General features: G+C 36.5%; 5 protein-coding genes and 1 long non-coding RNA gene across 6 annotated transcripts; all 6 read left to right on the top strand.

The window, feature by feature from the left end:
• Positions 1-32,161: 32,161 nt before the first annotated feature.
• LOC138338149 (uncharacterized) lies at positions 32,162-35,709 on the top strand. Its single transcript, XR_011211510.1, has 5 exons — positions 32,162-32,581; positions 33,582-33,846; positions 34,219-34,302; positions 34,721-34,854; positions 34,960-35,709. It is a non-coding gene; the product is annotated as an uncharacterized lncRNA (long non-coding RNA).
• A 780-nt stretch (positions 35,710-36,489) lies between these two features.
• Positions 36,490-37,716, top strand: LOC101258591 (pentatricopeptide repeat-containing protein At4g16390, chloroplastic-like). The gene has a single exon (XM_004246941.1). It carries the CDS (start codon positions 36,490-36,492, stop codon positions 37,714-37,716), a length of 1,227 nt encoding a protein of 408 aa, XP_004246989.1.
• A 5,718-nt stretch (positions 37,717-43,434) lies between these two features.
• LOC101258300 (uncharacterized) lies at positions 43,435-44,735 on the top strand. The gene is made up of 2 exons (XM_004246940.1): positions 43,435-43,939; positions 44,416-44,735. The coding sequence occupies exons 1-2, from the start codon at positions 43,435-43,437 to the stop codon at positions 44,733-44,735; spliced, it is 825 nt and encodes a 274-aa protein (XP_004246988.1).
• A 1,082-nt stretch (positions 44,736-45,817) lies between these two features.
• On the top strand, positions 45,818-50,681 carry LOC101257999 (uncharacterized). Its single transcript, XM_069289393.1, has 6 exons — positions 45,818-46,633; positions 47,450-47,533; positions 48,039-48,092; positions 48,587-48,676; positions 49,483-49,530; positions 50,511-50,681. Exons 1-6 carry the CDS (start codon positions 45,818-45,820, stop codon positions 50,679-50,681), a joined length of 1,263 nt encoding a protein of 420 aa, XP_069145494.1.
• A 32-nt stretch (positions 50,682-50,713) lies between these two features.
• On the top strand, positions 50,714-51,801 carry LOC101251079 (protein BTR1-like). The gene is made up of 5 exons (XM_026028885.2): positions 50,714-50,844; positions 51,097-51,204; positions 51,270-51,331; positions 51,421-51,504; positions 51,609-51,801. The coding sequence occupies exons 1-4, from the start codon at positions 50,776-50,778 to the stop codon at positions 51,440-51,442; spliced, it is 261 nt and encodes an 86-aa protein (XP_025884670.1). The 5' UTR covers positions 50,714-50,775; the 3' UTR covers positions 51,443-51,504; positions 51,609-51,801.
• Positions 51,802-52,825: 1,024 nt separating this feature from the next.
• On the top strand, positions 52,826-55,616 carry LOC109119302 (replication factor A protein 1-like). Its single transcript, XM_069289392.1, has 7 exons — positions 52,826-52,850; positions 53,776-53,897; positions 53,982-54,255; positions 54,370-54,457; positions 54,549-54,673; positions 54,762-55,011; positions 55,301-55,616. Exons 1-7 carry the CDS (start codon positions 52,826-52,828, stop codon positions 55,614-55,616), a joined length of 1,200 nt encoding a protein of 399 aa, XP_069145493.1.
• The last annotated feature ends 16,473 nt before the right edge of the window (positions 55,617-72,089 follow it).

The following is a 72,089-nucleotide window of genomic DNA, read 5'->3' as shown; positions in this document are numbered from 1 at the left end:
CTATTGGGTGGACCATTGCGGACATTATTGGGATCCCTCCTGGTATTTGCTCTCATAAAATCCAACTCATGCCTGATCATAAGCCGAGTATTGAGCACCAGAGACGCTTGAATCCTCCTATGCAAGAGGTTGTGAAGAAGGAAATCATCAAGTGGTATGATGCCGGAGTAATCTATCCAATCGCCGATAGTAGTTGGATATGCCTGGTTCAGTGTGTACCTAAGAAAGGGGGAATGACTGTGGTCCCCAACGAAAAGAATGATCTTGTTCCAATGAGACCGGTTACTGGATGGAGGGTGTGTATGAATTACCGTAAACTAAACTCATGGACTTAAAAAGACCATTTTCTTATGCCCTTCATGGATCAGATGTTGGATAGACTTGCCGGAAAAGGGTGGTATTGTTTTCTTGATGGGTATTCAGGGTATAATCAGATTTCTATTGCACCAGAAGATCAAGAGAAAACCACTTTCACTTGTCCATATGGGACTTTTGCGTTCAGAAGAATGCTGTTTGGGTTGTGCAATGCACCCGCAACCTTTCAGAGATGTATGATGTCAATATTTTTTGACATGGTGGAGGATACTATTGAAGTTTTTAGGATGATTTTTCTGTGGTTGGTGATTCATTCGAGCGGTGTTTGACCAATTTATCTGAGGTATTTAAGAGATGTGAAGATTGCAATTTGGTACTAAACTGGGAAAAGTGTCATTTCATGGTGAAAGAGGGTATTGTGTTGGGTCATCGTATTTAAGAAAAGGGCATAGAGATTGATCGAGCTAAAGTTGAGGTAATAGAGAGACTTCCCCCACCGATCTCTGCGAAAGGTGTCAGAAGCTTTCTTGGGCATGCAGGTTTTTACCGGAGATTCATCAAAGACTTTTCAAAGATTGCACACCCATTGTCCAAATTGTTGGGGAAAGAATGTAAATTTTGTTTTGATGAATCCTGTCTTAAAGCATTCGGTGAGCTAAAAGAAAAGTTAGTGTCTGCGCTTATCATTATTTCTCCAGATTGGAACACTCCATTTGAGGTAATGTGCGATGCTAGTGGGGTGTCTCTTGGTGTAGTATTGGGACAGAGAAGAAACAAAATCCTTCACCCAATTTACTATGCTAGTAAAGCCCTAAATGAAGCCCAGAAGAACTACACAGTGACTGAGCAAGAACTCCTTGCAGTAGTCTTTGCTTTTGAGAAATTTTGCTCCTATTTTCTAGGTACTATAGTTATAGTGCATACTGACCATTCAGCATTGAGATATTTGATGGCAAAGAAGGATGCGAAACCGAAGCTGATTCGTTGGGTGTTACTGCTGCAAGAATTTGACTTTGAAGTACTGGATAGAAAAGGGACTGAAAATCAAGTTGCTGATCATTTGTCTCGTCTAGAGGATGAAGCTATGAGAGAGTTAGGGGATAAGACTGACATCGATGATACTTTCCCCGATGAACATGTATTGGCTGCTTCACAAGACTTGATTCCATGGTTCGCAGATTTTGCGAACTATCTGGCTAGTGATATTGTTCCATCAGACTTGTCCTTTCATCAAAGGAAAAAGTTCATGTACGATTTGAAGACGTTCTTTTGGGATGAACCATACTTGTATAGGAGTTTTGCCGACGGGCTTATTTGGCGTTGTGTGCCAGAATGTGAAATGTTGAGTGTGTTGGAGGCATGTCATTCTTTACCTGTTGGCGGACATCACAGCGGTATTTGAACCGCTCACAAGATATTGCAATGTGGTTACTATTGGCCAACTATTCATCAAGATGCTCATGGGTTTACTAAAGCATGTGACAAATGTCAACGAGATGGTAGTATTTCAAGAAAGCAAGAGCTCCTTCTAAACCCCATTCTTGTGATTGAGTTATTTGATGTGTGGGGTATTGACTTTATGGGCCCTTTCGTGAGTTCTCATGGGATGAAGTACATTCTAGTAGTAGTTGATTATGTATCTAAATGGCTCGAAGCCATAGCCCTCGCAAACAATGAAGGGAAGAGTGTCATTGCATTCTTGAAAAAGAATATATTCTCCCGTTTTGGCACCCCAAGGGCCATTATTAGTGATGGGGCTCCCACTTCTGCAACAGATTGTTCAAGGGGTTATTGGAGAAATACGGGGTTCGCCATAATGTGGCCACTCCTTACCATCCTCAAACTAGTGGGAAAGTCGAAGTATCGAATCGGGAGATCAAACAGATATTGTCCAAAACAGTGAATGCTAGTAGAACGGATTGGTTAAGGAGGCTTGATAATGCTCTTTGGGCCTACCGGACAGCATATAAGACTCCCATAGGTATGTATCCATACCAAATTGTATATGGGAAAGCTTATCATCTTCCGGTTGAGTTAGAGCATAAAGCCATGTGGGCTATGAAGAAGTTAAAAATGGATTGGAGCGAAGCTGCAGAGCAACGGTTAAATGGGTTGAATGAACTTGATGAATTTAGCTTGAAATCCTATGAAAGCTCATCCTATATAAAGAAAATATGAAGAAGTATCATGACAACAAAATTGAAAAACGAGAGTTTATGGTCGGGGATTTGGTGCTTTTATTCAATTCCAGATTGCGCTTGTTTCCAGGCAAACTCAAGTCCAAATGGACTGATCCTTACACAGTTACCCAACTATTCCCTCATGGAGCAGTTGAGTTGGAAACTAAGGAGGGTGTGCGAGTCAAGGTGAATGGACAACGCATAAAAATCTAGGCATACCATCTTGATGAAGTCTGAGTAATCAAGTGGCCCCAGTCGTGCCGCGACATTAAATCAGGCGCTTGTTGGGAGGCAACCCAATACTTATCGTCTTTTTAATAATGGTAGCATTTTTCTATTAATGGGTTTTAAATTTTCAGGCACATCACCAGGAATTTCTGCAGAAAACTACACCACAGCAGCCACAGACGGATACATCGACGGACCGTTGCGCATGCAACGGACCGTCGTATGCATCCGTCACACCAGGTAAGTTTTTCTCATTTTGAAATTAGGGCACACACGACGGAACCTATGATGGGTCGTCACAACTGCGATGGACCGTCGTCGGGGAACCGTCGCGTGATTAATGAATTCTACCCGACCCGACCCGGCTGGACCCTTTTCAAAATCTGACCGTTTATACTCCCCACCCCTCTATATTCCACCCCATTACTTCCTTGTTCCTCTCATCTCCCCTCTCTTTTCAACTTCCACATTTCCCCCCACTGATCATTGCCCCCAAAATCCTCCTAAGTCTTCTAATTATCATCTATTAGTCGGTGTTGCTGCTGTAGGTGTCTACCTTTCTAACTGAATCATTCTCCACTTGTTTTTCCTCCATTTCCAAGGTATGTGTCTCTAAATTTATACTCATTTATCTTGCATTTTGATTTAGTAGTTAGTATTAGCTTAGTTCTTAGTCGTATATTGTTTCCTTTATATGATTATGTCTAAACCTAGGCTCAAAATGTTCGAATTTGCTATGTTGATAACCCTAGGCATAGGTGATTTTGTATTGGTAGCTTCCTAAGTAGTTGGGATAGACACATATAGGTCCACAACACTACAAGACCATGTGGGTTCATCGGGGATACATAGGGCACCCCCAGTTCTTTCACTGCTACTCAGAACGAGACCCCAATGATGGAGCGTTGCACACACGACGGACCGTCGTAGGGTCCATTCCAAAAGCCCTAGCACCCTGTCCCAACGATGCTTGTGAAGGACCGTTGTCTTCACGATGGTCCGTCCTGCACAACCGTTCTGGTTGTTAGAGACCCTGTTTCTAAGGGTCTCTCAAAATTTTCTAAGTGTCCTAAGACGAACCGTCATACCCACGACGGTCCGTCCTGCACGATCTTCATGATGGTCAGAGACCCCTCTTCTAAGGGTCTCCCAACATTTTCCAAGGACACTTACGACGGACCGTCGTTCCCCCGACGGTCCGTCCTGCATGACCGTCATGATGGTCAGATACCCCTCTGATAAGGGTCTCCCAATATTTTATAAGTGTCCTACGATGGACTCTTACGACGAACCGTCATACCAATGACGGTCCTTCCTGCTTGACCATCATGATGGTCAGAGACCCCTCATTCAGGGTTCTTGACATATACATACACTAAGTACAACACGACAGACCTCACGACGGTCCGTCATAGCCACGATGAGCCGTCATCTGACCCGTCGTGTGATACAGTTTCAATATAACTAACACACTATTTTCAATATTTTATGTCATATGGGCTCGCTTGTCTTGTTTGCCACTACTCGTACTAATAGTGATCCTTTGCAGGTACTATCTACTATGGCACCCAAGCAAGACCGAACCTACGCACGCGGGCGATCAAAATCTTTTGCCCCGTCTAAACACTTGATCATCGACTCTTATGATGAGCAGGACCTTGAATATGTGCCCCCAGGAACTTCCGCACCTTCCCGTGTTGCACGTGCTCCAAGATCCACACCCAAGACGGTGGCGTCCGGTGTAGTCACTGCCTCCCAGTCTGATGAGGAGCGCACACTGACCGGCACACCCTCTGGGTCAGCCACAAATGAGGAAGTAGCGTCTGGCTCCTTAGGAGTATCATGGTCCGAGGAAGTTTCAGGTTCTGCTGAGGTTCCCGCACCCGCCACTGCTACAGCGTCGGGCTCGTCTGATGAGGCTGACAGTTCACACTCTACACATGGCGCACCAGCCCAGCTCCCCATCCCAGCCTCTAACAAGCCAAACCGATGGTGTGTCGAAGGCCAGTTTCAAGTTTACTCCGAAGCCAAATTCCTGACTGATAAAGGAGTAATGACTCGGACACTCACCTTGGAGCAGCAGGTACTTACAGGGAATCTCCCATCGATGCCGGAGATCCACAACCTCTTCACCAGGCATCACTTAGAGTGGACATCCCGTCTGTTGGGATGACACAGCGAGGAAATGGTCTGAGAGTTCTACACATCTTATGTAGCGACTCTCCGATCACAGATCGATAGGCAGGCTGCTCCTGCTAAACAGGCCCCACTAGAGCAGGTTCGAGTCCGGGGCGTGCAGGCTGACATTTCCTTGCCAGCTATCCACCGGTTCCTCTACGGCGAGAGTGCAGATGCTACGAGGATCCCCATAACTGCCGAGTTTATTTACCGCTGGCAGATAGTAAAGGATGGACAGTTCTTGCGCGAGCCAGCAGTGAGAGAGACCACCAAGAGGTGGATGGACCAGCACCTGTCAGTAGATGGAGAGGGTGCCGATTGGGTCACTGAGCCGAAGGGGGCCATCAAGAAGGCCAACCTCACATTCATCGTGAAGTTCTTGTGGCTTCTCGTCCGTCACTGCCTTTCCCCCACAGCTGCTGATAACATCGTCACCTGGGATCGAGCAGTGTTGATGGCGGCGATGATAGCTGGATTCGAGGTCAACTTCGCATGGCTTCTCCAGGCAGTCATGCACGAGAGGGAGTTCAAGGTCACTACTACCTACCCCTTCCCGTGTATGATCTTTGCCCTTTGCAGGACCGCAGGTGTGCCCATATGGCACATAGATCAGTTGAAGACCCCGCAAGGCACCGTTGACGTCGGCCTCATCAGAGACGAGGGCAATGAGTTGGCCCCACATCGAGGGCCCCGTCCAAAGCTGCCACCACTTGCTGATGATCTTGCGGATACGGTGGCCAAAGCCCGCACAGCTACACAGGCGTCCACTGACACTACCCCAGTCGAGTTTATCCCGGGTAGTAGCCCAGCCCCGAGCTCATCTCGCACCGCCCCTCTACCGTTACTGGTCCCGCTTTCTAGGGTCCAAAAACTGGAGGCAAAAATGGCCACTCTTCTGCATCATATCCAGCCGTGGATGCAAAAGTCGATCACTGAGTATGAAGCGCGTCTAGAGAGAAAGATGCAGCAGTTTACCGAGCAGAAGATTGCTGAGGTTAACCAGCGCCTAGATGCCTTTGAGTTGAGAGTGTTAGCTCGACCAGCCCTCCGGTAGATGTGTCGGCTCTTTAGGCTGCAGTCGACAGTCTTCGTGTAGACATCGATACGATACTAGAGGCGAGGGAGCCGGATTCTGAGGTCCCTCCTGTCGAGCCTGCTGAGGACACAGTATTGGCGGCCCTGTTTACTACTTCTGAAATTCCACCACCTCCCCCTCGAGAGAGTGCCAAGAGGCGTACGGGTCGAGCAGAGGATGAGGCGCGAGCAAGGAAGAAGGAGCGCCAAGAGATGGAGACTGCAAGGAGAGCCTCACTTGCTAAGGTGGAGGCACACCAAATCAGAGCATCGCAGATAGCGGCTGGGGCATCTAGCTCCCGCACTGTAGAGACAGCAGGAGGCACTACTGATGGTGCGGGTGTTGCTGAGGACACCACTGAGGGTGTCCAGATTACAGAGGATGTGGGTTCCGGGGAACCGGACCCACCAGCTTGTTAAATCGACGGCGCTTTGCGCCACAGTTTTGCTTCACCTACCACTCTAATATTTAGATTTTTTTATGCATTGGGGACAATTGCATGCTTTTTTGTTGGGGTGGGGTAAATGGAAAGTGAGTGTTAGGGTGAAGTCTGAGTAGCCCAACTCACTATCCTCTTTTGGGGTTTTCGTGCCTGTGTTCTTTTTCCCCAAAAGACTGATTACTTTTTCTGTTGAACCGGCACGTTATATCTTTTGTACATAGTTTAACTCTGAAGCATGATGGCTAAAATGATATCCTGATAAAACTGGAAAATGTTGCATGACTAGGCGTAGTAACTGATAATTGTGTGGCTCTAAACATGAAATAGAGTTACACCATTACATTACCACTAAATCTTCAAGTCGAACTAGGTGTCTGATAATCTAGTATAGTGATGAGATTTCAAAAGAGTGTGAGGAAATTTGAATAGTCCACTACTGGTACTGAGCTAGAACTTGACTGGTTAGTCCTGCTAAAAGTAAGCTGTAACAGACAATTAGGAAAGGATCATAGGCCCTTATTCAAGATAGCCCATTTCTAGCCTAAATAAAAGAAACCAAATGAAAGTTATCCTTCTTTGATCCAAATAATTTGAGCTTAAAATTATACCTTTCTTTTTCACCCCAACCGATCTTTTCTGGGAACAATATGTTAGCCCTGGTCGCTCCTTGGACATGTGCACCTCAGCTTATGCCAAAAGCATAAGCTGAGGGTGGCTGTTTTGAGGAATGCTCTTGAAAGTGGGTTTGAAAGAACAAAGAGAGAGAAAGAATAAAAGTAAAGTGACTCAAGAACTCGTTGAAAAAAAAAGCGAAAAGAGTCACTTACACAAATGAAAAGAGAAGGGAAAATAGCAAGGTGAAAGAATGGGAGAAACTGGGCGAGATAAAGTGATAGAATGTGGAAGGTTTAGCCGATATGTCAAGGAGGGCAAAAAAAAGTCACTAAAGTATACCTAAATATACCATACCTGACTCTGAGCCTATGTTACAAGCTAAGAAAGTCCTATCGTGATCCTAAGGGTTGTACGGCGAACTTAAGGCGGTGAAAATAAGGGCAAGCTTATGGCAATAGGTATGAATGAGTGTGACTTTGTTCTGAGAGTGAGTGTTGAAAAGTAATCCTTCTACTCAAACTGAAATCCTTGTGTGAAAAATGAGGATTTTGTTCTAAAGTGAGGACACTAGTTGCAATACCGGAATTGTTAACACCTCGGTGAGAAATTGAAGAAGATAGGTGTTAGTGCATGGTGAGTCTGTGTCATGTTCGAATCCCACAAAATTCAAGCCTAATAGTGATAGCATGCATAGATTTGATGAGATTAATCGGGATTGATAGCCAAATGATTGCAAAGGATAAAACATGAATACTATTGTACAAAGATTGTGTAGTGAGTCATAGTGCGTCGCTTGAGGACAAACAACGAATTTAAGTTGAGGGTGTTGATATACTGTGGTTTCAAGGTATAATTAATACTTTTGCCTTAAGTTTAGTGTGTCCAAAAGCCTTTTTTGTGCTAATTTTGATATAAGTTTCTCTTTGTTTTGCAGGAAATCTGTCTAAAGCTGAAAGCGGAGATTCTGAGACAAAAAATGCAGAAGAGACAACCTACGGAGCTTATGACTGTCCGCCGTGCTTGTGACGGTCCGTAGGTGGTAGCGTAGAGAAGCTGCTAAAGGAAGATGGGGAAGTCTGACCAAGTGTGGGATTACGAAGCTTGTGACGTTTCATCATGGCTATGATGGTCCGTCCTGCAGGTTCGTCGTGAAGATCAGAGAAGTGATCCCAGTACCCAGATTCCAAGAGTTGAAGTATTTTGAAACGAAGACCCTCGACGGACCGTTGTGCCTATGACGGTCCGTCACACTTGCCGTCGAGGGGAATGAAGAAAGCAGCAGAAGAAATTGCATCAAGTATGGGACGACGGAGTCTACCACGGTCCATTGTGACCACGACGGTCCGTCGCGTGGTCCGTCGACCCAGCCGTGTTTTGGCATATTTTCCAGTAATTAGAATCCTTGTGTAATTAGGTTTTTATTTTTTATAAATAGTTTGAAAAGCCTCATTTTTGAGGTTAGACTCTGGGAGATTAGACATCATATTATTAGACTTTGTGTATTAGTGTTTGATTTTTGGAGATTCTTACAAGTGATTTTTGGTGATTAATCAAGCAAATTTTCGGACTTTATTCTTTCTCATTGAAGTAAGTACATGAATTCTTATTTAACATATTTGAATATTGTGTTTATGGCTATGAGTAACTAAACTCCATAACTAGGGTTGTGGGAACCTTAGGCAAATAATGAGATAAACCCTAGCTAAAATAACAATTCTAGAGTAGTGTCTTGCATGTATTAATAATATTTTCGCTTAGAAGTCTTTTTAACGGATTATCAACATTAGAACTCGCCTTAATGCTACTTGCCGGACCAAGGAGGTAGATAATAGGAAAAGAATTATTAACATAGATTTAGTGTATACTATCTAATAGGCTAGTATTGATTGGTACGAGGTAATAACTTAGTCAAATATCGAATACGATGCTTAATATGAGGTAAAGATAAGGGTTAGCAAAGCAACACACGTAGCCGGACAAAAGTGCGGAGTGAGATTTTCTAGATGCCAGACCAAGGATTTAGAAATACATAACTTATCACTTTGCATGCAAGATACTAGGAAAGAATTGTTATAGTTAGAATTATCAAGTTACGAACCTGTGGGGAACACGTAAACCCTAGTTACTTTGATTAATTGATTAAAACCCAAAATTAAAAGCTGTTAATTGTCTCTTTCAAGTTCGTTGTTTATTTTCACTTATTTAGAGATAGAACCCCCCTTTTTATGTTTTTACTTTCTAAGGAAGTCATCAACCGAACAATAGTAATAACAAGTTGAAGTTAAGTCTAGACTATTTTCCTCGTGGGAACGATCCCAACCTCACTAGTTGGGTTATTTACTTGACGCGACCGCTTTACTTCTCATTTGAGAAGTAAGTTTGAGCGTATAAGTGGGTCTTAGGATAGCCTCTGGTACAGGGTCTATGTGATTATGGTCATGTGATTGATGTTATGTGGACTATGTCTTATATGTGATTATTGAAATATGTTACGTTTCTTTAACTATTTTGTGAAGGTTTTATCAGATGTCATTAAAAGCATGTTATAGGCTAAATGTCCCTTTTTCATGGTTTTTATATTGCTTCCATACTTAGTGCATTCAATGTGCTAACTCTTTTTTCCTTTTTTGGCTACGTTTAGGGAAATGGGAGACTTGATATACGATGGAAGACGGATAGGTTTCTAAGTGTTGAATATGAAGTATTGGTCACTCTTCATCGACTTGAGGACAATACCCATGTTCCTTATGTATTAGTCTTTACTTTTATGTCTTTTATAGGCTTAGTCCCAAATGTTGTATAATAAAGTGATAAATAGTGTAATGAGACATGGTGAGAGTTTAATGTTTTCAAAGTTCCGCTTGTGTATTACTAAAAGTGTTCTTCATGCATGAAGAAATTTATAAATTTTTTATTATTTTCGATAGTATATTATGCCATGAATGGTAAGAGTTGCTTAACTTAGACTTTTTAAAGTCTCATATGTCGTTTGACAATTCAACAATGCTCTAACTTCTAGGGAGTACTTGTGGGTCGTTACACCAACTACGATGCAGTTGCTCATGACCGGTAGAACTGTGAAGAGGCCTATAGGAGTGCTTACTTACGTGCTAACGAAAGTGGAGTCATTCATTTTTCTGACCGATTTGTTATTCTTGATTAAGACATTGACTTTGAGGTTTCCATTATCTTTGAAGACCATTCCTTGCCACTAGGCGTACTTTTGTTGACATGGAGAAAGGGTTGCTGAAGTTCAGACTTAGTAATGAAGAAGCATCTTTTGGCATTTTTAGGGTCATGAAGCACATTGGTGAGCTCCAATTGGTATCAACTATAACTTTTAGAAGCAAGAGTGCTTTAAAGGTGAACACCAAGGAGAAATAGGGTGTTGAGGCATTAGCAGTAGTTATAATGAACATTGAGAGTGATTTCATCGAAGGGTATGAAAAGTTGGTGGCCGCACTTGATAGGTGTGAACACGGCCAAAGCCTAAGAAGTTGGACTTGGATATGAAAAATTGTGAGGCGCCACAAGCGAGACCATCATTGAAAGAGTCACCTATGTTTGAACTTAAGGCCCAACCCCCATATTTGAGGTATGCGTTCTAGGCTATGGATGAGACACTGCCAGTCATTATTGTGGCGAATAATAGGCGACAAGTCAAGTGTGTGGTAGCAGTGCTGAAGAGGTTCAAGCGAGCTATTGGGTGGACTATGATACGCTCAAACTTACTTCTCAAATAAGAAGTAAAAGCCGTGTCAAGTAAATAACCCAACTAGTGAGGTTGGGATCGTTCCGACGAGGAAATAGTTTAGACTTAACTTTAACCTATTATTACAATTGTTCGTTCAATTACTTCTTTGGAAAGCAAAAACTATAAAAAGGGCGGTTTCTATTTCTAAATGAATGAAAGTAAATAATGAAATTGAAAGAGACACTTAACAACTTCGAATGTTGGAGTTTAATCAAAGTAACTAGGGTTTACGTGTTCCCCACAGGTTCATAACTTGATAATTCTAACTATAACATTTCTTTCCTAGTATCTTGCATGCAAAGTGATAAGTAATGTATTTCTAAATCCTTGGTCCGGCATCTAGAAAATTTCACTCCGCACCTTGGTCCGGCTATGTGTGTTTCTATCCTAACCCTTATCTTTACCTCATGTTAAGCATAGTATTCAATATTTGATTAAGTTATTACCTCGTACCAATCAATACTAGCCTATTAGATAGTATACACTAAATCTATGTTGATAATTCTTTTCCTATTATCTACCACCTTGGTCCGGCAAGTAGCATTAAGGCGAGTTCTAACGTTGGCCATTCGTTAAAAAAGACTTCTAAGTGAAAGAATTATTAATACATGCAAGAGACTGTTCTAGAATTTTTATTTTAGTTAGGTTTTACCGCATTATTTGCCTATGGTACCCACAACCCTAGTTATGGAGTTTAGTTACCCATATTCATAATCACAATATTCAAATATATAATATAAGAATTCATGTACTTACTTCAATGAGAAAGATTAAAATCTGAAAGTTCGCTTGATTAATAAACAAAAATCACCAACAATCACTTACAAGAATCTCAAAGTAATCAAGAATCTTACAAAAATTCTAACGATAATCAAAGGCCTAACCAAATAATCCAGAGTCTCACTAATAATACAGAGTCTAACCTCAAAAACAAGGTTTTTTGAACTATTTATAGAAAAAAAAACCTAAGTAAACAAGGATTCTATTTGCTGGAAAACTGTCAAAATGCGGCTGGGTCAACGGACCTCGCGACGGATCGTAGTGTCACAACGGACCGTCATGGACTCCTCGTCCCATACCTGTGCAATTTCTTCTACTTCTCTCCTCATTACCCTCCACGGCAAGTATGACGGATCGTCACAGGCACAACGGTCCGTCGAGGGTCTTCGTTTCAAAACACTTAAACTCTTGGAATATGGGTACTGGGACTACTTCTGAACTTCATGACGAACCTACAGGAGGACCGTCATAGACACGACGGACCGTCATGGACATCGTAACCCCACACTTGGTTAGACTTCCCCATCTTCTTTCAGCAGCTACACTACGCTGCCACCTACGGACAGTCACAAGCTCCGTAGGTGGTCTCTTCTGCATTTCTTCGCTCAAAAACCTCAACATTCATCTTTGGATAGATTTCTTGCAAATAAGGAGAAACTTATATAAAAATTAGCACAAAAAGGCTTTTTGACACACTAAACTTAAGGAAAAGTGTTAATAATACCGTGAAACCACGGTATATCAACACCCTCAACTTAAATTTGTTGTTTGTCCTCAAGCGACTCACTATGACTCAATACAAAATCTTTGTACAATACTATCCATGTTTTATCCTTTGCAATCATTTGGCTATCAATCCTGATTAATCTCATCATATTTATGCATGATCTCACTATTAGGCTTGAATTATGTGGGATCAGAGCATGACACAGACTCACCATGCACTAACACCTATCCTCTTCAATTTATCACCGAGGTGCTAAAATTTCCGATATTGCAACTAGTGTTCTCACTTTCAAACAAAATCCTCATTTTTCACACAATGATTTCAGTTTGAGTATAAGGATTACTTTTCAACACTAGCTCTCAGAACAAATTCACGCTCATTCATACATATTACCATAAGCTTGCCCTTATTTTCACTGCCTTAAGTTCCCTATACAACCCTTAGGATCATGATAGCACTTTCTTAGCTTGTAACATAGGCTCAGAGTCAGGTAGGGTATATTTAGGTATACTTTAGTAACTTTTTTCCCTCCTTGACATATCGGCTAGACATACCATTTTCTATCATTTTTTTCTCGCCCAGTTTCTCATATTCTTTCACCTTGCTATTTTCTCTCCTTTCTTCATTTGTGTAAGTGACTCTCTTCTTTTCTTGCTTGTATTTATTGTATATTTTTCTTTTTCTTTACTTTTCTTTCAACTAATTCTTGAGTCACTTTACTTTTTTTTCTTTCTCTCTCTTTGTTCTTTCAACCCCACTTTCCAGAGCTTTCCTCATAATAGCCACCCTCAACTCATGGCTTTGCTATGAGTCAAAGTGCACACTACCCAAAGTTGGGTCAGGGACATAACAAAGGTTGTTTACTGCATTAGCCACCCTCAACTTATGCTTTTGGCATAAGCTGAGGTGCACATGTCCAAGGAGGGACCAGGGCCAACACATTATTCCCAGAAAAGATCAGTTGGGGTGAAAAAGAATGGTCTAATTTAAGCTCAGATCATTTGGATCAAAGAAGGATAAATTTCATTTGGTTCTCTTTTATTTAGGCTAAAAATGGGCTATATTGAATAAGGGCCTATGATCCTTTCCTAATTGTCTATTATAGCTTACTTTTAGCAGGACTAACCAGGCAAGTTCTAGCTCAGTACAAATAGTGGATTATTCAAATTCTCCTCACACTCACTTGACATCTCATCACTCTACCATATTATCAGACACCTAGTTCGAATTTTAGACTTAGGGTAATGCAGTAGTGTACCTCTATGTCGTGCTTAGATTCACATATTTATCAATTTCTATGCCTAGTCATGCATCATTTTCCATTTTATCAGATATCATTTTAGCCATCATGCTCCAGAATTAAACTATGCACACAAGATAGAGATATGCCGTTTCAACAGAAAAAGTAATCAGTCTCTTAAGGAAAAAGAACACAGGCAACAAAACCCCAAAAGAGTATAGTGAATTGGGCTACTCAGACTTCACCCTAGCACTCACTTTCCATTTACCCCACCCCCAACAAAAAGACATGGAATTTTCCCCAATGCATAAAAAAAATTTAAAATACAAGAGTGATAGGTGAAGAAAACATGGGGCGCAAAGCTCCAACAATCAGCACGGACCGTTGTGATTATGACGGTCCGTTGTCAATGTCCGTTGTGGGACACTTAAAAAATAGAGACCCTTAAGAGAGGGTTCTCTGACCGTCATGATGGTTATGCAGGACGGACCATCGAGAGTAAGACGGTCCGTCGTAGATGTACGTTGGAGGACACTTAGAAAATGTGAGAGACCCTTAAGAATAGGGTCTCTGACAACCAGAACGGTTGTGCAGGACAGACCATCGAGAGAACGACGGTCCGTTGCATGTGTCCGTTGGTGACTGTTGCAGAGTGATTTTCTGCAGAATTTCCTAGTGATGTGCCTGCAAATTTAAAACACATTAGTAGAAAATGCTACCATTACTAGAAAGAAAGAAAAAAAACTATAAGTACTGGGTTGCCTCCCAACAAGTGCCTGATTTAACATCGCGGCACGACTGATAACACTTGATTACTCAGCCTTCATCAAGATGGTATGCCTATATCACTTCATTCACCAATGCAGTATGCCCAAAATAGAGTTTTATTCGTTCTCTATTCACCTTAAACCGCACTCCGTCCTTGGCTTTTAACTCAACTGCTCCATGAGGGAATACTTGGGTAATCAAGTAAGGGCCAATCCGTTTGGACTTGAGCTTTCCCAGAAGACAAAGAGACCTAGAATTGTCTAAAAGCACTAAATCCCCAATCATAAACTCTTGTTTTTCATTTTTTTGTTCATTTTCCTTCTTCATCTTTTTTTTGTGGGATATGGCGGATACCGATTGGAGCTCACCACTCTACCTCATGGTCCTACAAGTGTTGAAGGACGCTTCTTCATTGTTCAACCAAAATTTCATCTGTCTCTTTTCCATATCAACTAAGGCTCTACCTGTAGCAAGGAATGGCCTCCCAAGAATAATAGGCACTTTAAAATCGACTTAACAATCAAGAATAACAAAAATCAGCCGAAAAGATGAATGACGCAACTTTTACTAGCACATCATGGATTATCCCTATAGGCCTTTTCAATGTCCAATCAGCCATCAGTAGCCGCATTGCAGTGGGTTTTGGATCCCCCAAACCCAACTTCTTGTAAATCGAGAGGGGCATGAGATTTATGCTTGCCCCCAGATCATATAATGCTTTCGCAAAATGTAATGAACTAACTATACAAGGAATAGTGAATGCACCTGGATCTTTTTTCTTTTGTACGAGGGATGTTGTAGCAATTGCACTACAGTGCTCGAGTCGTCCATCATCCTCGAAAGTGACCGATCTTTTCTTTGTGACCAGATCTTTCATAAACTTGGCATAACCAGGCATTTGTTCTAGAGCTTCTACCAAAGGGACATTGATAGAAAGCTGCTTCAGCATTGTTATGAAACGCCGATATTTACCATCGTCAGTCTTTTTCACTAATCTCTAAAGGAAGGGTGGTGGTGTCCTAGGCATAGTAATTACCTTCATAGGGACATCTGCATCTTTTTCATTACTTTCCTATGCTTCACCACTACCCTTTACCAACTTATCATCATCCTTTCTCACATTTTCCTCATTAGACGGCATAGGTGGGTCAATTGTTTGCTTACCACCCCGAGTAGTGATTGCCATACAGTTGGGCATCATTTTTTGGATTTTGGACACTGTTGCTAGGAAGAGTGCCTGGTTGTCGTGTGTTCACTGTCGCAGATAATTGGGCCATTTGCAACTCGATCTGCTTAATTTATATTGCATGTGTTTCAACTTTTTGCCCAATACTTTCTAAATCACACTTAACTCTTTAATGTGCTCATCACTAGCATTGAACCTCCTCATCATTTTGTGCAACATATACTCAACTCGCACCATACTATCTCCACCATTCGTAGTTACCCCTGTTGAAGTTATTGTCGCGGTTATAGTTTCCATCTTGGACATAATGACCCTCACGGTTGTAGTTACCATAGGTCCGACCTTGGTTCCCTTGACCTTGGTGCCAATTATCAGGATTTCAGCCTTGGGCGCTCGGTCGGAAACCCCCCGTTTGCTCATTTACTACATAGGTGTCCTCCGCATAATAGCATTCATCATTAGGTGGCGGTGGTTTTGACAAGTAGTTAACTGCATTTATATTTTCTATACCCTAGTGACATGTTTTAGTACCAACCCAAGCTCAGTTCTCATCTGATCCATTTCTTCACGAATCTCATTTATGGCTGGGTTGTGAGTGGACTGCACTGCGAAGGTGTTTCTCCCAGTATTTGACTTCCTAGTACTCCAAGCTTTATTATTCAGGGAGATTTTCTCTAATTTTTCAGCAATCTCAGCATAAGGACACTCCCATAAGATCCACCTGCTATAGTGTCCAACACCGCTGTATTATTATCATTCTGTCCCCGATAGAAGTATTCCTTCAGTGACTCATCATCTATATGGTGATTTGGGACACTTCTCAAGAACGAGGTGAATCTATCCCAAGAACTACTAACTGACTCTCCTGGTAGTGCCACAAAGTTGTTCACTCTGTCTTTGTTGTTTAGTTTCTTGGATACCGGATAGTAGCGTGCTAAGAAGACATCCCTTAGTTTGTTCCAAGTGAAAATTGAGTTATAAGGGAGCTCAGTGAACCATATAGCAGCCTCTCCCGTCAGTGAGAGAGGAAACACTCTAAGCCCTATTACATCCAAGTCCAAGTCAGTCTCCCTACACAGCTTTTACACACTGCCCTTACCTTAGTTATATGGGCATGTGGATCCTCAGAAGGTAGCCCTAAAAACAAACCTCTGGCAGTGAGCATTTGCATCAGGCTACTAGTTACCACAAAAGTATGGCCTGGTGGTAAAGGAGGCAAGACAAGTGGCCCATCAGAGTCTGCTATGTTGTCATAGCCTCTATAGTATGCTTGGGGCCGTGGAGTAGGATTTTTCCCCTATGTTGGTGTTCACCCGGAGCATCGGGTAACAACTGACCATGAACATCAACCGGAGCTAGGATGTTCTGGTTTGGATCATCATTATTAATTCATAAGTTTCTATTCATGTTGCGTAGTGTACGCTCTAATTCGTGATCGTAGGGAAACAAGGGTTCTCTTTCTCTCTGTGTATTTGGCATACAAGGAGGTTGGTTCTGCACGAATCAAAAACAATAAAACAAAGTAAAATTAAGAAAATATCAACTAAACTATAGTAATAAGTTTAAGTTAACCTAAAAGCTATAATCCCCGGCAGCGGCGCTAAAATTTGATATGCTCAAACTTACTTCTCAAATAAGAAGTAAAGCGGTCATGTCAAGTAAATAACCCAACTAGTGAGTTTGGGATCGTTCCCACGAGGAAAATAGTTTAGACTTAACTTTAACCTATTATTACTATTGTTCGGTCAATTACTTCCTCGGAAAGCAAAAACAATAAAAAGGGGGGTTTCTATTTCTAAATGAATGAAAGTAAATAACGAAATTGAAAGAGACACTTAACACCTTCGAATGTTGGAGTTTAATCAAAGTAACTAGGGTTTACGTGTTCCCCACAGGTTCATAACTTGATAATTCTAACTATAACAATTCTTTCCTAGTATCTTGCATGCAAATTGATAAGTTATGTATTTCTAAATCCTTTGTCCGGCATCTAGAAAATTTAACTCTACACGTTGGTCCAGCTACGTGTGTTGCTATCCTAACCCTTATGTTTACCTCATACTAAGTATCGTATTTGATATTTGACTAAGTTATTACCTCGTACCAACCAATACTAGCCTATTAGATAGTATACACTAAATCTACGTTGATAATTCTTTTCCTATTATCTACCTCCTTGGTCCGGCAAGTAGCATTAAGGCTAGTTCTAATGTTGGCCATCCGTTAAAAAGACTTCCAAGCGAAACAATTATTAATACATGCAAGACACTGTTCTAGAATTGTTATTTTAGTTAGGTTTTACCGCATTATTTGCCTATGGTTCCCATAACCTTATGGAGTTTAGTTACCCGTATTTATAATCACAATATTCAAATATATAATATAAGAATTCATGTTCTTACTTCAATGAGAAATATTAAAATCTGAAAGTTCGCTTGATTAATCAACAAAAATCACCAACAATCACTTACAAGAATCTCAAAGTAATCAAGAATCTCACAAAAAGTCTAACGATAATCAAAGGCCTAACCAAATAATCCAGAGTTTCACTAATAATACAGAGTGTAACTAATAATACAGAGTCTAACCTCAAAAAGGAGGGTTTTAGAGCTATTTATAGAAAATAAAAACCTATGTAAACAAGGATTCTATTTGCTGGAAATTTGTCAAAACGTGGCTGGGTCGACGGACCTCGCGACGGATCGTCGTGGTCACGACGGACCGTCGTGGTCTCCGTCGTCCCATACTTGTGCAATTTCTTCTGCTGCTCTCTTCATTACCCTCGACGGCAAGTATGACGGATCGTCACTGGCACAACGGTCCGTCAAGAGTCTTCGTTTCAAAACACTTAAACTCTTGGAATATTGGTACTGGGACTACTTCTCTAAACTTCATGACGAACCTGCAAGACGGACCGTCATGGAATTCCTCACCCCACACTTGGTCAGACTTTCCCATCTTCCTTCAGCAGTTGTACTACGCTGCCACCTACGGACCGTCACAAGCTCCGTAAGTGGTCTCTTATGCATTTCTTCGCTCAAAAACCTCCGCATTCATCTTTGGAAAGATTTGCTGCAAATAAGGAGAAACTTATATAAAAATTAGCACAAAAAGGCTTTTGGACACACTAAACTTAAGGAAAAAGTATTAATAATACCGTGAAACTATGGTATATCAGACTATTGCAAATATCATCGGAATTCCCCCGATGTTTTTTCTCACAAAATTCATCTCATGTGGGATTATAAGCCTAGTATCGAGCACCAAAGAAGATTAAATCTTCCTATAAGAGAGGAAGCGAAGAAGATAATTATTAAATAGTTGGATGTTAGAGTCATCTACCCTATTGCAGAAAATAGTTGGGTATGCCCTATTCAGTGTATGAATAAGAATGGTGGGATTATTATGGTCCCAAATTAAACAAACGATCTTGTGCACCGATGTTCTCGGTGACTAGATGGATAGTTTGTATGGATTACCGGAAGTTGAATTCTTGGACAGAGAAGGACCATTTCCCTATGCCCTTCATGGATCAGATGCTTGATCTACTTGCAGCTAAGGGATAGTACTGCTTCCTTGATGGGTATTCGGGATATAATCAAATCTTTATTGTCCTGGAAGACCAAGAGAAAACCACCTTCACATTCTTGTATGAGACCTTCATGTTTAAACGCATGCCATTTGGGTTGTGCAATACTCAAGCAACCTTTCAGTGTTGCATGATGTCAATTTTCTCCGACATGGTTAAGGACACTATTGAGGTGTTCATGGATGATTTCTCATTGGTTGGTGACTCTTTTGATGGATGCGTGGACAACCTAGCCAAGGTACTGAATAGGTATGAAGATTGCAATTTAGTGGTAAATTAGGAAAAGTGTCACTTTATGGTAAAAGAGAGCATAGTGTTGGGACACCGGCTTTCTGAGAAAGGTATTGAGGTGGATAAGTCAAAGTGGAGGTAATACAAAATCTTCCTCTACTTATCTTGATAAAAGGTGTGAGACGTTTTCAGGGGCATGCAGGCTTCTATCATAGGTTCATAAAAGATTTTTTGAAAATCACACATTCTTTGTGCAAGATTCTTGAAAAGGAGAGTAAATTTGACTTTGATGATGCTTGTCTTATAGTATTTGAAGACTTGAAGAAGAAACTGGTCTCTGCACCTATTGTCATTGCTCCATATTGTGTAAAATTGTTTAAAGTCATGTGCAATGCTAGTAGTGTGTCACTTTGTGTGGTATTAGGGAAATGAGTGATAAGATACTTCACCCTATTTACTATGCAAGCAAAGCTCTAAATGCAGCCCCAAATAATTACATAATTACATAGCAGGAGATTCTTGTCGTGGTGTTTGCATTTGAGAAATTTTGCTTTTTTTTTCTTGGGACTGCGCTCAAAGTGAGCACAGACCATTCGGTGTTGAGGAATTTCATGACCAAATATGATGAAAATCCATGACTCTTTAGATGGGTTTTTTTGGTACAAGAATTCAATTTTGAGGTGAAAGACCGCAAGGGAATAGAGAACCAAGTCGCCTATCACTTATCTAGATTGAGGATGAAGATTTTCTAGAGCTTGGTGACAAGGGTGAGATCAATGTTATGTTTCCCTATTGAAAAGGTATTGGTTGCTTCCCATGACCTCATGCCTTGGTTTGCTGACTTTGCTAATTATTTGGCAAGTGATGTGGTACCTCCGGATCTATCGTCTCACGAAAGGAAGAAGATCATGCATAATGTAAAAAAAATCTTTTGTCATGAACCATAATTGTATCTTAGTTGTGATGATGAATTTATTCGTTTATGCGTTCCCAAAGTTGAGATGCAGAGTGTTCTTAAAGTTTGTCATTCATCACCTATTGGTGGGCATCATAGTGTTGTTCAGACTACGTACAAAATTTTGCAGTGTGGAATTATTGGCCAACCATCCACTGAGACTCTCATGTTTTTCCAAGTCTTATGACAATTGCAAAAGAGAGGGTGGGATTTAAAAGAGGCAAGAGTTGCGATTAACCCGATCATGGTAATCGAGTTATTCGATGTATGGGGCACTGTTTTATAAGGTCATTTGTGAGTTCATATGGGATAAAATATATTCTTGTCGCGATTTATTATGTATCAAAGTGGGTGGAAGCAATTGTGCTCCCCAACAATGAAGATAATAGCATCACCGCATTCTTGAAGAAAATTATCTTCTCCAGATTTGGCACCCGAGGGAAATTATCAGTCATGGAGGTTGCCACTTTTGAAATAAGTTTTTTAACACATTACACTAGAAGTATGGTCTACGCCACAATGTAGATACTCTTTACCATCCACAGACAAGTGGGCAAGTCGAAGTGTAAAACAAAGAGATAAAGCAAATCTTGGAAAAGATTTTGAAGGCCGACAGAAAAGATTCGTCAAGGAAGCTTGATGATACTCTATGGGCCTACGGTACCGCATAGACTCCCATAGGTATGTCTTCATACCAACTTGTATATGGGAAGTCTTTCCATTTGACGGTGAAGCTAGAGCATAAAGCCATGTGGCAATGAAGAAGCTTAACTTGGATTGGGGGCCCACATCAACTCAAAGGGTGAATGAATTGAACTTGCTCGATGTATTCCGCCTAAAAGCCTATGAAATCAAAGCCTTGTATAAAGAGAAGATACATAAGTACCATGATCAAAGAGTTGAAAAGCAAGGGTTCGTAGTTTGTGATCTTGTACTTCTATTTAACTATAAGCTCAAGTCCAAGTGGTCCAAACCATTTTTACTGAAGCATGTGTTCCCTCATGGAGTGGCCGATCTTGAGAATAGTGAAGGAACAAGGTTCAAGGTGAAAGGACAGAGGATCAAGCTTTATCTTGGAAATGTGAAGAGTGTGCTACAAGTGATTGGAGCCTATTATATTGATGAAGTATGAGTAATCAAGAGTCATTTGTCGTGCCGCAACATTAAATCATGTGATACTTTGGAGGCAACACAACGTGTAAAATCTATACAACCATAGGTTTATAGTTCCTATCAAATAGTTTTCTTGTGTCTATTTGATTTCTCGTATTTGAGAGTTGGTTGTCCATGTTTTGACTGGTGTTGGCTAGATATAGCATTGGGTCCGCATTTAAAAAGTGCCCAGAAAATACAAAAAGAATGTCCTAATTGTTGTTACATGTGCAAGAGATCAAGTTAAAAATCTGCATAAAAAGGTCTGGTGTAGAGGTCTACATCCCCCATCGACGGACCATGAACGGCGTTCGTAGATCCCAGGTAAGTCGCTATTTTCCCCAAGTCAAATAGTGATTGACAGTTCTCTTTTAAGAACCGTCAATGGAGTCTCATGGATCCAAATTTTTAGCCTACCAACCCGGCTCGGACATTCTTATTTAAAAAAACCAACATACAAATTCATTTTCCACTTCCATTTTATTTACCCCAAACCGTTTCTCCTCATCCCAAATCAATCTTCCACCCCTCATAAACTATCCAAATCCTATTCCTCTAAATCCAAACTTCCTCTCTACCAAACTCTCCCCCATCTCATTCCCACAAGTTCGGTGTCAAGGTTTATTGTGCATAGGAAGCTTTCATGGTAGTGAATCATAGTGACATCACACAATCAAACCACTCTTCATTTGCCTGTAAGGTAATAAAACTTCCCCTCACTTTGAATTCTGATTCATACTTTGAATCTAGGAAGTCTAAAGTCTGATCTTGACCATTGGGGTTTGTTTATTGAATGAGCATGTTAGATTAAAAATTGTGAACACCTTGGTATAATAGATAGTGACTGTGTCTCACTCTATTACCCGTAAAATGATTGTTTAAGTATAAATGTAAGTTTCGACCTAGGGTTCCATAGTTTGTATGAAATAATTTTACACATTGATGAATTTGAATCCTAAGAATGACGAAGTAGCATGGGATATGTTGAAATGCATGAGTAGACTAGGAGAATGTTGAATATAATCACAAAAATTGGACCTTTATTTGAAAGAGGTCTGCAATCTGGCACATGCCACCTCCACGAGATCCCATCTATGGACCTTCAATCAATCGACGGACCATCGATTGAATCTGTGGATTGAAACTAAAAGAAATCTCACTAAGTGATAAACGTAGATGGATACTACGGTCTGTCAATTGGTCGATCTATACACCCGTCGTTTTGATTAGAGACAAATACTTTTGGCCCTCGTATCCCTGAATGAGTTCATAGACCGTAGATCAGTCTACGGACCGTCAACCCCTGCCGTTAATGACAACTTAAGCCAATGTCTGTAATTTTTGTTTGTTTTTACTTTTTTCACTTGTCGTTTTAAAATTGTTTTTAGTTGATTTTCGGTATTAATAACCCTTGCGCAGGTACTATGGCACCCAAGAGGCAAATTCTATACAAATAAGGGGAAAAGTCAAGTCGACTCTCTAGCTTATTGACAAAGGCACTGAGAGGTACCCATCCTACATACCTCCGAGCACAAGGGAATCACCCACTGCACCTTGGGTTACTAGGGTCACCCCGAGTAGATGAACCCCTATGTAGTTACTACCTCCAGTCTGATGAGAAGCGCAAATTGATCAAGTCACCAACTAGGGCTACTTCCAATTCTAATGGTGATTCCATATCTGGCGCCGAGTCAGCCATCATTTCAGGCTCTAGATATGAAAATTCTTCAGGGTCTGAGTCAACCCATGCTTCCAGCTCCAGTTTTAAAGGTGCCTGAGGATCAAGGAACCATGAATAGAAAGTCTTGTCTGATAAGGTCACTAGCTTGAAATCCTCCGCAACACAAAGAACAAATGATCCTCCACCAGTGGCCGGACATCCAAAAAGATGGTGTGTCTATGGACCATGGCAGATCTATTCATATGCAAGATGCTTAGTTATACGGAGGTAATGTCCCAATTGGTCATCGGGGAGCTTCAAATCCTCATCAGGAGCTTGCGTACAGTGCCTGAGGTACACCAGTTGTCTAACCTCCATATTTTAGAATGGATGGTGCGGGACCCTAGTACATACGGTATGATATTGTGTGGGAGTTCTATGCTTCCTATGCTACCACTCTCCTAGAATGATTACCAATCGGGCCAAACCCTCAAAATAGGACCCTCTATCTTCAACCATGGTCTGAGGTTGCACGGTTGACATCTCACAGGCCACCATCAAACAGTTTTAATATGGTCCTACCACTGGTCCAGAGTAGGACCTAAACACCGAAAAGTTTAATTATAGGTGGGGCATAGTTCAGGCAGTGACTTTCAGAGGAGAGCTGAGAAGTGAGAAGCTATTAAGATGTGGTTAACCTAACACATTATAGAGGATGGAGAGAATATAGAGTGGGGCACAACATCCCAAGGGGGCATTAAAAAAACATGATAAATTTTATTGACAAATTCTTCTAGTTGTTGCTGCAGAACAGAGACTCATCTATGAAGGCTGACAACTAACTCACATGGGATAGGGCAGCCATTGTTGCAGCATTGGTAGCGGGATTTTAGATCGATTTCACTAATATTATACTGGTTGATATTCACGAGAGGGCATTCAAGAACTCCACGACTTATCCCTTTCCTTGTTTAATTTTCTTGTTATGTGGGGATTTTGGAGTGACAATCTAGCACTATGATAAACTGATTCACCAAACCGGGACATATAATATAGGCCTCATCATATATGAGACTAATGTTGCGGAACCTCAAGAGAGCCTCGGGTTGAGGTACCTCCCTTGGGTGAAAATCTTGCAAATATGGTGGAGTATGCACAGGGAAATGACCCCAATATAACGGAGCTCACTGAGACTACCCCAACCTCCTCTTCTCATGCGGCTAGTAGGCCCTTTAGCTCTTCTAGGTCTACACAACTAATAGCAGTTGTAGTTATACCATTGGATAGAGTCCACAAATTAGAAGATTAGATGGCCACTTTGATGCACCATATCCATCCTTGGATACAAAAGTCCATAGTAGAGGCTAAGAACCGCATTGAGAAAAGGGTGTCTAAGCATTCCACAAACACCTAGACACATTTGAGTTAAGAGTCCTTGCAGGACCATCCTTCCCCCAACGGACTTTGCCTCCATTTGGATGGAGTTGGCGAGTCTACGAGCTGATGTAGATGTCATATTTGAGATGAGAGAGGCTGACCACAGGAAGGCATCGATAGAGTTAGCTATGGAAACTGTCTTTGAGACCTTGTTCAAGGCACCTACAAAGACACGGCCCGATACCACCTTTCTTATGGCAAGAGGCAATGTACTAGGCGCACTGTTGAGGCCATTAAGAGTATCGAGCTAGGAAAGGAGAGTGTACGCAGGAGGAGCAGGCTAGAAGATCCTCCATATTAGAGAAAGAATTTTGCCAAATGAGGGTGTGTGAGGTGGCTATTGGGGAATCGAGTTTTTGGCCCGTGAGTGGAGATGTGAGTAATGTAGAGGGTGACACGGTAGTGACAGATGACACTACTAATGGTGTCATCCTACTTGATGATGGAACCACTGATGGTGACCCATTTGTTGACCTAGTGGTCTCCCGAAAATCATACCCACCCGGTTGTTGACAAGTCTTCGGCATTTTGCGCCACAGGTTTGCTTAACTAAATCCTTTACTCTGTTGATGTCTTTTTTTTTTCCATTGAGGACAACTGCACTCTATTTTTTTGGGGTGAGGTAAATAGATTATTAGTGATAGGGTGAAGTCTAAGTAACCAAACTCATGATCCTCTCTTGGGGTTTTGTTACTTGTGTTTTGTTACCACAAGAGATTGTTTTAAGTTTTTTGTTGAACTGGCATGTATTAGGATTGTATGTGTAGAAAAAATATAGAATGAATCATGATGGATTTCGAAATTATGAAAAATCAGACCCATCCAAATTTCGTGACATGTACTTGAATTTATAGGCTAGAATAAGTTGAATGTGTTGGCTCTCAATATGACATGGTAATGCACCAACTGCATGATTCGAGAATAAACTTGAAATTGGTAATCTCATAATTTGATAATTGACCGATGTGCCAAGTGAATGTGAGAATAGTTGATTGTTCAATAGTTTGTGCCAAACTAGAACTTGCCTAGTTAGTCTTGCTAAGATAATCTACTTTACAAGCTAGGAAGTGATCATAGGCCATTGTTAAAAATATCCCATTACTAGTCTAAAAGAGTCTGATCGAATGAAGTAAATATTCCCTTTGATCCAAACAAAACTTTGAGCCTAAAATAGACCATTTCTTTATAACCCCCTACTTCACCTTCCTAGAGTCTAATGTTTTGTCCCAAGTCCCTCCTTGGACATGTGCACGTCAACTTAGTCCAAAATCATAAGTTGACGGTGGATAATGCAAACAAAATTCACCTCATTCTTGGACCCAACATCGGGTATTGTGCACCTCAAATCATGGAAAATCCATAAGTTGAGGGCGGCTATGAAATAGAAAATCTAAAGAAAATAGGTATGAAAAGAGTTTAGAGTTGATAAGAAAAGAAAATAAAAGTGAAAACAAAAGAGGATGTGACTTTGTGACAGTAAAAAGAATGAAAAACATGTAAAACAATGAAACTGAAAAAATAAAAGAACTACAAAGTTTGAAGTTGAACTCATGGTTGAAAGGAATCAAAAGGAAAGAACGGAGAAAGGTAGAATGTCTTACATAGGGAAAAAAGAGGTAAAAGGCCTAATATAATGTAAAGGAAAGAAGAAAGTCACTAAATGTACCCAAATGTACCACACCTGACCCTGAGTCTATGTAGCAAGCTAAGAAAGCCCTATAGTGATCCTAGAGTCTAGTTTTGAGAGTCTATGCTGTGAAAATAAGGGTAAGCCTATGGCGTTGAGCACTAAATGCACTTGAACATAATTCTGAGTGTGAGAGTTGAAATAAATCCTTGTACTTAATATGATGCTTATTGTGTCAAAATGGAGGATTTCATTCAAAGTGAGGGCAGTAGTTACATTGTTGGAGAATAGGTACCTTTGTGATAGGAAAATAGTGAAGGTGGTTATTTAGTGGTCGACGGTGTCATGTTATGATTTGCACGAGTTAGCTTGTTGAGTATAAGACATAGATTTGCAATCAAACAAAAGGGAGTCGGGAAAGATAGCCATGTGATTTATTGAGCTTGAACTGTTTGCTTTTATACAAGTGTTGTTCAATAGTGCATTGCTTGAGGAAAAATAACGAATTTAAGTTGAGGGTGTTGATATACTGTGAGTTTACGGGTTGTCTAATGAATTTCACTTAATAATGGGGTGGGTGGGTGTATAGAGCCTTTTTGTATTAATTTTGATGGTTTTGAATCTTGTTTTTCAAGAAAGATGTTTAGGTGCAAAATTAAAGAGACAGTTGAAATAGTGCAGAAAAGGGCATCCACGAAGGCAATCGACAAATCATAGACCCATTGGCGCCTCGTAGATGGGTATAGTAGATCTTCAACCTAGGCATTGGTTAAAATTAGGGAAATTTGACCAAGCGTGGACCCACGTCAAGCATTGACGGTCCATCAATCGATTGACTGATCGTGCTGGTGAACCATGGAATGAGACTGTGAGGGTTCCGGTACCTGGTTTTTGAAGATTCAAAGAATGGAGTCATATAAGGGCATTGAAGGACCGTCGATTGATTAACAAACCATATTGGTGGTCCGTCATTTGATTCAAAGAGGGTAGATTTTGGAGGTAGAAATATTTTCTAAGCCCTTTTTGACGGAAGGGACTTACAAACAGTATATCCATTGACGATCCATAAGTGAGTCTCATAGATTGAAAATGTGTGCCTTCGTAGATTGAAAATGTGTTCCTAAACAGACTTTCCTTTTTTTGTTTTCCTTATAAATTTTGAGTTTGTTTTCTATAGATTGGTTATGAAAACCTTATTTTTGGGGGTTGGATACTATTGTTATTGTTCTAGTTTGAGACTAGGGAGATTAATTCTTGCAAACCTTAGAAATTATTGATTTCTTAAGTTGATATTCAAGTTGAAGTTCCGGTTTTATTTCGTCTAAAATAATGAATTGTGTTCTTGTAATTATAGGTAACTAAACTACACAACTAGGGTTGTAGGAACCATGAGTGATGAACAACGTATCAATAGTAATTAAGCAATCTTTGAATAGTGTTTTGCATCCATTGATAATTCTTTCATAGAAGTCTTTTTAGCGGTTGCAAATGTTGATACTTTCCTTCTTGCTACTTGCTGGACCAAGGAGGTAGTTAATAGAAAGAGAATTATCAACATAGATTTAGTTTGATACTTTTTGAGTAGTCTAGTGTTTATTGGTGCGAGGGTGAAAACTAAGACATACATTGATGCGATGTCTAATATGAGGTAAAGGTAAGACTTAGTACATTATACACAGGTAGCCAGACCAATGTGGGGGATGAAATTTTTTAGATAGCGGACAAAAGGTTGAAAGATACATAACTTATCACTTTGATGTAATACACTATGAAGGGATTGGTAATACTATGAATACCGCGTTACGAGCTCGTGGAGAACACATATACCCTAGTTACTTTATCATCTTGATAACAACCAAAGTTAACTCTTGCTTACCTGATAATTACATAATCTTAGGAATCTTTTTTCACACACACACACCCATACACACACACTCTCTTTTTGCTTACTTGTTTTAGAAATACATTGACTAAACAAATATGATTGTAGGTTAAATTTAAGTCTAAAGCATATTTCTCGTGAAAAATCAACCCAAACGTACCAGTTGGGTTCTTTACTTGATTACGATCGTTTATGCTTATTTAAAGAGGTGTAATTTGAGTGTATCACCTGGACATCTTGTCATCCCATCCACAGTCCGTGGATGGTGGTCGTGAGTCATGGCCTACAATGCTGGTGCAGTTCGGCCAAGTGAGTAGTTCCAATTAAGACATGGATGGTTATTTTAGGTGCTTTTAGGTATTTTAGGAGTATTAAAACATTTAAAAGTTACTTTTGACTTTATTATTTCGAAACCCCTAGAGTTAGAAACCCTTCTTCCCAAAATACTCTCTCAAGGAAAACTCCATTAGAGGTGAAGAACTCACGGTTCCAATATCAATTTATTTAAGGTCTTCAAGTTATTTTTGTGAATTCTCTGGTATGGTGATCCTACATCCTTGATTAATCTTCCAGTCAAGGATTCAATTAAGAATAGATTTCAAATATTTTCAAAAGGTCAAAATCCTATTTTCTAATCTAGGCATGACTTCATTGGCAAAACGGTTTTAAAACATATATGTTGATAAATTAAGGTTTTATTGATGATTTTAAGTTGATTTTATACGAAATTCCTTCAATAACCCATGTCTTCCTCTAAACTCTTATATTGATTGAGAGTTGGTTGATTATGAATGTTTAATGAATAGTATGTGTTTATATGAAGTTAGTTATGGATTTGTATCATTAACTATGCCTTAATATGATATAAGTATCATGACCTAGGAAGGGAAGTTATGAATGAGTTCATGATAAGTTGCTTATGTTGGTGATGGAATGGCTTCTGGATATATGTCAATTGTCTTCTTTATTGGAGTATCTTGAATATATGGATTGAGATTGGTTCTTATTGATATAGAATTGGGATATATATTGATGTATGATCTACTTATGGTGGAGGTACTTATTTGATAGCTATATGAATGTGATTTTAATGAAGTCAAGGTAATAATGTCTTGAAGTAAATGTACTTATGATTCCAATGATAGAGTAATGATCTTATATAGAGTGTGAATGTGTATCTTGGATTGGTAGGATAGTGCATCCTCTTCTAGATTAATATATGTATCTTGATTTAATGCCTAAATGATCATGAAATGGTAGACCTATTGTTGGTAGTCTATTTATAAATGAAAGAATATTGAACCTTATGTTGGTAGACCAAATGGTGGTAGCCTTGTATGAGGAGTCTAGGTTCTAAATGTGAATGTAAGCCTTGAAGAAGTATACTTCATAATCGTGGCTTCCTTCTTGTGTGAAATGATGAACCTAGGAGAGGTAGACCTAATGGTGGTGACTCTTCCGAGGAAGACCAATGAGCTATCCTTTTTACCTTGAAGCGGTAGACCTAATGGTGGTGGCCTCCTTCATGTGTGTGTGTCTTGGGTTGGTACGCCTAATGTTGGTGAACTGCTCAAGCACACCTACATATTGTTAATGAAAATACTCTACGAAAACTAAGGTTTACCATTGACTAGCTATGGTTAAGATGGTGGATCTTCTCAACGTTTTGGCTAGAGTCCAATGAACATCCTTGGACATCCAATAAACGATGTGCCTATATAGTATGTGTATTAGTTCTACCCTTGCTAAGTAGAACACCTCTTTACGGTGTGTGGCTAGAATACTGGATTCCATGGTTTAGCTCTCATGGTCTATGTCGATTAATGTTGATTCCTATATCGTGGGATGTGTACTCTAGTAACATATTAGGTACTACAACGTGTAGGTAGTAGTATGGAACATATCTACACGTGGCACAAATAGGCTTTCAAGGTTGCTTAGTCATGAGTTTCCTAAGTCTTCATGACTAATGTTTGATACTCCTCTAAATGAAGCTAATAATGAATGTTGTCTTATTGTCCCTATAATATGATATATATATATATATATATATATATATATATATATATACACTTTGCATGTAATGTATAAATGTAAAGGTTCTTCTCTAAATGTGGCCTTGAGGTATTCTTAGGTGTGGCGCAGAGAGATAGTATGTCCTGCCACTTTATGTCTTACTTAAAGGTGTCTTAGGGTAATTTTAGATAGAGGTCCTAATATGATGAAATCATTGCTTAATGTATATGCTTATGTATTGCATGTTGGTGCTAGTTGAAGCATGATCACTTCATGTGACGGTAAAGGTAATGACTTAAATGAGATATTGTAACTTTTGTGTTGGTTGTGAATTATATAATGCTATTATATTTCAATGCTCATTAAGTTTTACCAAATGGCATAAAAGAATGCCTTTCAACAAAAACGTCCCTTTTAGCATGTTTTTTCATGGTCATGATACTTAGTGATTAATTGTTCTAACACAATCTTCTTCATATTTTACTACAAGTGAAAGTTGAGGTTTCTAGGTGTATTCTCTAGTTGAAGGCTTGTATTTCTAATCCCCGAGACTTGGTACGTCAACATAGATTCAACAATAAAAGAACTCAATGTTTCCTTTTCATGTAACAGACTCTTAGTAGTTTTCTTTCGACTGTAAAGGATCGTGTTTTGACACTCAATTTTGACCTATTTTGAAAAATTGTATTTTTTAAGTTTTATTTGTTTAATAGTTCAAAATAAATTTTTAATTATTATAAATAAGTTATCAATAATTGTTCTTATTTATCAAAATTAAGGATTTTTTATCAATTAATTTTAAAATTGCATTTATACATATCATTTGTGTTCATAACAACTTTTTATATTCGTTAATATTTATTTTTGTATTTTGCACAATCTAAAAATTAATTCAAATACGAATAAAATTTACATACACTGATTGAATGATGATTTTGGGCCACAATTTCAAGTCCACTATTTAGGCTCATTGCATAATTATTTTTCTATTTAAGTTTGATTAGGTCAAAAAAATGCAAGTGTGGTGGAGAAAAATTTAGAGGTGTTTTCAGATTATTATGGGTTAAACATTTTTTTAGCCTTCCATTTTTTTTCTAGCTAGATAGAAGCTACCGAAGCTCTGACCGCCGGACCACCACCCAAAAGATTTGCTTTCATTTTTTTTCCTTCCTTTTCCAGCCTTCAAGAACTATAAAAAAAAACCCACTATTGGATCCACCCCATTCTCTCTCCTCGACACTAGAGAAAATAAACCCACCACATCTATGGAGAATTATTGCCAATCTCCCACTGAAACCAGCGAACAATGATCCAGTCATCTTCTTCCTTGCTCCCAACACCACCACCAAAATCTCACTGAAACAGCCCCAAACTCGCCTGAAACCACCAGAAACAACTCAGAAATGACAGTGACTGAAGACACCACCGCGAAACACGAAACTCCAGCGAAAACAACTCCAAACAAGACCCAAAACCGACCAGTCCTATTCCCTTTCCCCTTTTACATTTTCTTCTTAATTTTAAGGTGTTTTGGCTCAAAATTGTTGCTCTAGTAGGAGCACAAACCACTTAGCAGACCGAAAACAACCACCAGAACTCTGTCAAACGAGTACAACTAGAAACCACCAATGTCACCCCTGAGAGATTCCAGATCTGATTGGATTCACGATTTTACCAGCGATTGAATTGATTTTTCGTAAATATTATCTTTTCTGACCATTTACGTCCATATTTATGAGTGTAATTTTTTTTTGATTTGGAGTCACTAATTTTATAATATTTTGCTTGAGATATGAGCTCCATTGAAATCAACTAACATAGCTTTCTTTTCATTGTTGCCGGTGAACTTTAATTTATTCTTGTCTATATTTATTTTTATTTTTTATCATCTACTCCCACCATTAGATATTAACTTAAGATTTAAGCTTTTTTTTATTTTTCAAATCTATATATATATATATATATATATATATATATATATATATATATATAAATGTGAATCCAAAATCGCTGATGTGGCAGCCCCCAATGGCCACCATTTGAAAATCCTTTTTTTCCTTTTTAATTAAATAAATAAAAATCTGTGTTTTTATTATTTTATCTTTTTCATTAATAAAAATCTGTGTTGTTATCCAAAATAAAAGTAACCCCTCATTTAAAACATCACACTAAATAGCCATAATTAACTCTTAATTATCCAATTTAATACTACCAGAAGGCAAACGACCACAAGCATTCCGACACAAAGGTAATAACATTTGCCTCTTATACGAGCTCAAAGCAGCTTCTCTTGAGCCTTTGGTGCTACAATTTTATTGTTTCCATTTTATTATCAGATATTGAGGGTCAACTTTAGTTATATAGAGATAAGATTATGCCAAGTCTCTTGGAAATTTATACCTCCTTTCAAGACTTACGCTATTTGCACAAATATTGCAGATTTGGGCTCCATCAAACCCTCGAGGTACTGAGAGGCTACCAGCGGATATCGTTTCATCTGAGTCTGATCTTTATGCTCGAAGATTATGGGGCCTACCCCATGAGGTCTGTGTTTTTCAGCCTTGATGTCTTAAAGTAGTCAATAGTGTGAGGTTTAGAAAGGAAACATCCATGTTTTAACACATTGCTAGAAAGGCCTTTTGTATAAATGATATGCTCAGTTCACGGTACTAACATGTCTTGAAGTTGATTTCAGGGGGAGGTTTTTAATGCAAGAAAATGATCCATGCTTTAACACGTTAGCAAAAGGGCTTCTTTTCATAAATAATGACATGCTCAATTCACATACTAACATGTCTTGAAGTTGATTTCAGGGATATTGGTTGAGTCATGAATAGTCTATAAGTGAAAGAAATTGCATGGAGTTCATATAAAACTAATAATTGCTTGTGATACACCCTTTTAACTTCATTGCCTTACCAACTATCTTTAATGTAGTTTGCTTAAAGATCTTTGGATGGATAGGAAACTAAGAAAGCCTGCCTTGAAGTAACGTAGTTGCTGAAGTGGGATATATACATGATTGCCTCCTCGTGATTTTGTTGGGCTTTGAAGAAACATTATTATTCTCATTAAATAGATACTAAAGTTCATAAGTTTCATCATGTATCATCATTTCAAATGAAAACAAAATGATATGATTCACATGACTTAAGAGACATAATATTGATGACAGCAACAACACTAACATGAACAAAAATAATAACCAACCATTATAGTGTTTACATGCACTAAAACTTCTGCTAACAGTTCAATACTAATTTAGCTTGCAGTGGACAATGAATCCGACAAATTTGATCTCACTTCAGTTTTTTCAAAACATTAGTTGCTTTCATATAATCTTTAAAAGAAGGCAACTAATTTAGGATTTTAAAAGTTAAAGGTATTTTAGGTTGTTTTGTTCAATTTGTATAGTTGCACTCTTAGACTGCAACTGCGATTCCAGCCTCCAGTGGGAGTTTGATGTCTCTTTCTTTGTTGGACTGAATTTATGATTTTCCAGCCTAATATAATTGGTCATTCTGTCTCTTCTCTATTTTTTTAGCTACCACTTGTGCAACAGTCCTCACCCGAGCAATATTTGCTGAAGGATGCAAGTCAGTGGCAGCTGGTATGAATGCAATTGACCTTAGACGGGGTATTACCATGGCTGTAGATTCTGTTGTGACAAACCTGAAAAGCAGAGCACGGATGATCAGTACATGATAAGTTGTAATACAACATGCATTTTTGTTCTCAAAATGTTCGTATTTTTGTTAGCCTACAGAGAAATATCCAGACTTGTTCTCAAAGGGTTCATTATTTGGGAGGTACTTTGCTCTCTTGCTTTTCAGGATTTGATGTTTTTTGCAGATTTCCCTATTTCTTGCCTTGCCTTTGCATATCAGTGTTCGCCTTGGTTGTGGCTGTTGGTTCATTTTGGATTCCAGTAAATCTAGCTATATGATTATGTTAATTCCTTACGCGTCTTGTCAAGATACATACGATTTCTGTGAGTGTTATTTATTAAATGATGAATCAAAAACAAAACAGATGGCACTCAACTTTCAACATATTGCACAAGCTATGTACCTTTTTATTTCCATCAGACGCTGTCAGAATATCTTTTATCAATGCATTTCTATGATAGATAAGTTACATGAACGCCAGGGCTTCCGCTCATGTGATGTTACAATATGTAGCTTCTTCTTATGAAACGTGGAGGACAAGTGATATATGGGGGGAAGCTTGGGGAAAAGTCACAAACTATGGTTGACTACTTTCAGGTACGGGCTTGTGCCTCCACCATTCACTTAGTATAATTCAACTGTGCTCGATTTTCAAGAGATACAAAGTGTGTGTTCCAACATTAAAATTAAGAGGGAGATTCTTCTAGCTCTTTTCTTGGTGAAAAGGTGTTGGGATGCCTCACTAATGTTTCTCCACATTCCACTGCTGCACCATCGATTTTAATCTTGAAGTAGTTACTACTAATTTAATTGCACAAGATATTTCCATTGTGGTCTCTATATATAGATTGTTCATCTGTTGATGCAGTTGAAATATGATTGTACTTATAAGGAAACAGATAGCATTTTCCTTATTGAAGAGTTCAATTATATGGGGCATAGTTCCTATATTTTGGATACTCACTTTTCAAAAGCTATTGTTCATGCTGCACGTGTTTGTGAATACATTTTGTAGAGTATTCCTGGGATACCCCCAATTCCTAGTGGTTACAATCCAGCAACCTGGATGCTTGAGATAAGTACGCCTGCTGCTTAAGAAAGGATGGGAGAAGATTTTGCAGTAATATACAGAAATTCGGAGCAGTTCAGGTGATCTTAATAAATGTCTTCATCACATGAAGTATACTATTTATTGCTCTCTTCGTTTTTCCTTTATTAACAATTTGTAGAACTTGTATCTCTTTTTAAAATTAGGGGAGTGGAGGCCTTAATTAAGCAACTGAGCGTCCTGCCTGAGAACTCAGAACCTCTAAAGTTCACCAGCATATACAGTCAAGGTGCATTTTCTCAGTTTAGGATCTGTCTCTGGAAGCAAAATCTTGTGTATTGGAGAAGTCCGACTTATAATGTTGTTAGGTTGTTCTTTACAACGTTGAGTGCTCTGATTCTCAGTTCTATATTTTGTTGATTGCTGAAAGTTTTTTTGTTTCAGTCCAGCTGAAAAGATGTTTCTCAATAAAAGGGGCGGACATTTAAGTATCTCCAAGAGCATTCAGTCTTTGTTCTTTCGTTTTTATTTGTTGGTAAAAGAGGGTCTGGGGGTTGAGAACTTTTTGAAAATTTGAATTAGGAGTGCAGAACCCTCTGGTATGCAAGTTATGTATCCTTGAAGAATTAACCATCATGCATTAGGTTGACAGTAATATAAAGGTTTTGTATGTTCTGTCTTGCTGGTCCTTCATATCTGATATTAACTATTTATGTTTTCAAATTGAACAATATCAAGGTACTGTATTAACTAATAAAGGAGGTCAAAGTTGCAATTTCGGTCAATTTGCCTTGTTGATGGTGATGGTATATACAAACAACTGCATATTAAAACAACTCTATTGACATAGTATGGTTAAGGTGTTGCTCTGAATCCAAATGAGAGAGAACTTCAGGATCTGAGAGAATGAATTCTTGATGAACATGCACCAATCGGACCAACAATGAACTATTTAAATGAATGGATAATTGTTAAAGCTACTTCAGAAACTTCCTCTGCTAAATAAAAACACCAATCTTCCATTTTGTCCAACAGTGACTGCTGTGTCCATGTGGACATCATCTAATTGTGGGGAAAAATAGTGATTTTTGAAAATATGGCTGGCACTAACACTAGAAGTCTAGAACATGATGATATCTATTTTATAAGTTAAACACACTTGTAATGGATTCTGTCAGGATATTCATTTCTAGTTGTCTGTGATTGGACTTATTGTACTATTGAAATGTGAATAAATCTCCCCCACAAGGATGCTAACTCACAGAACCTTCAAGAATTCAGAGTCTAGAGAAGATCGGGTTCACTAGGATCAGCCTTTTGGCCTTTAGCTGAATCATTGGACTCCACAACCTGAGACTATTACACCAAATGAGCACTTCCTAAATTCAAATGAGCTTTTTTGAGGAAGATAGTATCTCCATAACATTTAGGAATAAACATACTTCTCGTCGTTGACTGGATATGATCAAATGTCACAATGTAAGAGCCTCTAAAGGATTTTTTAAAATATATAATAGGCATATTAATTCAAGACAGTGAGAGTGAGATCCGTGACTGACAAGATAAGGGAAACAAGATTGAGATGATTTGGACATATAAAGAGGAGGTGCGCGGAGCTCCAATAAGGAGGTGTGAGAGGTTGGCTATAGAAGGTTTAAGAGAGGTAGAGGTAGATCGAAGAAGAACTAGAGGAGGATATTAGATAGGATATGACACATTTTCATCTTACTTAGGACATGGTCATAGGAAATGTTTATGAGGAAATGAAAGCGCTTGGTGTAAAGCCTAATATGACTGTGTATAACAGTTTGTTGGATGCTATGGGAAGAGCTAGGAGGCCATGGCAGGCAAAGAACATCTATGGAGAAATGCTAAGCAATGGATTTCAACCAAGTTGGGGTACCTATGCTTCACTCATTCGGGCTTATGGTAGGGCTCGTTATAGTGAAGATGCTCTTAAAATCTATAAAGAAATGAAGGAGAAGGGATTGGAGTTGAGTGTGGTATTATATAATACACTTTTGGCAATGTGTGCTGATGTCGGACTTACAGATGAGGCTGTTAACATTTTTGAGGAGATGAAAAGCTCGGCCTCAGAGACTTGCCAACCTGACAGCTGGACATACTCTTCTCTAATCACCATCTTCTCTTGTAGTGGGAAGGTCTCGGAGGCGGAATTCACATTGAATGAGATGATTGAAGCAGGGTTTGAACCGAATATCTTTGTCTTGACCTCGCTTGTTCAGTGTTATGGAAAAGCAGGCCAGACAGATGATGTAGTAAGAACTTTCGATAGGCTGTCAGATTTGGGATTATCTGCAGATGAGCGGTTTACTGGTTGTCTTCTTAATGTTTTGACACAAACAGCAAAGGAAGACCTTCACAAGCTAACTATCTGCCTTGAGAGGGCAAATCCGAAGCTTGGTTACATGGTGAAACTCCTGGTGGATGATGAAGTTGAAGAAGAAGAAGGGGCTTTTAAGAAACATGCTGCTGAACTTTTGGATTGTGCAACTACGGATGTCCGGAAAGCGTACTGCAGCTGTTTGATTGACATATGTGTCAATCTTAACCAGTTGGAGAGATCTTGTGAGTTGTTAGATGTTGGACTAACTCTCAATATCTATACAGATATTATGTCTCGAACTGCTACTCAATGGTCTTTACATCTGAAGAGCCTCTCCCTTGGTGCAGCTTTAACAGCATTGCACATCTGGGTTAATGACTTGAACAAAGCACTTGAAAGTGGGGAAAAGTTCCCATCATTGCTTGGAATCAACACAGGACATGGAAAACATAAATATTCCGAGAAAGGTCTGGCAGGTGTATTTGAGTCGCACCTTAAGGAATTAAACGCTCCATTCCACGAGGCACCTGATAAGGCTGGGTGGTTTTTGACCACGAAGGTTGCAGCTACATCATGGTTGGAGTCTAGATGTGCTCAAGAGGTGGTTGCTGCTTAGCAATGGCTTAGGGTTCTTTGCTCTCTGGCCTTGATAATTCTTGTGCTACAGATGTTTTATTTCTCTTACATCTGAAAGGTACCTTTAGTAGATTATTCATTATTTAGGATACCTCTTGTTTCTAGATGGAGAGTTTTGAATTTTGAGTTCAGTAGCCTATCCAAGTGTATCTCTTGCAATCAGCAATAGAAAAAGAATTTGAGGAAAAATGAATGAGATATCATATTTATATTTTAATTCTATCGTAACATCTGACCATATCTTTCATAGAACACTAAAATAAACTGATTGGAAACATGGAAAATGTTTTCTGTGGCGCCAACTTACTGTTTGCATTGTATTGGAGCAAACATAGCTAGCTCTTTTGTATTCAAAAACATATGCATGATATCTCTTCTTAATATCGACCAATATTTACTACTCCCTATTGCTTCTTTTGCTTTGTTCATCTTGTTATTTCTTTTCAATCCTTCTTTGCTTACACTTCTTTTGAGCTAAGGGGCTATCAGAAACAACTTCTCTAGCTCACAAAGGGGCAAGGTCTTCATACATCTTTCCGTTCCCAGAACCCACTTGTGAGATTATGCTTGGAGTGTTGATGTGTGTGTTGTGTGTAAATATATATATATATATATATGTGTGTGTGTGTGTGTGTGTGTGTGTGTGTGTGTGTGTGTGTGTGTGACTTATAAAACTAATTGTTTGAAATTTATCGTTACATTTATATGGCTATAAGAATTTTGAAATTTGTGGTCTTAAACACGCCTAACATTTTTGAGGCTGTTAAAGTTGTCATTAAGGGGTAGAATGGGAAGCTTAAGTTAAATTGTTACCAAATATATTAAATTGTCAATCCTTTGAAATGGACTAAAAAAGAAACGCTTTCACATAGAAGAGGACACCGTGAACTTTCCCTTCTTCGAGTATATTCCATGTCAGTTTTATTGTTCATAATTTTTTTTTCTTTTTGTAACTGTTAACTGTGTATATATGTCATAGAAACAGATCATCAGTACATGGAAAGTACTGAAATCATATGTACAATAGAACTTCCAAAATCAATGATCCTATGTCTATAATGAGTCTAATACATCAGTAATAGAGACAGGATCATTAGAAAATATTTGACTACACTAAAAACAACATCAAGTAACTTCTATGGACAAAATGGCTGGATTGCCAGATTGAAAGAGCAGAACTATGCAAAATAATATAGTGGGAGAAAACCAGCAAGTAAACTAGCAATTAGAACCATTCTTTCAGTTTCCAAACTTGGATTAAATATTAGAGCCTTGATTGTATCAATTTTATGATCAATTCTCCAATTATTAACTGGGGCAGTACACTTGAAATGATTCCACAGGGACTCCACTCAAAATTTGTTCGTTGTTATGGGTGCACTTTATTCTTCATGCTTCTTCCTGGGGGTCAATAATGCTTCTTCCGTACAACCAATAGTTGCCATTGAGAGAACAGTTTTCTACAGGGAGAAGGCTGCTGGAATGTACTCTCCTCTACCATATGCAGCAGCTCAGGTTAGCGCATTCACATCAAGTACATCTTAATGGCTTCGAGTTGCAACAGATATAATAATCATATGTTGGTATTTCTTGGACTACTCAATTAGATGGTATATGAACTTCTTTTAGAAGAGATGATGAGATTGTTTACTAATACCAACTTCTTCTTTTTTTTGGCAAACAGGTGTTAGTCCAAGTTCCGTACATCTTCATGCAGACATTACTATTTGGAATCATTTCATATTTGATGATTAACTTTGAACGGACAGCTGGTATGAACCTAAGGAATTAATTTTCATGATCAACTCCATATTTTCTTTGCTTTTGCCTATCCTTAGTTCTTCAAGTAATGGGTTCATCTACCATTATGGTTGTTTTTTCTAGAACCCGTTCTGCTGAATGTTACCCTGAAGAATTACATTTGCTTTACTATGGAAGTGTATTTGTGTTACATGTCAAAGACCAATGTTGCATATATCGTTTTCTGATGTTTTGCAGGCACTTACTATACATTCATATTATCTTTTTATGTAAAGCAGTAGTTGATTCACATGCCTAAATATTTAGAGTTCCAAAAGCAGTGGGCAAAATGTCATCTCCCCTTTCGTTTTGCAGTTTGCAGCTTTTCTCTGTTTATAGCAGGCCTATAACCATATGACTGAACCAATTTCTGTTAAACAAGAAAGCAGAGCGACTTTTAATAACTATGGTAGGCCATTGAACATTAAAATCAAACACAAATATCAAAATTGATCTCAAATTCCAATACAAGATTATAGTTTAAGCCAAGAACAAGATAAACCATTCTCAATCTTGGAACTTTCCTTAAAAGTCTACAAGGTTAACTTAAAGTACAAGGAAGGAACAATCTAAGTATGAATACCATGGCACAAAGCTTAATCTCATGAATCCGAAACAACTTTGAACCTTTATACAATAAAAACAAACACGGACTAAATCCCTATCAAGATTGCAGCTTTCCTCAAATTTCAACAAAGTTAATAATATCAATTTGTTTAATCCAGCACATGACATTCCATATCAAATTCGTAGGTGTGCATTAACTGAAACATTATAGCTAATATCAGATACCATCCAAATGATTTAGTAGATCTATGCTATTAAATGACCAGCCAAGTCCCAAATCATCCTCCCAATCTTATCCAGTTACATTTTCTCCACAAAATCAATACAAATCTTTCCTATTAAATACGTAGGCAATTCTCATATCTTCCCTCTATTCATATTCATATTCATCACACTCAAAATTTGCAGCCATTCAAACATTCATTCATCAAATTAAAATTCTACAACCATTCGATCATCCATTTATTTTTATTTTCAAATTAAACAGGGTGCACATTCAAGGAAGGGGCGATATTTATTTAATTTTTTAATATTTGATAAAACTTTACGCTGCAGCATAGTCACACATTGCAATCCAATTTCTTAAAGATCATCTCGGTGAGTGTTTTGATTTACAGTGGTTTGTATACTCATTCCTACTCTACTTGAATAACATTATTTAGAACACATTAGATTTTCTACAGAATATTTTAAAGATTAAAATGTAATAAGTACTTAAACAGCCTTCTTTTCACAAATAATAATTTTTCAGGTTACTTTTGAAGAACTAAAAGTTTATTTTTCCCTCACCATGAAAAGTTAAAGGATATCGTTCATTTAGATAGACTGTTCCTATCATTTATAGAGAAGCTCCAAACACAAAAAGGCAGCACAAGATAGTCCACCTAGAAGTTGTCCACTATATTGCATATCGAATGTAGGAAATCTACAAGGAACCTAAAGCATGCTACAGAATTTAGTACTTTAATATATCTCTAAGGTGCATTATGCTGATTTAGCTCTAAACTTCTACAAAGAAATTTCCTGTAACAGAATAGGCTAATAAGTTAATGTAAGACACTTGCAATGCCCTCGACAACTTGAATTTTGAGACCTGTAATGCCTTCAATATCCTGTATACATATGGACAGACGATAAAGGTCAAACTACAACTACTTGTTTTCTTTTTTGATAAGGCCAACCTGCAATTATTCTTCAATTCCAACTATTAGCTAAAATAGGTTTGTCGCAACAAAGCCATAAATCTGGATACACATATAATGTATGAGAATTAAAACAAGAAGAGAATTCCAGCAAAATTGTCTTACAGAATTTTATGTAACTCGACCTTCTTTTGTAATTTCTTACACAGGTCTATGAAATATTAATATAGTAGTTGGTTAATAGAATTAACATGCTACAAAGCCTTGTATAAGTGATCTCTCCCTTCAGTATTCCACTAACAGCATACAGATAGAATTCACACACACACAAAAAGAAACAATCAAAGAGCAAGCAATAAACTAAGCAGAACTTCAAGTAAGTATTGTAAGCATATGTACCCTCTTATAGTTTACCTGACTAAGAAGCTTGGGTTTGTCAATGGTGGAAAAGATAAATTCATGGACTAGAATACATGAAACTTCATGCCTGCACTACAACTAATGGTGGTCAACTACTGAATATATTGCAGGATACTTGCAATCTGCTTTCTATGGCTTAAATATTCCATCCCACAAATACAGACAACTTCATGATCATGATAAATGAGTTAAAAAAATTACCAGTTGAATGAAAATAAATAGCAGAATGGTATACTCATTCCTACTCTCCTTGAATAACATTATTTAGAACACATATTGCGTTTCAGATAAGCTACGATTCAAGCAAGTACTCTCACACACATATCACTCGGGTATATTGTATTTCGATATAGCCAAAAATATCTACCGCTAACATTTTATATTCTATCAAAACAAATATAACAGGTTCAATGGAATTTCTATCTGCTATCATTAAAGAATACAATGGATCATTGAATATTTCGATGGAACTTAACCTCCTACAATAGCTACTACAAGATTTAGTTTCCCTCGAACAAATGCTAAAGCAAAAAGAAAATACAAATGCATCAACAGGCGAGTGTAGTCGAGTGAATAAGGAACTGGGCTCTCTCAAAAACAACAGATGGAAGTATTCCAGATTGAAGCGAAAAGTTGCTTTGATTGAAAAACAATACAAGAATCATCCAAAAAGACTAATAGTACAGCTAATACATTTTGTTAACAGATTCACAAAGTTGGCGAAGTTGACAAACTTTTCAAGCAGACATGTTTCCATTCATCAAAATGGTATGGTAATATGCATCCTCATTTATCTATTATCTAAATGTCAAAATTTGATTGATTGTTCATATAAGAAACTGAATGACTAAATCATTAGCTAACTATATGATTATGTTTATATTTAATTGTTCAAATTGACAGGCCATTACACAACAACTTGGAATTTTGGCCCCCCAAAGTACACATGCCAATATTGTGGAGCTCTTTTATGGTATGAAGAACGAACAACAAAAACAAAACAAACAACAAGACCGATATTCTCATTTTATTGTATGGGAGGAGGTCGTGTACAACTTCCTTTATTGAGGGAACCACCACCTTATCTGAAGTATCTTTTGGGTAAAGAATCAGGGCAACTAGGTATTAATTTTCGAAAAAATATTAGAGCTTATAACTCAATGTTTGCATTTACATCCATGGGTGGCCGAGTTGATGGATCTATCAATAACTCAAAGGGGCCATACATTTTCAGGATGTGTGGTCAGAATTATCATCGTATAGGATCTTTATTGCCTGAAATTGGTAAAAGACCCCAGTTTGCTAAGCTATATAAATATGATACTGAAAATGAGATAAACAACAGAATGAATTGTCTGCTAGAAGGAGACATTGATCCTGAAATTGTTCAGGGCTTATCAGTAATGTTGGAGGAGCATAATATATTGGTTAAAACATTTCGAATGGCTAGAGATAGATATAAAGAGCATCCTGAACGTGAATTTCGCCTACGTCTCCTATCTAATAGAACAACGGATGGTCGACAATATAATTTACCCACAACTTCTGAAGTAGCTGGATTAATAGTGGGTGATCTTACGGAAGAAAACTTCCAGCGAGATATTATTGTAGAGCATAGGAAAAATTGACTTCAAAGAATTTCTAATCTTCACCCAAGTTTTATGTCTATGACATATCCACTAATACACCCTTATGGTGAAGATTGATATAGAGTTGGAATAAATTTGGGAGATGTCATCAACAAGACTTACAAGCGACAAAAATTAACAATGAGAGACTTCTACTGCTTTAGAATACAACAAAGACTTAACGAGGGTAAGACACTCTTGCTTGCCGGTAGACTATTACAACAATACATTGTTGACGGTTACCTGGCAATCGAGGAAGAAAGATTTCATTATATTTGGAATAATCAACCAAAACTCAGAGCTGATCTTTACTCTGGCTTAATGGATGCCATTCTTCGTGGTGATTCAGATTGTTCTTTGGTAGGAAAGAAAGTTATCTTACCTTCATCTCACACCGGAGGACCTCGCTATCGGGCACAAAATTATCAAGATGCAATGGCAATTTGCAGGTGGGCTGGATATCCAGATTTGTTCCTCACTTTCACATGCAATCCAAAGTGGCCCGAAATAAATGAAATGCTTCGCTTAATAGAACAATCTGGTGATGATAACAGGGTGGACATTATATGTAGAGTGTTCCAAATCAAGTTATTTCAATTAATGCAAGATCTGAAAAAGCAACTACCTTTTGGAAAAATAATTGCATGTAAGTTCAAACTTCAACATACTAACAGAATACACCAGTTATTAATTCAAGCGCTTACATTTTGCTTAAAAAACAAATGATTACTTTACCGTCAACCTAACAAACACATTATACCTTTAACTCTGCAGGTTTATATACAATTGAGTTTCAGAAAAGAGGACTACCTCATGCACATATACTACTGTTCCTGCAACCTATATTAAAAAGTCCATCTACAGATCATATCGACACAATGATAACAGCTTAAATACCCAATATGGAAGTAGACCCGGATGGTTATAAAGCTGTAAAGAACTACATGATGCATGGACCTTGTGGAGACCTCAATCTAGGATGCCCATGTATGAAGCAAGGAAAATGCACCAAGCATTTTCCAAAGAAGTTCAATAATCAAACAACTTTTGATGCAGATGGGTTCCCAATTTATAGGAGAAGAAACACAGGTACTGAAGTCAATAAAAATAATGTCTTTTTAGATAACAGATATGTCGTCCCGTATAACAGGAATTTGATTGTCAAATTTGATGCACATATAAATGTCGAGTTGTGCAATTACTCGAGATCAGTGAAGTACCTATTTAAATATATGAATAAGGGATCTGATAGAGCAACAATTGGTATAGAATGCTCAAATACTCCCACAGAACGTGATGCGATCAAAAGATATCTAGATTGTAGATACATATCAGCTACAGAAGCTTGCTGGAGGATCTTTTCGTTTGACATACATCATAGACAGCCAGCAGTTGAGCGTTTGCCATTCCATTTACAAGGAGAAAACACCATAGTATTCTAAGAAGAAAGGTGTCCTGAAAGCATACTAAACAGACCCGATATAGTAAAAACAAAATTCACGGAATGGTTTGAGGCAAACAAAGAATATGAGGATGCGCGATAGCTAACATATTCAAATTTTCCTACACGTGGGTCTGGGATGCAACATGCAAAAGATGGACTACAAGAAAAAAGGGGAAGTCAGTTGGTAGAATTTACTTCGCACATCCTGCAAGTGGGGAACGATTTTACATGAGAATGCTACTTAATTTTGTCAAAAGAAGCACTTCTTTTGAAAGCATCAGAACAATTAATGGAGTCCGGTATGATACTTATAAGGAGGCATGCTACGCATTGGTATTATTGGAGGATGATAAAGAATGGAATGACTGCTTGGCTGAAGCTGCATGTTGGGCATCAGGAAATGAGTTGAGAAATCTGTTTGTGACGATACTAATTCACTGTCAAGTGTCTGATTCGTCCAAACTTTGGAGGAGCAACTATGAAATTTTATCAGAAGATATAACATCATTACAACGAAAGAGATTTCAATTGGAAGATTTAAAGTTAAATGAAAAACAACTTGAATCATATACGTTGTTTGAGATAGAAACCATACATCTGAAGATAGGAAAAAGTTTGAAAGACATACATGGAATGCCACTTCCAGATTCCACTTTGATGAATGACACAGGGAATCGCCTTATCAATGAGGAACTAGAATATGACAAAGGTTTCTTAAAGGAAGTACATGATAAATCATTCGCTCTTTTAAATGATTGTCAAAACATAGCTTATGAAGCAGTAATAAAATCAGTTGTTAATGAAGAAGGACGCTTATTTTTTATAAATGGGCATGGTGGTACCGGGAAGACATTTTTATGGAATACAATAATTTCCAGGCTGAGATCAGAATCAAAAATAGTTCTTCCAGTTGCTACTTCTGGAATAGCCGCTTTGTTATTACCAAATGGCAGGACAGCACATTCATGATTCCATATTCCTTTGGACATTAGTGCAGAATCAACTTGTGAAATAAGACAAGGAAGCCAGTTAGCCGAACTACTTTTGAAAACATCTTTAATCATTTGGGATGAAGCGCCAATGGCAAATAAATTTTGTTTTGAAGCCTTAGATAGGACCTTGCGAGATATCCTTCGATTAAAATATGAAAACAGCGCAGACAAACCATTTGGAGGCCTTACAATGGTATTTGGTGGTGATTTTCGTCAAATACTACCGGTGATTCCAAAAGGAACACGAGCTGATATTTTAGATGCATCACTCAACTCTTCATATTTGTGGACATTCTTTAAAATTTATGAGCTGAAACAAAATATGCGACTTTGTTGTGGAAGAGTATCTGATTCTGAAGCCGCTGAAGTTATTACTTTCGACAAATGGTTGTTACAAATTGGGGATGGATCCTTTTATAGTGATGTTTACAATGACCTTATTAAAGTGCCTACTGATATATGTATAATGCCATCCAATGATCCAATCGGATCAATCGTCGACGCAGTTTACCCGTCCCTCTTGCAGAAGTACAATGACCCAACATATTTGCAAGAAAGAGCAATACTTACTCCTAAAAATGAAATGGTCCATGAATTGAATGATACAATTATGAAAATGATTCAAGGTGAAGGAAGAACATATTTTAGCTCTGACAATGTGTGTAAAGCAAGCGTGAACACTAATGATGAAGATCTATTGTACCCAACGGAATTTTTAAATAGCTTAAGATTTCCTGGAATTCCTAATCATGAAGTACAGTTAAAAGTAGGAACTCCAGTTATGCTTCTGAGGAATCTAAATCAAAGTGAAGGACTATGCAACGGAACAAGATTGATTGTCACACATCTTGGTAACTGGTCTATTAGTGCAAATATCATCTCCGGAAAAAACATTGGCTCGAAAGTAACAATACCAAGAATTATTATGTCTCCTAATGATTCAAAGTGGCCATTCAAGTTAAACAGACGTCAACTTCTTGTAACACCATGTTTCGCTATGACAATTAATAAAAGTCAAGGACACTCTCTCAACCATGTTGGATTATATCTTCCTAAACAAGTATTCACTCATGGCCAATTATATGTAGCACTATCCCGAGTAACAAAAAGACAAGGATTAACTATTCTAAATGTTGACGAAGACATGGAAGATCCTATGTTCATTAAAAATATCGTTTACACAGAAGTATTTCAAAATATATGCCCTTAAAGCTGAAATAGAACTGAGGTATTTCCTTATTTCATCCCATATTTTTAATTTATTATGCAAATTCATAACTGTTCAACTAACAGTGTTCTGTTTTGGAACAAATAGGTATACTTGAAGATTAATGTTGTAACTAAGCATGATTTTATCAGCGATTCTTAAAAATTTGGTCCGTCTCAGAAGTTAGAGTACTCACCTTCGCAAAAACAAGTGTTTTATTTTATTTATTTATTTTAGTTGCTAAGGTAAAAAAACATCATCGTTCAACATTAACCATTTTAACATTCCTCAGTACCTTAATGATCAATGACTTTCACAAAATGAATCAACTCAGTAATGGCTTCTGATGTATGCGTAAGTTTCTCCATACTTTACCGAAATATCCCTTTTGTGTATAACTTCTAATTGTGCTTACAATCGCTTATTAGTGCCTTTCGAAGTTGGCTTATGGTACCACAAACAGAAAAATTTTAACTAACCCTGTGAAGAAATGACAATTTGTGAACTCTGCAGTTAAGGCAAGGAATTTCATTTGGATCTTCAAAAAGTAAGCTTCCTCTATGTCAATTTCTGGTGCTTTTATTTGCTCTTGCTCAGGTCTCTCGTCTTGATGGCACTTCAATAATAGGAGCTGAATTGATCAATTTTTGATTCTCCACTGTTTGTTGATTACCCAAAGGTAATGGCAGAGGCACGTGAGTGAAATTTTCCCTTGGATTGTTGTTATTGTCTTTCTGTTCTGTTGCCCTAACAATGCTTTTCTCTTTCGCCGCCTTTGCTACTTTATCTCATATAGTTTGAGGAAAATTGAAAAATAATGTGTTGGTACTTGGTACCTAATTATTAAGTTAAAGCTTGATGTTAGATGAATGAAAGCTTTATGTCCAGCTCTCCTAATTATAAAAAGGTTGTTTGTCTGAAATATGGAAGTCATTATCTTCAGTTAACAATCATCACAAGAAGGACCCTAATGGTAAGGGATTTTAAATTTCATCTGTTTGTTAAATTTTCCCTCTGATACCATGAATTTTTATCTTCTATAGAACTTCTAACTTGAGTCCAATACATCCTTTAAGTTAAATTTAGCATCACGTCTTTCAAGGTGCCTGAGCTTTACATAGAGGTTCCTGAAACTGCAACAGTTGGATCTCTGAAGGTATTCAGGGTGTCCTCTTTTCCTCCTCCTCTGTTGTATTCAATAGTCCCCCACCTCCCTAGGTTGGCTAAGAATCTTCAGTTGACGATTTCTGCTTTGCTGAATGTTGAAAATTATTGTTCTTGCTGCATCTGTCGGTCAATACAGTTATTCATTTAATCTTTCTCGTCATTTAGTATGTCTCTGAAGCCGCTTAATTAAGAATTCTCTGATATTCTTCATCCATAATTTTTAATTTTAGATATATATATATATATATATATATATATATATATATATATATATATATATATATATATAAATCAAATAAATAATTATAAGTATACACATTTAAATTTGGGGGTTATAAAGAGTTATAGAGATTATGAAAATATAAATTATGAAAATAAAGAGATACATATTTCTTATTTTAAGAAGGGAAAATTAATGAGATTAATATTTTTTCATGGGAAGATAATGGTGATCAAATTGTTCTGAAACACATAAATCTTCAGGTTCGAAAGGGGGAACTTGCTGCAATTGTTGGAATGGTTGGATCAGGAAAGTCTTCTTTGTTGGCATCAATGCTTGGTGAACTTCACAAAGTATTGGGAGACTCCTAATAAAAACTCTTACTCCGTTCAATTACCCTCATAATTATATATAGTTATGAACTATAGCTAGACTATAGAACCAATTTTGTGCAATCAGTGGGGACAAGAAACCAACCAAGATACATCCAGCCTGTCTTTTGTCAAACAAATTCAGTGTTTTCAGGTCTACCATCCAATATTTAATTCAGCTTCTATTTTTAACAAATGCTATAGCTTGTAAAGTCAACTACTTGGTAATGGGGCCTCTCGTCTCTATGTGCACATTTTGTCAAATGACCCTTGTGGTTAAGAGAAAATGACAGATTGATACGGAAGAGAAATAAATATTTTAAAATTTGCAAATGGATTGATGGTAAGATATGGACCAATAACACACAAGTTGGTAGGTGTGTTCAAAAGTTTGAAGCACAAAAAGTCAAAAACATTTTATAGATAAATCTTACTTTTTGTCTCTTCAGTCAGTCTGCTTCCTATTACGAACTCTGATGTAACTGCAATATTAATTCTTCTTTTAGCAATGGGAAGGAGTCATTTTGTCATATTCATCATTCTTTTGAACTTATTGTAGCTTCTTGATCCTTCTTTTTCACTTCCCTTGTGTACTGATTCAAGTAAGTTTCATTCAGTCCATTAGAAGTTCTATCTTGAAGAACTTCTTATTTGCAGTTAATCTATTGAGTGAGTGTATCCGGTTTTTCAAATTTTATATCTGAACTATCACTAAATGTTTATCGACACACACACACCTCAACTATCAGTTGTTCTCTTTTCCTACGTGAATGATGGTGATATTCTAGGTTTCTGATTCTAGATGTGCTTCTCTTGTAAAATCTGTCATCTGTGCGGTAAGAAGATACTCTTATAGTTTCTTGCTCTTTCGGTTTTTGTTACTCCTATTTATGAGATTATTTTTTCACATTAAAATTTATTAGCAACTTAATTACTTTTGCTAGAGTTTTTAAAGTTTAAATTTATGTAAAAAAGTTTAGCTAAATGTATTATATTGTCAAATACTAATCATTTGATCCTTTAGTATTCTATTTTCTCTTTGTTATGAAAAAAAATAAATATAATTATTTCATTTTAACAACAACAAAATTTATGATGATTAGTTTCACTTATATTATAAATTATAAAAAGTAATTGAAAAATATATTATTATTTTCATGATGTCATTTTTTGCGTATGTAACAATCTGTCGTCGTTCTTTTTGCTTCGAAATGTATTTATAATTTTTATGTAGTCACCAATTATTATATTTTCTCTGTTCATGTTTTGTATTTTCACACCTTTTTTTATTTTTTTACGGTTAAGGAGAAATTGGTTTAGATGCCTCTGAAAGACAAGATGAATGTGTATCCTGTAGACTACAAATAGAAAATACTTGCTTATCTACAACAATTTTGTGATTAAAAGATAGAAGTATTTTGAAACTTTTACCTTGTAATTTTCTCATACTAAATTCAAGGCATTTGCTTCGTTTTCGAATTGCCAAGAACTCCCATGGCTTGATTCATAAAGTGTCTTCTTTAAAGTTACGTAAGAAAAAGTATTCAAATTTCATGCATGTGTCTGAGTATTCAACTTAAAGCTGTAGTCTTAAAAGAACATAATGGAGAAGGACTGAATTAGCGATATACTAGACATTCAACTTGGATGTCACTTTTGCTTTGTCAACTGCCCATTTGCTTGTCGCGTGCAGATTGATTTATTATTAACCACCATGACTGCAAAGTTGCCAATTCTTGCACTACCAAAAAAACAATTTGACCTCTAATTCTTTTGGATTTTGTCAAAAACTTTATGTTGAAGCTTGGCTTTTCAGTTTCAGCTATCAAGACTCACAGAGTACATTTTAGGAATTGTTGTAGTAGTTGAATGTGGAGCATTATATAGACTGATTGGATGTGATATAATTTTGAGTCGGAACAACCCTGCTATTGCTTTCAGAATATTTGGTCTAAGCAGCTACACGAATGAAGTATCTAAAAGTTGAAATGTTCTGTTTTCTGCCCTTATTCCGAGTCATACTCTCATCTAATTTGAATTTTATTCTACTACCTCTAATTTGCTCAGCTGTATATGTCGGAATGAACTATGGATATGGACCACCAAACAGAGTTGGAGGAAGATATCCGAATAACCGACAGCAGAACAAGGTTCATTCTCTTCTTACTACGGACAATACTTTATCTTCATCCCAAAAGTAAAAATAAAATAAAATATATCTTGGCATCCCTACTGCTTGTGACCTATGCTAGCAACCCTGCTTTTATCCCCAAACAACCAATTCTTTACTTCCTGCCTGGCTTGAAGTTTTCAACTATACAGTCTTATCCTGTTTCTAGATGCGGTTCTGCTTTATCTTTTTTAATTTTGCTTCTGTCATGATCCTATTCTTCTTTACTCAGGTGGCACCACTGGAAGTCAGGGACAATTCGATGACTATTGGTGTTGCAGATGAGCATGTTGGACTAGTCCTTGGACGTAATGGGAGGAGCATAATAGAGATCAGTCAGGTGTGTGAAGAAGTTACAATTCTCCCTGGTTTTTTATATGTACTAAGTCTTTGCTTTTGTTGCAGCTTAGTGGTGCCAGAATAAAGATATCAGATAGGGGTGATTTCTTGTCTGGTACTTCCGACAGGTATACCATCCTGGCATTGTTATTTCACTTGTCAGGTTGAACTACAAAAACACAGATTGCATTTATGAAGCTGTTGTGGCGTTTTACAGGAAGGTAACTATAACTGGATAACAAAGAGCAATCCGCACTGCAGAGTCCATGATATCTCGGAAAGTAGCTACTATTTCTGTGAGGTGATCCAAACTTGTATTTCTCACTTTTCTTTTTTAACGTTTTCTTAATGGATACCGAATTTCATATACATATGGTGATATTGGATCTGTGTTGACATTTCTAGAGAATGAATTTGTGAAATGCTGATATCCATGGCTGGAGAACACATTCCATCTGAGAAGGGGCAGCATATCTTAAGTACATTTAAGGAATATTTCGAAGCAAAGCTATAGTTTTCGCAATTGATTCAGTTGACTGAATATATACCGTTCTATACAGTCGTAATTATTCAATAGCTAACACTCAGTTGACAACTTTGAAGTTCTCTTATGGTTTGTTACATACAAAATATTTATTCCTTCCTTACTGAAAGAGCTTATACGATGCAATGAGATGATTCATCTTATTCTTAGTATGTCAGGTACGTCCTTGGACAAGCACCACCTCCACCACCACCATCTCCACCACCACCGCCTCCGCCACCTCCTCCTAATCTTCCACCACCACTTCCATACCCGGAGCCACTTCCACTTCCATAACCCGAACCATATCCTATTTTTTTATTTTTCTCATTTGAGTCCTAATCATGAACTAATTTACTCGCCTATTGCAATAGCTTTTCACTACCCCATTGAAAGCTCACTCTTTTCATCCTTCTTTTCTAATTCAATTGCAGAGTCATTGTCTTGACAATAGGATGGATAATATTTCTGTCTTGCTATATCCCCGTGCATTTACTTCTGAAAGGGCACGATAAATTCAGGAAAAAGCTAGAGGTATCTCTCCTGCTACCCAGTTTACTTAAATTTTCCCTTCTATTATTTTAAGTTGAGGACTGCACTTTGGTTGGCATTTGCTCACAATATGAATATGATAGCGTTTATCTTTATCCCTGGCCTTACTGTGGAGAAAATTATATTCATCTTATAAGGAATTTGTGAGTCACACATCAACACAAATATCACTCGCTTAGTTGAAAGGAACTCCATAGGTTAAGAAAGTTTTCTTTGGTAATTTTAGCTAATAAGCCTGTGCTGAACTAGGCGTACAAAGAACTGCATGCTCAAAGAAATATGGTTAAGAAAAACATCACCCGCTTAACGGAAAGGAACTCCATAGATTAAGAAAAAATTTCTTTGGTAATTAGCCAATAAGCCTGTGCTGAACTAGGTGTAGAAAATGAACCGCATGCTCAAAGAAATATGTTTAAGCTAACCAAAGAGTCCATCAGTTGCAATATTGTTCAGCATTCTGTCTTGTGAAATACTGAACAATTGGGTTCAAACAAGAGTTGTGCCTGTATGAGGAAACCAAGTTTAGTTCAGAAGACTTTGGCAAATTATGGCAGATATTGATACTGGAACTGGTTTTGAATAGAGCTTCGTATATATATACGCTACCCTCCTTAGATCCACCTGTAGAATCACACTGAGCATGTTGTTCTATGCGGTAAAAGGATAATCTTTGTGATTCCTTATAAATATCTTACCAAAATGAGAACACTTGAGTTTTGAACAAATTAATTTTCTGTTTTTGTTTTCTTGCTATATGAAGATGAAACTATGAGGTTTAACTATAATCATTTTTGTATAAAGAACCTATATTATCACTACAATTAGTCCACTTCTAAGTATTTCAGCAACCTTTATTGGATTAAACCAAAACTCTGTCATGCCCCTTTTAACTCTTTCTTGTTTGTGAAGCTCAAAATGATCTATTTACTTTTAATAATCTGCTTCATGGTAAGTCTTTTAGGTATCTTTACTGACTACTAGTATCCATAGTACAAATTTTAAGGATTTAACTTTTGATATCCATTTTTCTCACCTTTGGCAGAAGTGTGATAAATTTTCAGCAGAGCTGTTCAGAACTGATTCTGTTCCACGACGACTTCCTATCTTGTGCAACTCCAAAACTTCAGAAAATTCAAACAAAAGTAGCCAAACTAAGAAACTTCTACCTCCCAAGAATCTAAGAGACAGGTTTCCATAAAACTCATTGTTTCATCTTCCTTATTTGTAACTCCAATGTATTAAATTGTGTATTAATCTGTGATAATTGCTCTGCTAATTAATTGTGTATTAATCTGTGATAATTGCTCTGCTAATTAATTATGTATTAATTTGTCATAATTGCTCAGCTTATTACTCTACTGATTTACTCTCCCCTTTCATAACAATAATTCTTATAGTATATATATATATGGGTAGTGAATCATTCCCATATTCAACTTCACATTGTCTCTGTTTCTTTTAATTGAGTTTTAACAATGACGATTTCTTTTCTTTCAGAATTGGTTACTGGTACAGATGATTTTGCAATAAGAGTAAGAATTTGTAGAATGTGGAACGCCATTAATCTCAAGAAAAATGGTGAGCTTATCATTATGGATATGATATTTATCGATGAAAAGGTACATTTCTGATTGATTCATTTACCAATTTTTTTTGGGTAGTTTCAATTTATCAAATTACTTACTAATTACTTCTTCTATCAGGGTAATTTGATGCATGGTATAATTAGAAAAAATCAGGTTAACAGGTTCAAAGACAAGTTGAATGAAGGTTCTGTATTTATCATCAAGAACTTCAAAGTTGTTGAAAGCATTGGGGGATATAGACCTGTTCAAAACTCATTAAAAATCATTTTCTTTGCCTCAACTGCAATCAAGAATTTGTTTGAAGATATTGTTGAAATTCCAGTAAACGGTTTTGAATTTGTTAATCCTAATGTCATTGACTCAAGGGTGAATAACAACATTGTCTTATCAGGTCTATATTTATATTTAAAGTCTTACCGATTACATTTAATGTAAATGCTAAATAATTGCCTAAACTATTCAAATAGAACACTTGCATATGAATCTTCCTCTTCAATTTTCGTAGATGTTGTTGGTTGTTTATATGGAATTGGTGATATCGAGAGTGTTGTTTCAAAATGGAAGAAGAGGGATATCCACATTCTTACTGATTAGTAAGTCACTCATCTCATTTTAAGTTGTTTTACTTTGTTATCTCCTTACCATAAAATTATTTGATCATTGATTCATGGTTTCTATGCATAGTTTGGCTAAAGAAAAAATTACCTTATGGGAAGAATTTGGGGAGAAGTTTTGTCCTTATTTGTATAACAATGATGCTGGCCCATATATAGTGATAGTGACTTCTACAACAGTGAAGGAATTTCGTGGTAATTGTTACAGATTTAGTTGTACTTACTAGCAATTTAACTCCAAGCGTTTTAAAGAAATGACATGCTTTCATCTTTAACCCAATAGGTGAGGTTAGCTTCTCCACCACCTATGCAAGCAAAATATATGTGAATCTTGATATAGATTACATACAATCTTTGGCTCCAAAATTTTCCACCATGTCCAATGAAGTTCAAATTATAAAAAGCTCTAATGTTAAAAGTCTTCCTCGTGAGGAAGAGATGTTTTTGAACCGTATGGACATTAAGGAGTTGCTGGAGGCTGAGTGGAGCTCTGAACTACAAGTTCTTTTCTTATTACGCTTCTCATATAATTGGTTTACCATTTAAACATGATCATTACACTATATCATGATATTTAATTAAAATTGCACGAATACATTGTTACAGTGAAGAGCAAGATAATAGAAATAGATAACTATTTTGGTTGGTACTACATTTCATGCAATGTGTGCTCGAAGAATATTGAACCAACAAATAGTATTTATCGATGCCACAATTGCAACAAAGATTGCAAATTTCCTTTGGTCAGGTAACAATTTACGAAGGACTGTGAATTAGGTTTGTATATGTTGTGAATGAATCTAACTTATTATGTAAACATAGGTACAAGATACACCTAAAAGTGACAGATAGGACCGGAGACACTACTTTTATCTTATTTAATGCGGTGGCTGAGAAACTCCTTGATACATCAGCTCACAAGTTGTTCAACAAGCTTACTACAGCTAACAATGATGTGCCTGTCAAAGTCCACAGCCTTTGCGGGAAAGAATTTGTTTTTAAATTGAGATTAAATCACTATAATTTGAAAGAAGGTCTTGAGAATTTTACAATATCAAAGCTTTGGATTCCAGATGATAATTTGGAAGTACAATACAAACCAAAGAAAGAAGAAAAGGTATTGCAATATAGACTATGAGTTTTTAATTTACAATTACGTTTACTTTGAAATTTATTTTTCATACTGTTCTTCTTCCAGGGGAAGAACTTATCCAAAAATGAAACTGACCCAAAAGATCAGGGAACCAACGGATTGACCAAACAGATGGTAATTACATTTAATGTTTTAATATAAAAAATCAAATCATTTTAAGGACTAACATGGTTAATAAATATGTTCATAAATTTACTTTTTGAAGAACAATCAGGTATCTGTTGATGAGTTGTTTACTGACTTGGAAGATTATGAGGATGAAGCACATGTAACTAATGCTGCTAAGAGTAGAAAACAAAGAAACCTAATCATAGATGATGAGGAATTAAGCGTTCAAGACACAAATAAGGTCAAGAAGTAAAGGGATTATTGTTGGTCATAAATGACGAGGAATAAGTGTGCATCACACAAATTAGTTGAAGAAGTAGAGTTATAATTGTTGCTTCTGATCGTTTTCTGTTTTTTTAAGCTAAATTTAGTTGTTTCGTCCTATTATAATTTACACTTTAGTTAAGTTATTTAGTCCTTTTACCATTTTAAGTTTAGTTTAATAAGTAGCTCCATGTTGTCCGTAGTGATGATTTTCATACTTGTATGGTTTTATCCAACCTTAGACAGCTTATATTATTAATCTATTTCGTTGTTTGCATATGATGTCGCGGTCAACAAAATCGGATATTTTTCTTCTTCAATTATATATCCCTATATCAGAGTGACAGGGCCTTAGTACGAGCATGTTGTTGCTTGTCACCACTAATAGAGACAACTTTCCAACACCTGAGGCAAAGACACTTTAAACATCACAAAATGTAAACCAGATATGATACACAATACAATGAGCATGGTGCATACTACATGTACCAATGTTGCCAGGGACAAATTAGTTGGAACATGTATTATACTATTATCAGCAAGTAATTAGAAGCTAGACATAGGAATCTAATGTTTCACAACTAAACAGAAGAGCAATAGAATTACCTTTTCTGTAGCATCATTTCTACACAAGATGCTTCCTTCTTGTATAAAACAAAAACAAATACCCTATTCCTGTTCAAAGTTTGCAACCTCTTGTAAGCATCCATTATAAAGAGTCCAAAAAATCAAATACCAAGGTTAAACGCCAATACAAATAATGCAAACACTATCCCCAATAACTGATGATTGAGGAATGTCTAAAACCATTGCTACGCTTCCTCATCAATCGGTTCAGCAAAAGGTAAAGGCTACGTTTTAATCGGATTCATCTACACTCTCTTCGGTTCAGCAGGGTACGCGTTGCTGTTATCAGCAACAGAGCGAATTTTCAGAAACATAATGAAAAAACGCACATTGAAAGATGTGATGAACGTAGTCATTTGGCAGTCGTTTTTCCCCGTGTGCTATTCTGATTGGACTATTCGCGAGCGGGGAATGGAGATGGATGAAAAGAGATATGAATGAGTATAAGCTTGGGAGAGTGTCATATGTAATGACATTAGTGTGGAATGCATTAGCTTGGCAGATATATACATTTGGTTTACTAAGTTTGTTATGAAAGTATCTGCATTATTTGCTAATGTGATTACTGCATTAAGTTTGCCACTAATTCTAGTACTTGCTCTCATTTATTCCAATGAGAAAATGAGAGGAGTCAAAGTAATTTCAATGATTTTGGCAATTTGGGGATTTTTGTGTTTTTTAAAATTTATTTATTTTAGTTCCTAAGGTAAAAAACATCACCGTTCAACATTAACCTTCTTTCAATTCCTAAAACTTATACAGAAGTACTACAATAGATAAGACAAATAAGGATCGCCCCCAAATAATCAATATAAATTATGATCAGAAAATATATTCTCTAACCATCAATCTAATAAATAATGATATGCCGTATTTGATATAAATCTATAGATATTTTAGCAATCAAAACAAATAAATTTATTAACAGAGTATATATTCTAAAATTTATTCATTAACAATGTATTATTCTCATTAAATAGATACTAAAGTTCATAAGTTTCATCATGCATCATCATTTCAAATGAAAACAAAATGATATGCTCAAATAATATAATTATATAATGCATCTACAAGAAAAAATTTCCAATCACATTAACTAATCCGCGCGCGAAGCGCGGACATGTTCCCTAGTTAATTTATAATTTCAATTTTCAAGACTATTTTTAAATATTCTTCAATTTTATTCTTCAAGTTACTATTAGAATTAGTTATTTTGATTAGTTATTTTTATAATAATTAATAAGGATAAAAATAAAAAATTATATTAAGTTCATGTTATAACCTACTTTGCTTAAAGGGTGTGAAAACACCTCAAAGTTAAAGTTAATATGGAATGGAGGGAATATTATTTCACTGTTATCTTGATTTTTTTTTTTGTTTAATACTGATGAGTATCATTTATGACTTTGTTCAAATTTGTTGCTGAATCACTCGGCTATTTATTATTGAGTTTTTCTACTAGTTTTGTTATTATTAGCATTTTATTATTATAATATTCGTCATGTTATTATTGTTACTGTTGATGTTATTTTTAATATATAATATTATGTTTACTCATTTTTTAAATTTTAGTTGATCGAATTAATATTTGTTTTGGTTTAATGTGGTCTATTTCTTCATGATTTTATATTTGGTGTTTTTAGTTTTGTTTCAGAAAGTTCTTATTGTTCAAATTTTTATTAGCTTGTTATTTATAATTATTTCTTTTCAATCTTCATCATTAGTTTTATTTAAATTGTTACAATAGTGGTCAATGAAAAAATTTCTTCGTGTGTTTTTTAGGCTTCCTCATTTTAAAAGATGGAAATTTAGTCAAATTTATATTCTTTATTTGTTAAAATTGGCTATGAAAAATTACCGTCAATTTCCAAAGATACCAGGTTAATAAGATGGGTTTTATTTTCAGTAAATTATTTCATTTATTTTTATCCATATTTAGTTATTATTAACGCTTTTATTAAGTGTGTTTACAATTACCCCGGAGTCGCTTCCCACTGAAGCTATTTCAATGGAATTCGAACTACAATCTTTATTTACGGAAAAAGACCTAAAATACCCTTAAAGTATTGAAAATGGTACAAAATTACCCTTCATCCACCTATTAGCTCAAAAATACCCTTCCCACCCACCTATTGGCTCCAAAATACCCTTGGCATCCACCTTTGGGTTCAAAATTGACCACGTATTTAACGGTTTTAAATTTAAACTATTTATATATTTTTTTAAATACGTGACAATGAACTATTTGTTATAGTTTAACTTATTGGTATAATTTATAAATCAATCCACTACCCACTTATTACTAATTAAACCCCACAAAATTAATAAACCTGTCACATTACTAATGCAACAACAGGAAAGCTACTGCCAATGAGTGGTTTTAAAAATTTGAGGTGAAAATATCTATATAAGTAAATTATCATACATTCATGTGTCTAAATAAAAATTACCGCTAAACATAAAAGTCTGACTATATTCGTCTTAATTATTCTTTTATCTCAATTATGTGATGTTACTTTATAGATAACTTTTTTTAAGGTTTTAAAACAAATCATAAATATTTATAAAATTATATTAAAAAAAGGTGCATGAATTAATTTGGGATGTACTATAATCATAAATTTCGAATTTAAACTTGGAAGAGACTCCCATTAAAAGTATCTTCCTAAAAATTAGCGGCTCAACTTAAATTTAATTGGGGCTTCGATTCGGACTCGACTAATTTTGCATGTCATTTTTCAGGAATCTATAATTTTATTGTATTTTAGTAGTGTTTAGGCGAATTTGATATTATAATTGGTTTATTAATTAAGTGGAGTATAGTTAGTAATGAATGGGTAGTGGGTTGGATTTCTAAAAATTATATTAATAAATTAAATTATAACCAATAGTTGAGCGCCAAGTATTTTAAAAAATATTTAAACAAATTAATTTTAAACCATTAAATAAGTGGTCAATTTTGAACCCAAAGGTGGATGACAAGGGTATTTTGGAGCCAATAGATGGATGAGAAGGGCATTTTGAAGCCAATAGGTGGATGAAGGGTAATTTTGTACCATTTTAAATACTTCGAGGGTATTTTAGACCGTTTTCCGCTTTATTTATTATTGTGTTTATTGTTCACGGTAGCCAAACATTAGGTCGTGTCTCGTAGTGCTTGTTTACTTTATTATTTGTGTATATTGTATGTTGTTTTATTTCCTCCTAAAATTGAAAAAAAATAAATTTAGTCGGGATCCATAGTTGTGGATATCTAATGATCCCTAACACTTTCTCTTCAGAATAAAATGAACCCCTTACCTAGATATTGATGGTTTCATAGATCAATTTAAATGAATTCTTAGTCTTCTTACAATTAGGTGACGACTTTTTTTAAAATTCTTTTATTCTTTAAATTCTTTAATATTGAGTTCATTGGCCTTTTTTTAGTCATCACGACGTTTTTCCCTATTTGAATAAAGTAGGGATGTAAACATCGTGTACTTATGATGTTGATGTTGTATCTAAGATGGTTATGTTGAGACTTAGTATTTCGTCATTTTATAAATGAGTATTTGATTGTTGGCTTTACTAAGAAAATTTTAGAATTCCACACTATTTTTACTACCTATGTAATGATAGAATGCTAAGAGGCTTGTATGAGACTCCTTCGGGGTCAAGTACGCCATGTTACGACCTGGGGTGCTCTCGGATCATGAGAAACATGGGATCAGAGCATTAGGAATGGTTTTTAGGATCAAAGTCTCACAAGCCACGTCTAGTAGAGTCTTGTACATAAGTTTGACTTGCGACACATCTATGAGCGAGAGGTTATAGGACGATAGAAGTTACACTTCTTTCATTATTCTTGATGTTGTGCCTTAGAGTTGAGTCCTATAAGTGTCACTTTCCTAATCCTACTCTTGTGTTTATAGGATATGAATACGAGAGGAAGATCCGCAAGGAGAGTGGATAAGGAGATTGCTCATGATAAAATTTCTCCCTTAGGTCCCCAAGATGGACAAGATCCTCAAGGTGAGCAATTTCCAGTGGTTCCCCCGGACATGACCAATCAAGAGATTAGGGCAGCTTTCCTAACTTTGGTCTAAGCGATGACGACCCAAGAAAATAGAGACGTGGTCCCTAGAATGAATATTTGAAAAGTACCATAGCCTTAAGATTAAGGAACTTTGAGAGGATGAATCCTCCTATTTTTCTTGGCTCTAGTGTGGGAGAAGATCTACAAGATTTCTTGGATGAAATCATGAAATTTATAAGATAGTGGATAGTATGGTAGTTACCTCTACATAAAAGGTGGAGTTGGAGTCCTATCAATTGAAAGAGGTGTCACGATCCGGATTCTGGAATCTGAACTGCAACTGACGTCGTTGACCTCTCAGAGGTTGCAGAGAAGCCTCAACTTGCATTCTTCACATTCATATGGTTAATTTTTGCAAAAAGTTTAAAACTTTTAGACATATGAAGTATACATAAACTTCATATAGTTATTTCATGAATTCATCATACACTAAGCTCAACATAAATGTAACAACCATATATCATAAGAATCAATTTGAAACAGAATAAGAATATTTTGTAAATACGTTTGTCAAACACAGACTTATTACAAATGTTTCAAAATGAAAGTACGAAGGAAATGCTAGGGAAAACATCAACTAGCTTTGTCTAAAACTAAGGCTAGACTAAAATTGTAACATCCTCGATATCAAGAGGACCTACCAAATGGTCTGGAGAAACGATGATGTCCAAACCGTTGCAAGAGTCGTTAATCTGTCCCTTAACCTGCATCTATAAAATAGTAAATAGTAAGGGATAGTACACCACTTCTACTAATTATGGGTGTATTTGTACATACACATAAGGCTATGCATGATCAAAGAAATCTCTTCCTAAACAACATGTTATTTCTGGAAAGCCAAGTCACTAAACTTTTCTAAATTGTTAGTTTTGAATTGTGGTATGAATATGACGTATTTAAATGCATTCAAAGAACAAAACTCATTTTCTATATGATTACAAAACATTAGTATCATCAACATAATTTTAGAACAACTCAGGCAAAGATTTGAGATTTTTGATCGTCTTAGGCCGAGAGCTCCTATTTGTACACTTAGATTATTTTTCAGTATTTTTCTTCTTCATGTTGTGTATTTCAATAATTCTTTTGGTCCTATGTCTTACTTACAAGTGAAATGATTCATTGTAGTCCCATACCCACAACGAATCGATGCACTTAATTCAAGGACTAAGGAATGATTTCCCTACCTTATATTGAGTCATTCTTTAAACTATATATTCATTACCTTTCATAAGCAATTCTCCATTGACCATGCCATTGATTTAATTACTTTCATGTTTTATATATTATACATTTCATATACACGAGGCTTTGGAATCTTTGATGTAGCATTAAGACATCTCAAGTAAGGGGCCAACATTTGGGACATCAACGCTAGGGCTTACGTTAGCAAACACAGAGTCTGCTTCATTCGTTCATTCGTACTTCACATTATTCATTTCATTCATTCATAAGCTGATATAAACACCAGCTATGCCTAGGATGAAGTTTAATACTCTCATCTGGGTCATGAAGTGCAATGACCAAGAATGACCAAATGTCATTACTTGAATCTTATTTCACCTCCTGATTTCTTGCACAAACACCTCCGGCATCGTTCATTTCATTATGTTTCATACTTTGAGACTGGCCTCATTCTTTCTTTGAGAACTCTAACCTTAACCGACATAGATCATGTGAGCATCATGAAATCCAGTGTCTGCCCCACACCGAAAAGAGGTGGAATCACCGGGCGAAGTGAATCTAACATGCTAGCGTATATAGGGAGTCGAACCCTACTAGATCCCTATATTGGCAGTGTAGGTTCAAAGACTAGAAGATATAAGGAGACTCATACCCAGCATGTCGGACAGTCTCATCTCATGAGAGTTACGTGAATATCTGCCCTTTCAGAAGGAAGGTATCACCGCTCATAGCTAGCATATTAGCGTTCAGTATAAAGTTCTATTACATTCAACTCATACATCATGGAAGCTGGCTTCTATCATGAGCTCATCATTGCTCATTAGATGATTTATCATCTCATCATTAGTATTAAATGTGAATCGTCCTTACACTTACATATAGAGTATGATTGAGACTTGTCTCTTGATATTCAACACTCTCTTAGGTGAGTACTTTTAGTGACTTTTACTTAGGATTGGTTGAGACTTGTCTCACCATACATCTTATCCTCTTATCATGTTGTCACCATTTTCATTAGCATCATAGATTAAAATAATTACTTACCTCATTACGTGAATGTTCATTTCTTCTTTATCTTCTAGTGTTGACTCAATCATTATGGAGGCTTTCTTTTAGATTGAGATTTACTTACTCTATTGGTTACTGATCATCCTTACTTTACATTGATGAGATCTGAATTTTCCTTACATATCATCCTTTTGTGTTAATGAGACTGTCTCACACATTCTAACACCTTCATACGTAAGTATTCTTTTAACATAGTAGCTTAGGTGTAAGTGAGACTTGTCTCACTTTCTTTAACACCCATTAGGGTCACTTACTTACTTTAGACCACTTTAATTATGTTATAACTGACTTTACTTACATACTTTAGTGTATTATATTCATCTAATTGTTTATGGACGATGAGCACTTCATTCAATGAGTTTCATGAGTTCATATGTCATTCTTTTAGAGCATGTTGGGAGTTGTACCGATGAGTGTCATGCCCTTGGTTATGGATTCATTGAATTCCTTTATAAGTGCTTATAATATATTTGATACTCTTACTACAGAATAATGACATATGATTAGTATTGACATAAACATTTGGGTATAGATTACATAACCATCTTTGTTGGCATAGGCCAATTTTACATTCTGTCATGATTGGTTGGATATGTTTATTATTCATTAGCGAAACTTTTAATTGTTTAACATAATATTATAGCCATTTGAATGCATCCCTTTTGGACAATGTATTGTTAGCCATTTTATTGGCATAAGCCAAACAATCACTCAAATTATGATTTCATGGAGATTTTTTTAGCCAATCCTTATAACATAACTTTAGGCATAACGTTTTTAAGCATCTTGAACAGCATAATATGACCATTTAACGAACACAAGATCATCAACAAGTCACATTTACAGTAGGTATACACTACAAACCATAATCATCTTCATACATAACAGTTTCGGACACATCTTAACCTAGTATCATTCTCTTAGCATATCTTAGCCCATGACTTTAGGGTAACATTTTTAAGACATATTGGACAGAATCATATAAAAATTTGATGAATTTAACACCTTCATAACGACACAATAACATCAATGCAACATTCGAACAAACACATGAACACTTAAAACAATTACGGGTGTAACTAACACATTATCGATTCATGATACATGTTTTCAGGACTTAACTTTATACGATCACAACTTCATAGGTTAATCGACAATCATAATTCAAGAACATTACACATAATATAATCCAGCACCACATACAAACAACATGATAACTAACCTATTCAATATGGAATCGAAAAAGAAACTAGGGACAAAGGAGTTTGACGAAAACACAGGAACAACTCTAGTTTTCAAGATCTTTGAATCATTGGAAAGAAAGTTCTCTTGGAGAAATAAGTCCAGGAGAGAAACCCGTACCTTATGTATAACTTAATCTACAAAGACCACCTTGAACAAAACCTTGAAGAAACCTTTGAATCCCCTTAGAGAAATGGATAAATTTTATGCCTTTTTCTTGTGTTCGTTGCTTTCTATCTTTGCGTCCTTTTGGTCTATGTGTTTGAACGTGATTTTTTGGTTTAAGAACTGATATTTACTCATTCAACTTAGTGTTTAATAGGTTAATTAAATAAATTAATTAACTAATTACTAAAAAGTCCCTCCTGGATAACTAGGAAAACACAATACTTGGTCAAATCTGGAATTTTTCCTATTTAAATTAATTAATTAAATTAATAATTTATTTCATTAAGTTACCTAGGGTAACTAATAAAGTTCCCTTAAATCATTGGAACAAAAATTGTCCCTTTTGGACCATCCTAAGTTAAGTAATAGGATATTTCTTGAGTTATACTAGGTTAGTGTAAGAATTTTGGTTTGAACCCTTAAATTTAACTAATTAAATGGATAATTTAATTAATTAAGGGAACTAGGATAATTAATTAAGTACCCTTAATTCGTTATAACCATAACTAATCCTTTAAACCATCCTAGGTTAGGTACTAGGTTGTCTTTACCGAAATTTCGATAATGCTTTGTGATTTCGGTTATTCCCCTTTAAATTAATTAATTAGGTTTCTAAATTAATTAATTAAGTATTCTAGGGTAATTACTAAAGTACCCTTAAGTCGTTAGGATCTTAACTAACTCTTTGGACCATCCTAAGTTAGGTACTAGGTTGTCCCTTTCTTGTCTTAACCGAAATCTTAAAATTTCCTTTTTATCTTCGGTTTTAGCGATGTTAAATTAATTAATTAATTTTATAAATTAATTAATTAATTTTATAAATTAATTAATTAAGTAATATATGGGTATTACTTAATTACACATAAGTTGTTAGGACCATAACTAACCTTTTGGACCATCCTAGGTTGGGTACTATGTTGTCACTTTAACTAGTACTATGTTAGTGTCAACCAAGTTTTGGTCCTAGGTTGTCGGGTACATTAATGGGTCCAATTTGGTTAGTCCTAGGTTATTTAGTTATTTAAGGCAGTTGGTAAGATTCTAGAATTGGTAGGAATTTTAGGCCCCACATGGAGTGGTCCCTTGTGCACGTTTTCCCCCCTAACTATCCTAACCGAATTCAGTGAGGGTGGTCCCCTCCTTTGGCAGCTTCTTCACATGTCTTGCACATGTGCTTGCACATGGGTTGGTTGAACTTTCCTAACTAACTATTATTTATGTTTCATTTGGGAATGCTTACTTACTGTCCCAAGGATCCTCATTATGTCCTTGGGCACTACTTAATCTACATGATCATTTTAAATGGTTATGTGCTATGGAGCTAGGCTTGAAATTTGGATGCCTAGTACCTAATGCATTGGGTTTTGAACTAAAACAATTTATAATTTTAGCATAGGGTCTTGATTGCAGGTACAATTCTAAACAAGTTTAGATCACGTTATGCGTACTTGGGTAAATATAGAAATTGGCTCACACCCTTATACAATTTTATATACAATGCTTAATTTTTTTCAATATTGGGCATTGGGACGCCTATGTAACCCCAATATGCATTCCTAAATACCTATTGGTTGTTCACTACGCATGTAATTTTTCGGAATGTTACATTATCCCCCCACCTACCCACCTTAGGAACATTCGTCCCTGAATGACACTACCTATCATTTTAAACTTAAGAGGGAAATGTTTGGAAATTTCTTTAGCATGCTTGAACTTTATCTTCATGAATGTCTAATTCAATACTTACTCTGAATAATGCACCTACTCTAAGCTTATTTGAAGATTCTTATTGAAAATCGAGGAACTACTTCTCAATTCTAGTTTAACTTAATGCACATCACACTCATGCAACACACAATCACGTAATAAGATATACAAAAACATCAACTTGAAATGCAACATGAATTCATTTTAACTCACATAGTGAAATTATTACACATACGATTATGGACTTACAACACCAAGTCTACTATTGCACTAAAACTTAGAGTTTCTTAAGAAAAACCCGACTTAGGAGGAGTATATCAAACCTCATGAAATGAATAAGTGAGGGTAAAGGGATCTCATATCGTCCTCGGCCTCCCATGTTTCTCCCTCAACAAGGTGGTTTTCCCATAATACTCTTACAGGGGCAATCTTCTTGTTCCTCAACCATTTCACTTGGCGATCTAAAATTTCAACGGAAAACTCTTTGTAAGAAAGATTCTCGTTGAATCCTAACCCCTTGGATAACATCTTATTGGCCTTAAGATTTGAAACTATTTGGCTTGTTGGATTTGAACCATGCCCTTTCCATCTCACCTTTAACTCATTTGGAAACTCAAAATCTTACTACCCTGTTTCTATAGTCTATTGTAGCACAACACTTATGAAGCAAATTCACACCTTATCCATATCCTTAAGTTTGTATGCAGCCTTATCCTCTTCATTAGTACTCATAGCAGGCTTTTAGAACTTACCATGCATTCACCTCCATGCGAACATCCACACTCATCACACGTCTTTCATCCACGTTGGACATTTCCATTATGGGCCCTTCCTGGAAAGGCCAGATCTTGAGTCAGGCTCCTTAGACCAGTTGGCCATCGTAATTATTGTGTGAATTTTTCTACACATTCACACAATAAGGAAGTTGGATAATTATATTGACACAAAGTGTCAAAGCTCTAGATAGCACGATAAAAAGTAGAAGAAGGGAGAATTGTCTATCATCACGTAATCTCTAAGTCATGATTGTGGCGCGCTTCACAACCATAAGCTAGAAACTATGTAACGTGGTTTTGTTGAGCTTTAGTTCATAGGTACTTTAACCTCATGCTCTGATACCAAGTTTGTCACGACCCGGACTCTGGAATTCGAATCGCAACCGGCGTCGTTGACCTCTAAGAGGTCGCTGACAAGCCTCATCGTGCATTTATCACATTCATATGGTTAATTTTAGCAAAAAATTTAAAAATTTTAAAGGTATGAAGTATACATAGAATTCATATGGTTATTTCATGAATTCATCATATACTAAGCTCAACATAAATGTAACAACCATCTATCATAAGAATTAATTCCAAACAGAATAAGAATATATCGTAAATACGTTTTCCAAATACGGCCTCATTACAAAAGCTTTGAAATGAAAGCACAAAAGAAACGCTAGGGAAAACATCCACTAGTTTTGTCTTAAACTAAGGCTAGACTAAAATTGTAGCATCCTCAAAATCAAGAGGACCTGCCAAATGGTCTGGAGAAACACTGATATCCAAACCGTTACAAGAGTCGTCAATCTGTCCCTTAACTTGCATCAATAAAATAGTAAATAGTAGGGGTTAGTACACCACTTGTACTAAGTATGGGTGTATGGTCACATACACATAAGGCTATGTATGATCAAAGAAAGCTCTTCCTCAACAACATGCTATTTCTGGAAAGCCTAGTCACTAGACTTTCCTACATTGTAAGTTGTGAATTGTTGTATGAATTTGATATATTTAAATACATTCAAAGAACACAACTCATATTCTATATGATTACAAAATATTAGTATCATCAACATAATTTTAGAACAACTCGGGCGAAGATTTGAGATTTTTGATCCTCTTAGGCCGAGAGCTCCACTTTGTACACAAATTATTTTTCAGTATTTTTCTTTTTCTTTTTGCGTAGTTCAATAATTCTTTTGGTCCTACATTTTACTTACAATTGCAATGATTCATTATAGTCTCATAGCCACAATGAATCGATGTAAGTAATCCAAGGACTAAGGAATGATTTTCCTACCTTATAGAGAGTCATTCTACACACTATATATTCATTACCTTTCATAAGTAGTTCTCTATTGATCATACCATTGATTTCATTACTTTCATGTTTTATATATTATACATCTCATATACATGAGACTCTGGAAGCGTTGACGTAGCATTAAGACATCTCAAGTGAGGGCCCAATATATGGGACCTCAAGCTGAGGGCCTTCTTTAGCAAACACAGAGTCTACTTCATTCGTTCATTCATACTTCACATTATTCATTTCATTTTTTCGTAAGCTGATGTAAACACCATTTATACCTAGGATGAAGTTTAAGACTCTCATCGGTATCCTCAAGTGAAATGAGCAAGAATGACCTAATGTCATTGCTTGAATCTGATTTCATCTCCTAATTGTCCTGAACAAACACCTTCAGTATCGTTCATTTCATTAAATTTCATACTTTGAGGCTGGCCCCATTCTTTCTTTGGGAACTTTGACTTTAACCGACATAGATTATGTGAGCATCATGAAATGCAGTGTGTGTCTCACACCAAAAAAAAGGTGGAATCACCGGCCAAAGTGACCCGAACATACTAGCGTATATAGGGTGTCGAACTCTGCTAGATACTATATTGGAAGTATAGGTTCAAAGACTAGTAGATATAAGGATATCATACACGGCATGCCAGACAGACTTATCTCATGAGAGTAACCTGAACCTCCGCCCTTACCAAGGAAGGCATCACAGCTCATAGATAGCCTATCGGTGCTCTGTATAAAGTTATATTATATTCAACTCATACATCATGGAAGCTGGTTTCAAGAATGAGCGCATCATTTCTCATTAGATGATTTCTCATCTCATCATTAGTATTAACTGCGAATTGTCCTTACACTTAAAAATAGAGTAAGATTGAGACTTGTCTCTTGATATTCAACACTCTCTTAGGTGATTACTTTTAGTGACCTTTACTTAGGCTTGGTTGAGACTTGTCTCACCATTCATCTTATCCACTTATCACGTTGACCATTTTCATTAGCATCATAGATTAACATAATTACTCACCTCATTACGTGAATGTTCATTTCTTCTTTATCTTTTAATATTGACTCAAGCATTATGGAGGCTTTCTTTTAGATTGAGATTTACTTAGTCTATTGATGACTGGTCATCCTTACTTTACATTGATGAAATGTGAATTTCCCTTACATATCATCCTTTGGTGTTAATGAGACTGGCTCACACATTCTAACACCTTCAAACGTGAGCATTCTCTTAACATAGTAGCTTAGGTGTAAGTAAGACTTGTCTCACTTTCTTTAACACCCCATTCTAGTCACTTAATTACTTTAAACCCCTTTAATTATATTATAACTCACATTACTTACTTACTTTAGTGTAGTAGATTCATCTCATCGTTTATGGGTGATGAGCACTTTATTCAATGAGTTTTATGAGTTCATATGTCATACTTTTAGAGCATGTTGTGAGTTGTACCAATGAGTGTCATGCCCTTGGTTATTGATTCATTGGATTACTTTATAAGTGCTTATAATATGTTTGATACTCTTACTACACAAGATTGACGTATGATTAGTATTGGCATAAACATTTGGGTATAGATTTCATAACCATCTTTGTTGGCATAGGCCAATTTTATATTCTTTCATGCTTGGTTGGATATGTATATTATTCATTAGCCAATCTTTTAATTGTTTAACATAATATTATATGCATTTGCATGCATCCCTTTTGGACAATGTATTGTTAGCTATTTTATTGGCATAAGCCAAACAGTCACTCAAATTATGATTTCATGGAGATCTTTTTAGCCAATCCTTATAACATAAATTTAGGCATAACATTTTTAAACATCTTGAACAGCATAATATGATCATTTAACGAACACAACATCATCAAAAAGACACATTTACAGTAGGTATACACAACAAACCGTAATCATCTTCATGCATAACAGTTTCGGACACATACTAACATTGTATCATTCTATTAACTAGTCTTGGTCCATGACTTTATTGTAACGTTTTTAAGACATATTGAACATCATCATATTAATATTTGATGAATTTAACACCTTCATAATGTCACAATAACAGCAATGCAACATTCGTACAAACAAACACTTAAAACAATTATAGATGTAACTAACACATTGTCGATTCATGATATACGTTTTAAGCACTTAACTTCATACGATCACAACTTCGTAGGTTAATCAAAAATCATAATTCAAGAACATTACACATAAGATCATCCATCTTCATATACAAACAACATTATATCTAACCTATTCAACATAGAATCAAAAAGTATACTAGGGACAAAGGAGTTTGACGAGAACACGGGAACAACCCTAGTTTTCAATCTTTGAATCGTTGGAAAGAAAGTTCTCTTGGAGAAATAAGTCAAGGAGAGAAACCCATACCTTATGTAGAACTTAATCTACGAAGACCACCTTGAATGAAACCTTAAAATTTCCCGAGAGAAATCGATAAATTTTTCTGTCTTTTTCTTGCATTTGTTGCTTACTGTTTTTTGCATCCTTTTTGTCTATGAGTTTGAACGTGATTTTTAGGTTTAAGAACTTATATTTGAGTCATTCACCTTAGGTTTTAATAATTTAATTAACTAAATTAAATAACTAATTACCAAAAAGCCCCTCCTAGAATGGCAAGAACTAGGAAAACACAATACTTGGTGAAATCTGAAATTTTTCCTAAGAATTTCGTTTTGCCTCTTTAAATTAATTAAATAAATGGATAATTTAATTAATTAAGGTACCTATTTTAACTATTAAAGTTCCCTTAAATCATTGGAACAAAACTTAAACCCTTTTGGACCATCCTAGGTTAAGTACTAGGATGTTTCTTGAGTTATACTAGGTTAGTATAAGAATTTCTGTTTGACCCCTTTAATTTAATTAATTAAATGGATAATTTATTAAATTAAGTTACCTAGGTTAATTATTATAGTATACATAAGTCATTATAACCATAACAAATCCTTAGGTACTAGGTTGTCTTTTGGTTGTTTTAACCGAAATCTGGATATTGCTTTGTGATTTCGGTTTTGCCTCTTTAAATTAATTAATTAATTTTATAAATTAATGAATTAAGTAGACTAGGGAAATTACTAAAGTACCCTTAAATCGTTAGGATCTTAACTAACTCTTTGGACCATCCTAGGTTTGGTACTAGGTTGTCTCTTTCTTGTCTTAACCGAAATCTTAAAATTTCCTTTTTATTTTCGATTTTAGATCTTTTAAATAAATTGATTAATTTGATAAATTAATTAATTAGGTAACCTAGGGGAATTACTAAAGTATCCCTCAATTGTTAGGACCATAAGTAACCTTTTGGACCATCTTAGGTTAGGTACTAGGTTGTCGCTTTAACTACTAGGTTAGTGTCAATCATGTTTTGGTCCTAGTTTGTCGGGTGCACTAATGGCTACAATTCACTCAGTCCTAGGTTATTTAGTTATTTAGGGTAGTCGGTTAGAGTCTAGAATTGGTAGGGATTTTAGGCCCCACATGGTGTTGTTCCTTGTGCACATTTCCCCTAACTACCCTAATAGAATTTGGTTAAGGTGGTCCCCTCATTTTGCATCTTATTCACATGTCTTGCACATATTGTTGCACATGAATTTGTGGTACTTTCTTAACTAACTATTATTCATGCTTCATTTGGGGATATTTACTTATTTTCCAAATGATCCTAATGAATGGGGTTGTGAATCAAAACAATTTATAATTTTAGCATAGGGTCTTCATTGCAGGTACAATTCTAAACAAGCTTCGATCATGTTATGCATACTTGGGTAAATATAGAAATTGGCTCACACCTTTTAGCCAATTTCATATACAAGGCCCAATATTTTTCAATATTGGGCATTGGGATGCCTATGTACCCCCAATAAGCATTCCTAAAGACCTATTGGTTTTTCAGTAGGC

This window comes from Solanum lycopersicum, chromosome 9 (assembly GCF_036512215.1).
Source record: "Solanum lycopersicum chromosome 9, SLM_r2.1".
Classification (NCBI taxonomy): domain Eukaryota; kingdom Viridiplantae; phylum Streptophyta; class Magnoliopsida; order Solanales; family Solanaceae; genus Solanum; species Solanum lycopersicum.
Note: the sequence above shows the minus strand (reverse complement) of the source record. Positions and strands in the feature narration are given on the sequence as shown.

Bases quoted from the DNA above. Each gene is read 5' to 3' on its own strand.
- LOC109119302 (XM_069289392.1), top strand. From the start codon at position 52,826: ATGGCAGATATTGATACTGGAACTG. The intron at 54,256-54,369 runs GTCTATATTTAT...CAATTTTCGTAG, and splicing joins TAACAACATTGTCTTATCAG to ATGTTGTTGGTTGTTTATAT. The intron at 54,674-54,761 runs GTAATTGTTACA...TTAACCCAATAG, and splicing joins AACAGTGAAGGAATTTCGTG to GTGAGGTTAGCTTCTCCACC.
- LOC101251079 (XM_026028885.2), top strand. From the start codon at position 50,776: ATGAACTATGGATATGGACCACCAAACAGAGTTGGAGGAAGATATCCG. The intron at 51,205-51,269 runs GTGTGTGAAGAA...CTTTTGTTGCAG, and splicing joins GCATAATAGAGATCAGTCAG to CTTAGTGGTGCCAGAATAAA. The intron at 51,332-51,420 runs GTATACCATCCT...GGCGTTTTACAG, and splicing joins TTGTCTGGTACTTCCGACAG to GAAGGTAACTATAACTGGAT.
- LOC101258591 (XM_004246941.1), top strand. From the start codon at position 36,490: ATGGTCATAGGAAATGTTTATGAGGAAATGAAAGCGCTTGGTGTAAAG.
- LOC101258300 (XM_004246940.1), top strand. From the start codon at position 43,435: ATGAGAGACTTCTACTGCTTTAGAATACAACAAAGACTTAACGAGGGT. The intron at 43,940-44,415 runs GTAAGTTCAAAC...ATGTCTTTTTAG, and splicing joins TTTTGGAAAAATAATTGCAT to ATAACAGATATGTCGTCCCG.
- LOC101257999 (XM_069289393.1), top strand. From the start codon at position 45,818: ATGGCAAATAAATTTTGTTTTGAAGCCTTAGATAGGACCTTGCGAGAT. The intron at 47,534-48,038 runs GTCTCTCGTCTT...ACGTCTTTCAAG, and splicing joins TTTTATTTGCTCTTGCTCAG to GTGCCTGAGCTTTACATAGA. The intron at 48,677-49,482 runs GTATTGGGAGAC...GTGATATTCTAG, and splicing joins TGCTTGGTGAACTTCACAAA to GTTTCTGATTCTAGATGTGC.